At 41.5% G+C, this 70,759-nt stretch overlaps 2 protein-coding genes across 3 annotated transcripts in view; both read left to right on the top strand.

The window, feature by feature from the left end:
• LOC136561226 (dipeptidase 2-like) overlaps positions 1-7,979 on the top strand; it is an 8,699-nt gene extending 720 nt beyond the window's left edge. The window contains exons 3-9 of the mRNA XM_066557432.1: positions 275-416; positions 863-932; positions 1,421-1,597; positions 2,102-2,189; positions 2,778-2,853; positions 4,488-4,623; positions 5,866-7,979. Coding sequence (XP_066413529.1) covers positions 275-416; positions 863-932; positions 1,421-1,597; positions 2,102-2,189; positions 2,778-2,853; positions 4,488-4,623; positions 5,866-6,051 — 875 coding nt within the window. The 3' untranslated portion in view covers positions 6,052-7,979. The remainder of the gene's footprint in view (positions 1-274; positions 417-862; positions 933-1,420; positions 1,598-2,101; positions 2,190-2,777; positions 2,854-4,487; positions 4,624-5,865) is intronic.
• Positions 7,980-17,014: 9,035 nt separating this feature from the next.
• On the top strand, positions 17,015-64,385 carry SLC12A4 (solute carrier family 12 member 4). Of its 2 annotated transcripts, XM_066557178.1 has the most exons (25): positions 17,015-17,288; positions 37,394-37,488; positions 38,784-38,915; positions 44,723-44,869; positions 45,437-45,491; positions 45,825-45,955; positions 46,587-46,828; positions 48,665-48,879; positions 49,787-49,951; positions 50,031-50,129; positions 51,765-51,822; positions 52,655-52,829; positions 53,220-53,338; positions 53,823-53,921; positions 54,225-54,344; positions 55,088-55,192; positions 56,140-56,308; positions 57,544-57,739; positions 58,423-58,592; positions 58,770-58,901; positions 58,998-59,105; positions 59,788-59,972; positions 60,694-60,708; positions 62,784-62,917; positions 63,230-64,385. In XM_066557178.1, the coding sequence occupies exons 1-25, from the start codon at positions 17,015-17,017 to the stop codon at positions 63,319-63,321; spliced, it is 3,432 nt and encodes a 1,143-aa protein (XP_066413275.1). In that variant the 3' UTR covers positions 63,322-64,385. The 2 variants fall into 2 exon arrangements, with proteins under 2 accessions (XP_066413275.1, XP_066413276.1); XM_066557179.1 differs by lacking the exon at positions 60,694-60,708.
• Positions 64,386-70,759: the final 6,374 nt, after the last annotated feature.

Here is a 70,759-nt window from a genome sequence, read left to right as displayed (position 1 = left end):
GGAGGTGTGTTCAGAGAGACGCAAGCAGACAAGTTGTCCTGCTTTAAAGAGTAACTTCAACATTCCCTCTGAACCACAGCCATTGACTGTGCACACCCCTGGTCCATTACAGTCATGAAAAAATTTGCCATATAAACATGTACTCTGTAAGCTCAATTCCATGAAAATGTCTTTATTATTGACTGCAATTTACACAGACATTTGCTGCTTGGTACTGCTGGCTTCTTATCTGTCATGGAATTACTTTGGAATCATCTCCCTCTGTGTTTTCCAGGTATCTCTGACAGTAGAAGGATTGCATGTTTGATTGGAATAGAAGGTGGCCATTCCATTGACAGCAGCCTGGCAGCACTGAGGATGTACTATGACTTGGGTGTTCGTTACATGACTCTAACACACACCTGCAACACTCCTTGGTAACTATTGTGCATATTTTTGTGTGACTGTCTAATGCAAAAGAGTGGCAGCTGCATGATGGGAGAACTATGGATTCAGACATAAACTTATCCTGTGAAAGACTTTGAACCAATTCAAGGTGATAGGGTTTGGGGATAAATAGTTTTCTATGTATACGGTGGGAGACTACATCCATTATGTAGTGCTTATTATGATCATAACTCAGGCACTTGACACTCTGTCTTAAATTCCTTCACAAAAATCAACATTAGTGAACCTCAAAGCAGTTATGAACATAAAAAGCACCGCCTGAACAAGATTCCTATTATGTAGCTCATTATCCCCACATTTGTGGGGCTATGTGACATTGTAATTTTTCTCTTGTGTAGCGCAAGAGTTCTCAGCTGCTGATACTGTATTCTCCAGAATAATAAAATGTTTCTTCTCCCTCACTCCCCTTTTTAAGGTCTGAATCATCATCTAAAGGAATACACAACTTTTATCCTAGTGTTATTGGTCTGACTGCATTTGGCCAAGTAAGGATCTCTTTCAAATGCTAATCGGGGCAATCTGTCATGCAACTAACAACTTCTGGCCTTATCTTCTCAAAAGCAAACTGACATCAAAAATTAATTACTGGAAGTTCTTGATAGTTAGGAGGTGACCAGGATTTAGTCAAACCAAATTCCCTGTGATGCTTCTTAGGGTAAAAGAAGTGTTAGATTTAATTACAATTGTTTAAATACAGATTAGATGTATGAATTCATATGTGCAAGCAGTAAGATGTGAATAACACTTCCAATGACTTATTTTAGATTGATTAAGTTTTCTAAGTTTTGAGCAAGCTGGCTAATTTTGAGTGAATAAATCACTAATGAATCAATAGGTACCTAGCAACCAATACAGGCACAGCATGTTTGTGACTAGCTGACAACTGCAGAATTAATCTGTTTCCATATACCAGCCGATCAGCTTCCTTTCAGGAAACTTAATACTGACACTGTTGTCTGTACATCTGTTTTAGGAAGTGGTAAAGGAGATGAATCGCCTGGGTATGCTGATAGATTTATCTCACACCTCATACTCCACTGTAAAAGCTGCACTCAACATCTCAAAAGCACCAGTAATTCTCAGCCACTCGGCAGCATTTTCTGTTTGTAAACACTCAAGAAATGTTCCTGATGATATCCTCCAACAACTGGTGAGTGATATGTTCTTGGGTTTGTTTTTGGAGGAAGGAATTTGTTGGCTTTACTTCTCGGGGGTTTTGTTTTTTCGTTTTAATGGCAATGTTTGCATGGGCTGCAGCAAACGTGCATTCAAATCATGATGTTTACTTTCCACCTCCTCATCCCTGAATTTGATTTAGAAGCAGATCCTTGAGCAGCAGCTTACAATTGCTTCTGAGGCATTTTCTTTGGGTTCTGTTTAGCCTTTGACTACAAAAATGAAGTGTTTGCAAATACTTTGAAATTCCGGTTGTTTGTTTGATGTAGTCACTGCACTTCTGCTGATTCTGCCTACATGAAAGTAAAATGAACCCAGGGGAAAGGACAGAGAGGCAAAGCCTTGTGTTGCCTTCTGAACTTTGACTTAGTGTTGCTGTTCTCACTGGTGGATGGGTGTAGAAGATTCTACATAAGATGCCCACGAAGTTTGCAGGGCACAAGTGTTCACGCATCACCTGTCTCTTTATATCTTTCAGAAAAAGAACAAGGGAATTATCATGGTGACTTTCAATGCAGATGTACTGGCCTGTGGCAGAAAAGTTGTTAATATTTCTACCCTTGCAGGTTTGATGTTTGCATACTTTAGTTTTTATGGGTTCTACAAATTTGTATAAATTCTGTGAATATCCTGGGGCATGCATCGTTTTCAAGGCTGTGTAAATTACACTGCTTGTTTATTCCATCCACACCTTAGCCCAGCTCTAGGTACTTTCTGAGCTAATACTCATTAAACAATAACAAGAGGTACAAGATGTGTGTGTAGCTGGAGGACACGATGCTCACAAACAGAGCCAGCAACCATTAATCCCAAAGTAGTTGTTACTTTCTGGAAAGCACCTTAAGCCTATGTAATTAAGAGTGGGAAGCATAGCTGTGTAATGGATAATGAAAATTCTATTGGTATAATTGGGCTGCTTGTTAGGAATGAATGCCTTGTGATGATCAGGTCTCTTTCCTCATTTGCATTTCATCAGTGTAGCTGTTATTTTGAAGGTTGCTGCCTGATGGGGTGTCTTTGGACTTTTTAAAAAAGGATTTGATCAAGAACCCACGATTAAGGAGAGCTGTTACCCAGTGCCAATATATGTGAACTGTAATATTTCTTTTTTTGCTAGGTGCTTAGATGTTTTTTTCCTTGATATTTTCTTTCAGATCATTTTGACCATATAAAGAAAATTGCAGGCTCAGAATCAATAGGAATTGGTGCTGACTATGATGGAGTGGAACGGTGAGTAAAGTTGTACAAACGTTGACATCTGCTCCTTAAATTATGTGGGTTTTGGTTCATTTAAGGGTAAAAAAGAAGGCAGACTAAAAAAAAAAGTGGTATCAGATTGTCTTGTAATGAGCACTAACCAAAGTTTTATCAAAGAGGGGCACAATAATTCTTTTTTAGAACTGCATGAAGCAGTGCTACAGATGGATCCTCATGCCCTCTGAACTCTGAAGCCATGTGTTCTAGGTGGTGATTTGGGCACACAAAACCAGTGATAGAGGCTGTTTTTCTCCAAAAGCCACTGACGAATGGCAGAAAAGCTGCCTCAACCTTTATATGGTAAATGGTTCAGTCTAGAGAGAAGCTGCAAAACTCTTTCCTCCACTCTCCTTGGGGAAAGCCCAAAGAGTTTGGTGCTAGGAAACCACTCCTGCTTTTGGGAAGTGTTTGAAGCAAGCAGAGAGAGCCTGGTGAGCAGCCTACCACAAAACCTCTCCTCACTCCTGGACCACTGCACTTACAGCTCAGGAAACAAATGCAGATTGGGTGGCATTTGCTGCTGTAACCTTAAACTTTTTTTTATTTTTATCTTTCTGTTAAATCATTACCTCCTTTTTCTTTTTTCTTTTTCTCCTGGAGTCAGGCCTGCTTGGGAATGAAAGTCAGAGTCAGGCCCTCATCTGTAAAGTACAAACACAAACCTGTTGTGTCAGCTGCCATGATATCATAGCTCTGAAATGGTTATGTTCAAAATGAAAACACAGTTTGCAACAAAAAGACACATTTTATCATGACTTTCTCAGAGACCATCAGTTAAATTGGTGGTAGAGTTGCTAAGGTCCTAATTCCTGCTAGTACTGCCACAGATTTTTTGAGATATGCTTATCACCAGACCTTCATGGGACAGAAGAGTAACAGAAATGTTAGTTGTCTCAAAGCAAAACATCAAAGTCTCATGGAAATACAATTTAAAAGAGCTGTTTGATGCAAGTTTTGCAGCCTTTTTACTTCTAAATTCTTTTTATTCTGACAAGAATTAGCACAAGCCATAGATCAGTTTTGCCTTTTTGTAATTTCTTCAGTAGAGGGCTCTGAATAGGTTTCTTTCCACTGCCTAAACAATTGGCTTAATTCAAACTAATATTATTATTCTAATTGGGGTATGTTTTTGTAAATAGTTTGTAAACAACAGAGTTCACAAAATTGTCTGCAACTCCAGAGCTCGTCATGTGTTTGTAGGTTTCCTTTTGTTCTCAGTTACACGAGTGGATTGCCCCAACTTCATCTGTGATCCAGCTGTTTCCTCTTGCTCTGAAGTTTTGATGGAAAGTGTGGATTACCATATACATGAATTTCTGGTTATTTTTTCCCCTTTTGTTCTTATATCCTCCTATGCTCTCATTTTGCCTCTATAGAAGTGCATCTTCATTCCAGTTGTGTTCTGTTTATTGGGTCCTATGTGAAGAAAAACATTTTTGCTGTGTCCCAGTCCTGTTTCTGTTTGTCAGCTGAATTCCCAGAGGAAGAATTGGGTCCAAAGTCAGCTCACTTCAAAAGTCAATATGTGCAAAAGACTTATTAAAATCCTTTTTCTCCAATTTGTCAGTGATGTGTGTTGAATGTTCTTGTGTGATTCTTGCCAACAGCTTTCCTGAGGGATTGGAAGATGTCTCTAAATACCCTTCTTTGATAGAGGAACTTCTTAGAAGAGGATGGAATGAAACTGAACTGAAAGGAGTCTTAAGAGAGAACTTTCTCCGTGTCTTCAGGGAAGTAGAAAATGTAAGATTAAAATCCAAACTGAATCTTGATCCTTACCAAGAGGGAAAGATGAACTATTGGTGTTTTGTTGCGTATTTTTGGGTGGGTTTTTTTCTTTGGTTTTTTTCCCCATTTTATGTGTTTTGTTTTGGAGAGGTTTTTTTGTTCAATGAGAGAGGGAATGTAAGCAACTAATTCAGTAAATCCAAATGCTGGGAAAGAAACCAAGATGGCAAGAGAGCGTTAGCAGCATAAAGGAAAACGAGAGAGAGCAGACAAAGCTCTTTGCAAGTTTTTCTCTCTGCAGTAATCTGATAAACACACATCAGTGACTTCTAAATGGAATCACTTCATGGTTTGGAGAAGCTGTGGATGTACCAGCATCACAGTCTGGCTGTGTTCGCTGGGGCAGCAAGGAATGTTGACTCCTACAAATCAATTTAATTCTTGTCATGGGATTGGGCTGCTGTTCAAAAGGCTTCTGCCATGGCCATGCCACTAACAAGCCATAAACATAACAACTAAATCTCAATGAGCTTTAAGTATAAATTGTAAATTTTAATCCAGAAGGATGAGGGAGGGCAGGAGGGAAGGAGACTGGATAAGTGTAGGGCCCCCTCAATGGTAACTTTTACAAATGCCTCTGCTGAAACTTCCAGACTGCTTGCCTCCTACTTTTATTGACAGGGATAGGTAAGTAGATATTACACACAAAGCCTTATAGACAACAGATATTTCACAGTGACCTTTCTTCCACTTGTCTTTTTCGGGCATGTTGGATGAACTCAAATTAGTGAAATTTGAATTATTCCAGTTAACCTGCCAAAAAATCTCCATAATGCTGACCTCATTGTGTGGCAGACTGACATTATGAAGAGGCTCAAATTGACACTCTTAACCTATCTGTGGGATTTAGTAATGTTTTTCCCTTCTAAATTAGAGATGTTGAAGTTCTGTCTTGAGAGTGAGAAGCTCTTGAGAGCTCCTTTCAGGGAAGAAAGTTCATGAGTTTGTTTTCTCCATATGTGGAGAGAGCCAAGAGTAAGAGCAGCCAGACCTGTGACTCTTGCCTGTAATGTGCTGAATTCTGGGAAGTGCTTCATAGGAATGCAAACAGCAGAATAATGATATTGATTTCCTCACACTCAGATGTTGGTTTTGCAAGCTTGAGTTGGGTAAATAGCATTGAATTTGCTAGCTGCATAAAGCTTTTTGCTGTTGTGCCAGTCTGGCTTTCAGGGACAACCTTTTGAATTTTTGTAGGTGCGGAACACTTTTGAAGTCATGGGCGTAGGTGAAAGTGAAATTCTGCAAGAAGCAAAACATTCCTGTCGCCTAGACCTACGTAAGCCTCGGCCTCAGCCATCCAAGTCCTTTGGATTTCCTTCTGTGGCACAACCTATCAGTCTGACACTTGTATCATCTTTAATGCTGTATTTTGTATCATAAGATTATGGAGCCTAGAGAGATTTTTTGAATACTCTGCAATGCAGCTACTTATCTTTCTGTGATTTGTTAGCAGAAGACTATAATAAATTTTAAGCACGATTTCTATAAATTCATCTGCATATTAGAAAAGTCATGTAAATTATAAATGATGTAGCAAAAGTGTTTAGAATTTCAACTGATAAATTCTGTATCACCTTGGCTGGACCAGGACCAACATTGTTAACGGAAAATATTCACATTTAAAGAATAAATTCTGTAATACTCAATGCATGGTTTTGGTACTCATATTGTGGAATAAAGACTGGAGTCCAGAACCAGCAGTTTCACACAGGAACTAGAGATTATGATTAAGACATCTGTGCCAAGTAGTTTTCAAATATTGCGTCTTGCCAAGTAGTTTTCAAATATTGCTTCTTGTTAAATCATACAACTTCCATCGATATTTGATGGCTTACCCAGAGAAGACCATCCCCTGCCATATGGAGAAAAGTGCTTTTTTGGTTTGCTTGGGGTTTTCTTTTGTTTTTTAAGATGACAAGCCTATTCCAGCTTGAACTGCATGCCTACAACTAGCTTTAGAGACCCATCCTGCAGTACTAAACTCCTGTTCTTGAACCCTGACCAGGACAGTGGGCAACTGGACAATTACTGAAGGGTAGAGGCAGATCTCTTACATTCAGGTACAGGCAATGCTGTAGATACTTTTCTATAATTTGAGGAGAACTGTTTGCAGCATTTTCATGATGATGGGAACAAGAACAAGTCAGAATAAAGCAGGAATTCTGGCTAGTAAGAGGGTTGTAGAAATCTTTTTGACATTTAAACAATTATCTTTATCAATAACATGTTTTATTACTTCATTTCTATTCTAGCTGGCTAAAATCAGACCATGGTCAGTGGATTCATAGACATGAGATTAGACAGAGATGTTTTTATTTTAAATCTGCTGTTTTGGCCTTTGGAATATGTTTTGAAATACACAAGCTTTGTGGGGATAGAAGCTCCTGTTGCAGAGAAGAACATATGTTGAAATAGGCCTGCTCTTCTTAGGCTCAAAACTGACATTTTAGTCAAATATACTGAGATTTATTATGAAATTATAAGATGGCAGCACCACATCTTTGTATGGTCAGTGCTTGCTGGCAAATGCTTTCCCATGATACTTGCTGTTAATGGTGATTTTATGATACCAATTTTTATTTACTGATATGACATCTACAGAATTTAGACTTGGTGTGGAATAAAAGCCCTGTAATTGATCTAAGGAAAGTATTTGTAAACACACAAAGTATTTAACAACAAGAGAAGGCTGAGCATGAACAGGATGAAAAAACAGCACATTAGTTTTTTTCTAGAGGAATTCAAGACTGTTCCTACCATCCATTTCTATACTCTGTGTACAAGTAGGGTTTATGGAAGGACCCTGTTCTTTTATAGTGTCAAAATTAAGTTTAATTAATTTTTTTGATAAGATGGTCTCCTCGATAATTATATTCTAATTATACTTCTGTACATTACTAAATTCTTTACAAATAATGGGAAACAATCTAGCTGCACAGAAGCCAACTTTAAAAGAATAGTTTCTCAATAAATACTGATCCTGGATATTCATGTAGAAAGGGGAATTACTGATTCAGAAGTTTGGCCTCCCTGATATTGCTTGACAGTAATGAGAACACGTTTTACTGGTAAAACGATTAATTCAATATGGCAAACATTTAATTCCCATCAGTACTTCTTCTAATAGGTTCATAAGCCATTGGAAAACTTCCATACATGGTCTATTTTCTCAGAACTAGGGCTCTGATATTTGCTTCATTACACAAAATGTAAGATGTTTCTTTATTCTTTCCAGCAGTTTTGTTTATACCCTGTTGTCACTTTACTGCCTGCTAATTTTTACTTTTTTACCTTCCCATACTACAGCATAGACTAAATATATATATTCTGTTTCTTAAAGATACATAAAATACTTTACTATGACTTCGTATCTATAATGTATTGCACTTGTTTGTTGACTGTGCAACGAGTAATTTCTAACCTTGTGACAAAACAGAGACATGAAATTTCAATAAAATATTGTTTAAAATTGTGTAAGGATACTGGTGTAATCTCACAAAACAGTGTAGATGTTCAGAGGCCCATGAGACCCTGAAAGAACCTCACACCCCTGTGGCAGAAAGAAGACCAGAGTAACATGAGGACTCTGGGTGATAACAAAGGGAAGGGTTGCCCTTCAAGCCCCTGCTTGAAATCCAAGTAGGTTTAATCCTGGATGTAGGCAGTCAGCCTCATCTAAATTCAGATCCTGCTAAACCCATCCCAGCAAGTGCCCCTGGGAAGGGATGAGTCACTGCAGTGAGTCCATGAGGACAGTGGTACCTGCAGCAAATCCCTGCTCCAGCTGTCAAGGCACAGAGAACAAGGCAAAAGGGGAACCAGGCAGGGTTCCTGCATCAGGGTTAGGACAACCTCTGCCTCACAGCACTTCTCACACATTTCTGATCTGAAAGTCCCTTTTCCATTATCAGTTACAATGTTAATTCAGAATGCTTCAAACAAACTGCTTGTGAGAAACAAAATCAGAAGGCAAACCCAACACTGACTATCCATGTTATCTAGCTTATTTAATATCTGCAGCTAATTTATTTTTCTTAAATGATCAAAACCACACAACTTGAAGCATGGTAGGAAGGCATCTAATTAGAAATTAATTTCAAAAGTAAAACCATATAAGGTGCAGCTGTGACTGCTCTCAGAAAAACTAGCCACCCTTCACTCTGGTGCCAGTGTCTCCAGCCCTGAGAACAACTTGTAGTCTTCACAACTTTGCATTTGTAACAACTCAAGCACAAAATGATTGTACTCTGTTTTCTGCCTCCCAATGGGAGGATGATTCATGCTGCAATTGAATGCCTTTGCCCTGCCCCAATTAATAACAGTCATTTGCATTGGTAATTCGAATGCATTCAAGTTCAGCTGACAGATTCTATTATGGCTGCTGGTATCAGTGAAGTACCAGATGTAATTGAGATGCAAACTTTGTAATAAGCTCTGTTGGCTGCCAAATGAAGGAATGCAAGTCATGACTTATCTCTTCTAAACAATGAGTTGTGCTAACATGAATTCTGAAAATATTTATTAGTATTTCTGTAAATCTCAAAATCTATGTACTATGAAGCACCTTAGGCTGATTTTCAAAAGACCCAAAATTGAAGTCATCTTGAACAATCAAAGGCTCATGCTTTTACATATGTGATATGAGCAGCCAAGAACTACAGGGATAATATTGATGCAGACTATTGATTTGGTTCTAAAAGGCTGGTGCCAGGCCCTTCCCCCAGTACTATCCTTTTCCTGACTAATGGACTGTAGCATTCACTGAAATAAATAACTTCACTTCTGAGTTGTCCCATCTGGGCAAGTGGTGGTGCTAGAAACCAAACCTCCAAAGTCTGCTGCAGGTCTGACACACATGACAGTTCTGTCACCTAAATCTGAGCAGTTCAGCTCCTGTACCAAACTTCCACCCAGCAGGTGACTTGTCTGGGCCATGCAAGGACTCCTGCATGTTTTACATTGGATACAAACTATTCAGCTCTGCTGAACACCTACATTCCTCCTTGCATGTCATTGGGTTGCTCAAGCAACATGCCAGCATATTTCTGTTTCCAGGTCACCAAACACTGTGCCTATATGCACATAACCACCTATATGCATATGAGCTTATTAACTGATTTTGATTTTACACCAAAGGTTCAGTGAGCATCTGCCCCACAGAACCAACTTTGCCAAGCCAGCTGTTGCTGCTGTGGGGTGAGGAGCAGTGCCCCAGCAGCTCATGCCAGAGCCAGCTGTGCCTGCTGCCCTGCTGTCCCTGGCTGCAGGTTGTGTCCCCATTCCTGGAGGGAGCACTGGTGTTTGTCTAAGCTGGTTCAGTGAGCTGCTCTTGCAGAAAACTTTTCTCCTTTAAGGGATGAGTTTCCCACTGATGGTGTCGGTGATTGGGTTAACCATGCCCATTGTTCGGGGAGGGGAGGAGTGAAAAACCAGAGTGAGACTGCAGCAACTTGGATTTGTTCCATTTGCTATTGAAAGCAGCAGTTCTGTTTGCTCTTCTCTGGATTTATACATATGGAAGTGATCAAATTGCTTCAAATTCTGAAAACATAACATGTTTAAACTACAAAAAAATTAAATAACCAGAAGATTCTTCCCACTAATAGTGGCTTTTATTTGCTCTTACGATTTGTTTGATTCATTTTGCAGACCCAGAGCAGTATTTTAGTTGATCTTCTGAACCATTTCCAGGGCAGACTGTGGTCCTGGATAACCCTGCTTGGACTGTTCTGGAAGGCTTGATTCAGTGGTTCAAGAATTATTGTTTTCTTTTTTTCCTTCCTTTTTTTTTTTCCTGGTCTTCATTTTTTGTCTTGCTATCTTACCTAGAAGCCTTACGTCTACATAGAACAACTTGACATGGGAATGGTTATTTGCTGGGACTATAATTATCTTTTTTTAATCTTCTGACACCAGAGAAATGGAAAAAGTTCCTCACATTCATGTTTATTTATAACTTTATTATGACTTTTTTTTTTTTGTTTGCAAACAAAAGCAACAACAAACCCCTCTTTCCAAAAACTGTGACTCAGAGAGATATTGGACTTGGTTCAGTTGCTTCTCTGTCATGAGACAACAAATAGTGGAGGGGAAAAAAACCCAAGCTAAGTAAACAAAGTTCAGCATTTATCTTTCAACAGAAAAATGTGGCTGCTTCTAATTAAGGCTGTGGCCCTAACAATCAGAACTCCAATGAGAGGGCACTAAATTCTGCTCTTTTGCTGTTGCTTCTCCCCAGATTGTTTTATAAACTCCATTAAGATGATTCTTTCCTCTATATAATGGATATTTTCCTCTGAAGCCCTTTCTCAGCACCTGGTCTATCTGTTTTCATAAAACATTTCTTTTGTCAATTCTGCAATTAAAGGAAAATATAAAGCCCAGGAAACAAGAATTCAAGGTCCCCTGAGGGCTGCTGCTGAGAAACAAAATAAAGATCAAACTAAGTAAGATTAAAACTGAAGCTAATACAAGTTTCATCACACAAATCAAAAGAAGGTCTCTTTAGTCTGGAATACAAACATTTGAAAAAAGTGTAAAAGTGTAATACAGCTTTGGATTTGGATTAATCTTCCTGAGTTTCCTCCTGTAGATAAACTCAACATCTCAAGAATCTTGTCCAGGTCTGTGCTCAGTTTCTTCTCTGAGCCCTTTATTAAAAATTAAATAGACCATGACAAATCTACCCATGCTAAAAATGCAACTGATCTGAAAATTGATCCACAGAATAGTATTTTTTTCCCAGCATCTTAATTCTACTCTAGAAATTACTGCCACATTTAACAAGTTTGTTGTAGAAAACCTTGATATAGTTGTTCTTATTTGAATATGCAGAACTTGGGTGAGTAGGAAAGAAATGGTATCTCAAAGACTAAGCAACTTTTCAGTTTCTAAAGATCAGATCAAGGTTTTTTGTAGAAATGGCCAGTCTGTGCATCAAATACAGTTATAATTTTACAAGTGAAGCAGAAGTTCCCTAAAGTAAATAAACTTTGAAGGTAAGCGGCACCATAGTGTCCTCTTGTGGTCTTTTAATGTTTAAGCTGTGATATGTTTTCTAGCAGAACAGCAAAATTTCCAGTTGTCTTTAGCAGCAGAGGTCCTGTCTGGCTCAGTGTGGCCCTTCCTTGCCTCACTTTTCTCCTGGAAATGGCCCATGGAGGATTGCACATTGCATCTCCTACAAGCATTTATTACATGGATGCTCCTGTCGTGGTCCTCTCCAAAGGATCTCTTCCTGTCCTTGCCATGGGCACTGGATCCTGCTCTTTATGAGTGGGAAACCTTTACAGCCAGGCTGCCATTCCAGCCTGCCTGGTGTGATCTTCACACGTGGAGAAGCAGGAATGTGCTGAAAACCAAAGTTCACTCTGGTGAAATGCTGGCCATGAACTGGCAGAATTCCTGCCAAGCCCAATGTCCTGGGAAACTATGCCTTGGCAGAGGTGAATTTTGTTTTGTTATTTTATTTCTGATGGTCAGCTCTTGGCCATTTGTCACCCAGGCTCCACTCCAGTGGGAAAAATCTTTCAAACCAATGAATAACAGTTACAGATTCCCTGCTGTGTTAGGGGCAACATAATTTTAGCGATGAATTAAACAATATATCTGAATTGCAGTGCAATGACTTATTTCTACAGATGATACTTTTCACTTGGTCTTTATTCTCCTAGAAAAAATGAAAAGCTAAACTTTAGTTTAGTTTTAGAAAAAACAAAAAACTAAACTTTAGAAACAATGAAACTGCTTAAAATTAGATATTTCCCCATGAAATTCAGGAATAATAAAAGATAAGAAAAGCTGTCCTCAAACAGAGTTTCAGATGCTGTGTTTATCCTTTAAACAAATGGGAAATCACTTGCTTTGAGAAGGAATTGAAATGATGCTGCTTTGGTTGTTTGATTGAGGTTAACATCCCACATTGCAAGTCTGGAAGCCACCAACACCCCAGAGCTGTAGCAGGACCCTCCATGTGTGCACCACACCCCTCCTGAGGGCTGAACCCTTGGAAAGGCTAACAACCACTGCTGGGAATGCTCTCCTGGGGAACCTCTGAGTGCTGCCTGCAGGGGAGGGATGAACCCCCTGCACACAGAGCCCAGCCTGTCTGGCAGCTGGGGATCTGTGCAGCCCCTGCTCATGCTGGGCTCCGAAAGCCAAGCTCCTTTTCCAGTGCTTCAGAGGTGGGCACCGATGTCACGGACATCTTTTATGAAAAATCCTTTCCTTATGATTTTTTCTCCTGAGAAGCTGAGAGGCCTCAGGAACAAAATGTAAACATTGATTGTCTGCTGCTGTGGCATGCAACAGGTGATCTGTGATTGGTCTCATGTGGTTGTTTCTAATTAATGGCCAATCACAGCCCAGCTGTCCAGACTGTCTCAGTCAGTCACAAGCCTTTGTTATCATTCTTTTTCTATTCTTAGCCAGCCTTCTGATGAAATCCTTTCTTCTATTCTTTTAGTATAGTTTTAATATAATATATATCATAAAATAAAATCAAGCCTCCTGAAACATGGAGTCAGATCCTCGTCTCTTCCCTCATCCTAAGACCCCTGTGAACACCATCACACACCTGCAGTCAGAAGTGCTCAAGGCAAATTCGACCTCACTTGCCTGCCCTGAGGATTTCTATCAGGCTCCACAAGAGTTGACTAAACTGCCCTCCTGGAAGACTCAGAGTTTCTCACACAGCCTTTGAACAACACAGTTTCTACTGTGGAAGAGCACTGACCTTTCAGCTGGAAGCTTTACCTGCTTAAGGTGGTTCACAAATATCCAGTGGCTTACTAATGAAGAACTGAACTGTGCCTTTGATTACATGATTTGCAGTTAGGACCAATATAAAAGCAGTTTCTGGTTGTGTATCAGAGGGGAGATGATGAATTTGCTGATCTTTAGGCTGCTGATTTCACTGATGCTGTAAATGTAAACTAGACTACTGAAAATACAGACCTTTTCTCTTCTAATAAGATTCTGCAGAGCTGAACTCCTTTTTCTTGCTGCGAATCCACCAGGCTTTTTTTTTAGAAGTGCAGTTTTTCTCTGTTGATATTGGAGTGGAGTGTGTAGAAAGATTAAAAAAAAAAAGAGGAAATTAAAATTATTGTCTCTGCTTTTTGTTTTCACTGACCAGTCTGTACGTATATGAAACCATAATCCCAAATTCTATTTAGCTTCGTGAAAAACAGGTAATTTTCATCCCTTTTATTTAATGAGAAGATAGCAGTGCTGTTTTCAGGTAAATACTGTAGTACTGTAAATCATCCAGTTTCATTCCAGCATCATATTCATATCAGACAACTTTTGATGGCCACTCAGAGTGGCCATTCAGAGTAACAGTCACTTATTAGCCTCACCAAAAAAAAAAAAAAAAAAAACCCAACAAAAATCAATCATCCAGGCTGAAATTCTGTTCTCTTAAAAACCAGAAGCTAAACAAAGTTGATCTGGGTAGATAACTTCTCAGCTCTAAACAGTCTTTCTGCAAGTCAGTAAAGACCCCTTGTCCTTAGACAAAAGAAATATTTTTGCTTCAATAGACTTGAATGGTTTCCTAGGGCTCAATTCTCTGCTGACATTTGGATACAGCTTCCATTCCAGAGAAGGGAGTTGCTGGTACATGTGCATGAGCCTAAATTTTTTTAACTTTTTCTGCTCATGGGTTATAATTTCAGTACCACTGATTCTATGATACTAAAATGTTCTGTGATGGCATAGACACAGTTTTGGTGCCTAAAGAGCAGCGTCTCCTTGTCACATCTGCTTTCCAAAGCACCCACTTTAATGCTTCTTCCTGAATAAGCAGGACTCCAAAGACATTACTTTGGAGACTTATTTCTTGCAGTCCCTGCCTCCTTCTTCTAGGCCAGCTTACTTAGAGCAGACACTTTCACTCAAAAGCTTTATAAAGTGGAAAAGAGGAAAGAAGACTGAACATGAACAAACACGCTTAATGGTGAATTAGCATCCTGCCCCTTTTCTATATAAAATTATTTGTCCCCTATCAATTAATTTTCCTGTTTTCTTGATGGCGTTTATCTTGTTAGGTCAAATGTTTCATGAATGCTAATGAAATGTAATTAAACCATTGAGGGTAAAACAAAAAATGCTACTTTTTGGCTCATTGTTCTACTTTCCTCTGGGGGATAAAATTATTGCTTGCTCAGAGAAATTTCAAGTAAAACTTTATAGATCTCAGGGGATCACATTTGCAAACATGCTCATTTCAGGGTTATTGGAAAAAAAATCTCAACCTAAGTCTTCAAGAAACTAGGAGTTTTCAACAGAGGAAATTCTGTTTTTTTTTTTTTTTAAATCTCCTCCAAAACTGATAAGGCTGTTTACAGAGATACACACAGCCACATGAAGATCCTTGTTGTTTCCCCCAACAGAGGTAAGTGTCAAAAGTAAAATGTAGGTTATATGAAAGCACAGGAGTCTTAGAAGTCTTTCCACCTGTCTGATCAATACCAAGAGAAAGAATTACCCTGACTTGCCCCAGAGGTGGTCCACCAGCAACCTTGTGCTAAATGAACTGAGAGACCTGTATCCCCTTGGCAGCAGTCACTCCACAGCATGGATCCTTCACGTTCATTTCAAATCCCAACTAATTAAAAGCAGACTTATTAGTCAGTTCTCGTGAACAAAGCATTCTCCCTCATGTTTGTCTCTCTCCTGCTCATTACAAATTTTTCTTCCTGTCAGTGACCTGGGAGGTGCTTTTTCAGAAAGACAGGACATATTCAGAAAGCTGGGGGTAAAGTGGAAGCACAGGAAAGGTGCAGCCTTAGTCCCTTCCTCTGCTCTAAGCTTTGCATCCTCCTGCAGACTCCTGTGTGATCCAAAGACAAATCTTATATCTGTGCTGGGATGTCGTGTCACTGTACACCCATTTCTTCATTAGGGAATGTTTCAGTCTACAGAAATCTACAGAATTAGTTACTGTAGATTACTGTAGATTACTGTAGATTACTGACACTCCCCAGTAGAACACACAAACTGTTTTGCAGTTTTTTCCTGATGATTACACAACACATCAAAAAGAGATCCTTCGACTGTCAAGACCAGCTTTCAAATGCAGACAATAAATGGCATTTAAACTCCACGTGAAGGCCAAGATACCCGCTGTTGGTGCCAGCTTCTACAAATGTGAAGGCAATATCTAATTTTGCTCACTCGGGGGGTGGGGTGGCTTCGTGCCCTGAGCTGTACGGAGGGGATGTCACCGCTCTGCCTCCAGAGTGGGACCGAACAATGGTGCCCCCGGCTCCGCAGCCCCGTGTGAGCGGCAGGGCCACACTGCATCCGTCTGCTGCCGTAGCAACTGCCTGCTTTGCATCCAGCTACCGACACCCCCGGGCCCGGCCCGCATGCAAATCCGCGCTCCCCGCACGCCCTCAGCGCTGCCATCTTCCCCGTTCCCGTGGGCTGGCTCCGCTTGCCACGTCCCCGCCGAGGGTTTCGTGTCGCCGGAGCGAGCACAAGGGAAGCGCTGCGCTGCCACGGCAGCCACAGGAAGCGGGGACAGCTGCACACCGCCCGGTACCGGCACCGTGCCCACCGCCCGGTACCGGCACCCTGCACACCGCCCGGTACCGGCACCGTGCACACCGCCCGGTACCGGCACCCTGCACACCGCCCGGTACCGGCACCGTGCACACCGCCCGGTACCGGCACCCTGCACACCGCCCGGTACCGGCACCCTGCACACCGCCCGGTACCGGCACCCTGCACACCGCCCGGCTCTCCGGGTACCACTGCGCCTTCTGCCTGTCCGCCAGCACCACGCCGGGCTGGAACCCGTGATATCCCTAACTAGGGATAACTACCCGTGATATCCCTAACTAGAACTCTCACTGCCCGGCCCGGCGGGGCTCTCGTGTCCCCTGCCCGGGGCTCACTTGCTGATGCTTGCCCGCACCACCCCGTCCCTCCAGGCGCTCCTGGACCACCCTAACCCATCCCCGCCGCCGCCCTCCGCGCATCGCTCCCGCCTAGCAAATGGCGGCGGCGGCAGGGAAGGGAGCCCGGGCCACGATGGGGGGGAAATTTCCTCCCCGAGGCGGCCCGGCAGCGCCCGCAAGGGAGTGCGGCGGCGGAGGGCGCCCGCCCCGCCCCGCCCCGCTCCGCTCCCGCCGCCCCCGGGCCCGGCTCCTGTCATTATGAATGCAGGAGGAAGGCTTCCCCTTCCCCTCGCCGGCCTCGCCGCCTCCGGCCCCTCCTCCGCGCCCCCGCTGCCGAGCGCGGCCGCCCGGCGGAGCGACCCCCGCCCCCGCGCCCGGTGCTGGCGCGGCGGCCCCGGGGGCGGCGGGATCCGCACCGCCCCGGCGCTCGCACTGGAATGGGTGGAGTTGAGGAGCGCGGTTTCCTGAGAGGAAGTGACCGCACGGGGCAGGAATGCGCCGCCGGCTCCGCGCCGCGTCCCGCCTGCCTCGCCGCGGTGCCGCGGGGAGCCCTCTCCGCCCCGCCAGCCATGCCGCACTTCACCGTGGTGCCGGTGGAGGACAAGCCCCGCGCCGAGTACGACAGCGTAGAAGGGCTCAGCTGGGTGGACTACCGGGAGCCGGCCGCGGCGCCCGCCCCCGGCGATTCCTACGACACCGTCAGCTCCGACGGTGAGCGGGCACGGCCGGGGCGGGGGGCGGCGGTGCCCACGCTCCGGGGCTCGGGGAGCCCGGCTCCCGCCCCGCTGCCGCCGGCTGCGGCGGAGACAAAGGCGGGGGCGCTGGCGGTGCCTGCCGGGCTGCTCGGGGCGCCGCGCCCTGGGGAGGAGCCCCCCGGGTGCGCCGGGTGGCGGCGGCTCCGCTGTTGCCACGGCCGGGACGCGGAGCCCGGCGCGCCGGGGCAGCGCTGCCGCCCGTGTCAGCCCGAGGACCGGGCCGGGCCGTGCCGAGCGGGGGCAGCGCAGCCCGGCCGGCGCAGCCGGGGATGCCCTGGCCGCGGGGTTCCCCAGAGCCAGCCCGGGGTTCCCTCCGCCCCCCCCGGCGCTTGGTGATAGCCCGGGGCGCGGCGGGGAGCGGGGCTGGCCCGGGGTACAGCTCTTATCGGTGCTCCCACAAGCTGCCTTCTCCAGAGGTGATAAGAGTGCGTGGAGATAGGCTCAGATGTTTTCAGTGCTCCACTGCGAAAATAAACGGGTGATAGAGAATGCAGTTAAATTAGCCGAATTTAACGGTGTCCGCTTTGCTTGTTTATATCATCTTAAAAAACGCGGCTGCCCTGCAAGGTCTCTCTCCTGCAAACCGGGCCCTTGAATACTACAGCAAGTGCTTTGTGCCTCTGTGGCTCTCTCAACCGCTCCTGCCAGGCAGAGCTGCTGCTTTTTCTTGGGGGGGTTAAATTATTCCAATTTCAGAAGAAAATCACGTAAGTAGGAGGGGATTTTGGGTGGTGAGAAGTACATTCTTTAACTAGGCAGCTGATATGAGTGCTCAGCCTGTCTTGGTGTTTTGCCGTGACTTTTAGATATAAATCACTTTAAATACAGTGAGTGTTTCTAGTGGGAATGTGAAGGACACTTAGATTTGGGCAGTACTATGGTCCTGGTACAAGGTTGTTTTAGCTCTTTGTGCAATCTGTTCCTTTTTTTTTTTTTTTTTTCCTGCCTTGGTTATGTTTAGCATTCTGTAACCTTTAGGAAGAGGATCTTCCCATGGGTTCATCTGGTGAATCTGACTTACCCTCAGTGAATCATGAGTGACTCTAGGCAACAAAAGACAAAGCAGTAAACACCTGATCCGATCTTCCTTGCCTGTGCAGTCAAACTTCTCAGACTGCAAATGTAACTGAATGTACAGTAATCCCTGAAGGGAGCCTGCACGCCTCAGGCCTGTGCTTAAGGAAGGCAACAGGGTTGTTTTGCTGAGTGATACTCAACTGTCGTAAGAACCAAGTTCAGTTCCTGCCTTGTTAACTTGCTCATTTCTCTGAGAAAATGCTTTTCAGTCTCCAATACTTGTGCATTGGGAGTTTCTTTCTTTCTTTGTATCATTTTCAAGGAAATTTTAGATTTTGCAGACCAAGTAGCTTATATAGCCCTAATGCCCGTTCTTTCCATGCCTGGTGTGGGTGTTTTAGGGTGATGAAAGGGAGGTGCTTTTCCCAAGCTGTCTGTTACTACAGACAGAGGCACTTGCCCTAAAGGCTGTGCAGGGCCTTTAATTTGTTTTGTAAAATAGGACTGGTTTACTCTCAGGCTACTTACCATGCAGTCCCTGTGTGTATGAAAGTAACAGGTGTTTTTTACCCGTCTCAGCAGGTCGAGGTGGACACCTGGAATGCTTTTTCCAGTAGCTAGCTTTGGCCATGGGTTGGTAAATGTGGCTTGTGGAAGCTGCTACCATGGTGGATAAAGGAAGGCCAACTCAAACCACCTCTTATTTAGGTATGAGGCTGCCTGTAGGATGTGTGCAACCAATCCACTTCAGGATACCCACTCAGCTCCTGTCACAGTCCATCACTCACTGGCAGGCTGTGGCCTCTAATGTGCTGCTGTCCCAGCTGCAGTGCACAGCCATGCTGCTGGAAGTTAGCTGAGTCTCTCTATTTTAAAGCTGATAAATATCTAGTAATTTCTCTACTAATATATGGTAGCTAGGTCTGTTTTTGTTTGAACTCTAACTGCCTTCCATTTTTTAATTTACTTTCACAGTAATTAAGTATTGTTTCATATCCTCGGGGTGTGTGTATAAAGATACGTGTCTTGCCTACCTGTCCTGACAAGCATGTTCTTCCTCACTAGCCTTTTCTGTTTTTCCCTGGGTTTCTTGGGTTTGCAGCTCTGTAGAGGGGAATTTGAACTCAGTCTTGTGTTATTCCTTTCGGTATTGGTGCTGGGTTTCTACATCCTGTGCAGTTACCCTGGCCCCTCACACAGGGGGTGTTGATGATGTGACACAGCAGAGGTAGCAGCTCCTATTGAAGGCAGAGTATCTCAGAGCTGTTCAGCACTGGCTGGAGCCTGCAGACTGGAGGCAAGAGGGTGACCCTGCAGAGCCTTCTGTGGCAGCTGATTACAGGGCTCATGGAGGGATTTGTTGGTGTTGGGGATGCCCCTGACTGGAGATAAGATAAACTGTGTGACTTGAGTGCAGGGTTCAAGTTGTAGCTTGTGGCCTTACCCAAGTGCACACAGTTGTTACTGGCACATGGGTGCACACAGAGCTGTGCCCATGGTCCAGCTGTCTGTGCCATCAAATAGCCCCACCACAGGCAGTGTGAGAAACTGGTTGCAGTTGTTCTGGTGAACCTTCTGCTGGGAAGATTTTATTTTGTCATCTTGCTATTCAGAACCTGATTCCAGGACTTGTTTGGATTGCTCAGTTTGGTTGGATTGGTTGAGGTGACTCAGTAAGGACATGGCCCTTCCAGAGTGTGGCCATGGCACTGTAGCTGTTTATAGCTGCTCTCTAACAGTCTGCAGGCTGTGCTGTGCAGTACTCCTTGCACGATATCTTAGGCTGTTGCTTATGATTCTGGTGGATTCTTTTTTTGGGTTTGATCTTTTTACCACTGCCTTCATTTGTCATATCTCTGGTTTTGAAGGCTTTTTTTTTTCCTGAATTTTGCTTTTTTTAGGACATCAAGTTTCACATCTGCAGATGTGAAACTGTTCTGCAACAGAATTTATTGTCAACCATTTCCATAAGAAGGCATTAGTCAGTGTGCAATAATTTAGCCTTGTCAGATAGTTCCAGTGCTTGCTTATGAATAAAATCAGCCTTTTATTTCTAAGTAGGTTCCACTGACTGCCACTGCTTGTAATAGACTTTGACATCTTTCATTTAGAAAAAGAAGTACAAAGAATTATCCTGTGATCCTATGATAAACACGTGAGCCCTTCTTTATGGATCGTCAGGGATGAGAAATGTGAATTTGGCATCCCCTCTGTCTTTGAAATAAAGCCAGCATATTAGGTTGGGTACACAGGGCAAAAAGAGGGACAGTGGGGTCTGAATAGTGTTTAAAAAACCAAATACACTTTGCTTTAATAGAAATCTCAGCTCCACAGTCATTGTGCACCCAGTTAACCAAAGTGTGGCAATGTCATGTGTCCTGTGGGAAGTTATTTATCTTCCCTTGACTTTTGTGTGGAAATGAGACACTAATCAGCTTGGTGTCACTAACTAGCCTTGGTCAGCTGCCACCCTTGGTTTTGCCAAGGAATTGCTCTGCTTATGTTCCAGTTATCACATGGCTTCCTCCAAGCCCAGAGTTCTCTGACTAGACTTGAGACCTTTACCTCGAGCTTGCATTCTGTGGCAGCGTGCTCAGGGTTCTTGTGCAGCAGCAGATTGTGCTGCTCGTTTGCAGTGAGCTGCTTTGGAAAGTGTGGGTAAAGTTCTGGTGTGATAGCAGCGTGCTCTTACTTTAAACTTCCTGGTTCACTGCTTTAATCTGTGGTAACTTACTGTAAAGATTTTCAGTCTTTTGCAAGACTTTTGCAAGCTCACATGAGATATGTCTGAAGATACTTTTAATGGGGACACATAAATCATTCAAAAATTCTTCTTCAAAGTGCCTAATTCTTACATGTAGGTGTTTTGGCCAAGTTCAGAGATAAGATAAAATTAGTCACGTAATAAATTAGACAGTAGGGCTAAATAGGACAACAGAAACATGTCCAAATTTCATTTAAGTTATCTTAAGAACTTCTGCTGGCAGCAGTGTGGCTAAATGGCACTGTTATGGTGGTCATAGTGGAATATTTTTGCATAACCTCTGTAGCACAAGCGTCTTCAGCATTTTTTGTGTTGCCTAAAAGCTGCAGAAAGGTCATAGAGGAGGCAGCCTGGGGTGGAGTTGAGGCAGAACCTCTGAATTGTTTCAGAGAAAAGAAAGTAACCTGAGAATAGCAATACTGATGTCAGTGAACTGTCTTTTCTGGTGGTTTGTTAATTGTTCTCTTACTGAAAATGGAATGGAGACTGTGTATTTTTCAGTGTAGTGGCATTTTGATGGGAAGGGGTTTATTTTTCCTGTTGTGCTGGCATCTGGTTTCCCCTCTGTGAAAAGTATGATGTGTAAATTTAGAGATATTAAAGGTGTCCTGTCAGTGCTAAATATGTCAATATTTATTTCTTTTCAGAAAGAGTACCTGTGGGATCCACAGCAATAATTGATTTTCAATGCACATCCTGAAAGAGGTCTTAGCAGCAGGGTCATACTTTAGAAGTCCTGGAAGGTTTTTTGTTGTTAGGGCTTTTTTCCTTTTCTTTCATTTTTTCTTTTTTTTTCAATTCTTTTGCTTTCTGTTTGAGCAATCAGCAATTAGCACAGTGATGATTGCAGTGCTAAATTCCAGAATGCTTTTCTCAGCAATACAGGTGCATAGAGAAGTGGACTCTTGCTTCAGACAAGGAAAGATAAGAGTTTGGCATGTGAAAAATGAGAGTGGAAAAGTGCTTTGTGACATAATTAGCTGTTTATAATAGCTGGGTGGGTGAAGGAGGTGGTATATACTTCTTTATACCCTGGAATCAAAGGAATTCTTCTGAGGAGCTCATTTTCCTAGAGCCCATGGTCTATAACTCTGTTTTATTTTATTGGCTTGTAGTCTAGTAAGGTTTAATTTGTTAAAATGCTTGTCTAGGAAAACAAAAAAGTTCTTGTTGCTGCATAAACTGCTACTTTTGCTGAGCATGTCTCCTACTTCTTCTAATTTGTGCAGTGATTAGGGCTGAGCTGAGAGGCTGCAGCTGTCCAGTACCAAGGGGATCGTGGTGCCAGCTGCTGGTGAACAGGAGACCTAGCTAAATATAGGAAAACATGGGCCTTTTTGTGGGTTCTCTGGTATTTCAGTTATTTGAAAAAGCTCTGGGAAGAATCTCTGTGATATGTCTGAGTGATGTGAAAGCAGCTCCCCTACCCGTGTGTGCATGTGTCTGCATGGTGCAAAACCTAAGGAAAGGTTGTTGAAAAAACCCAAAAGAAAAATCTGCAGCTGGTCTTTTGCAGCTGCAGATTTTTGGTGTTTTGGAGAACACCTGCATTAGAAGGCCAAGCAGTTGTAGAAAAGAAAATCCATGAAAATACATGGATTTTCTAACTAATTCTGTGCTTGCTGAGCTGCCGTTCCAAACTTGAGTTGAGTCCAAGCTTGGGAATATTTTAATAGTGCTGAAGTGATATCTCCTATACAATCTCTGAACTTTTCTAAAGAATTTTAAGTACATTTTTGGGTGTCTTGTGTTTGTATTACATCTCTCTTTCATGTATAAAATTGATCTGTGTGTGTTATTCAATTTCCCCTTACAAATTTCTTGTGTTTCTCTTCCTCAAAGAAAATAGTGACATCTGCTTTCTTTTTCCTGCTGTGACAAAATTAAAGCATAAGTTTTTGCGTGCTTTTTAATGTAAATTTTAATTTTGGCTTTTGCTCCAAAGTTCTGTGTAGAATGAAGACTAAGGTAGTTTGCAGTCTCATTGACTAGGAAATGTGGCCAAACCTAATAAATTTAGCCTTGTAAATGTAGCAAAACCTAAAAATGTAGTCTAATAAATGCTGTTGGCTGAGGTTGGAACAACCACCTTGAGAAAGATCAGAGTTAGTGACCACTGCCTTGTTTTGAAGTGCAGGTAACAGCATGGGGGATACCCAGTGCCACAGGGAGAGCAAAGCTGCATTTGGTGACTTTGCCCTTCCAAGACCAAGTTAAGGATTTACATCTGTTTTTGTTTGTGATGCAACAAATAATGTGCAGATTGCTTTAAATTACGGAAAAATTGCTACTAGCACCAACACATGGAGCAAGATTTCTTTGATCAAAAGATCCATGTCTTCAACTTGTTGGTTCGACGTTGTGCTTTAAATATTTGTTCTGTGACCTGAATTACAGAGAAGATAAATGCACCATTTTAAGACCTGGTTTAAAGCCTATTTGAATTACAATTTAGGGGTGTTTCCTTTGTCTTCAGTAACCTCTGAATTGGAAATTTTGCATCTCTTAATTGTGCTAAGCTGATTTTTATTCTCAGATAATAAAATTTCAGAGGTTCTTTTTTTGTTTGGTTTAGTAAAACCTCTTTCTTAATTATTAGTTTTCAATAGGCAACTGTTTAAATGCTGCCAAGTGATCCCTTAGCAATGGGTAGTACTGTTCTTGTTCTCTCAGTTGAGCTGCTTTGGATGATTTCTTTCAGCATATTTGGATTTTGTCGTGCATGGAGGACTGAGCATCTTTCACAGTGGCTGCTGTAGCAATTGCCAAGCAAACAATATCTTTGTTTTAAGCAAGCAACATAAAGTACATACACACAAAAATTAGTCTTTTCACAGACTCAAATACATGACAGTTAAAATGTCTGTCTTTAAATTTAAAAGGTCTAGACAAAAATACAGCCCTTACAATGCATGTAGGATAAACCTCTGGAATTTGAATATGCCAACATTTTGTATACTGTAACTGTATATATATATATATATGTAACTGTCTCTGGAGGTTATTTTGTAGCCTGTTTACAGCCTATTTGTTCCCTGTAGCTTTTATTTTAAATGCTATTTCACAACTGTCACTTCTGAAGCATATAAAGAAGTTCTTGGAGTGAATGGAGTAGTATTTTTTTCCTAACAGGCTTTTAATAGGGCTTTAGATTTTGTGGTGGGTTCTAGGTATGGCTTGGAAAAGAAAGTTGTTTACTTTCCAGCAGTGTTAAATCATGTCTGAGCAGCAGAGGTACAGGTCAGAACAGATCTGGGAATACATTTTCTCAAATTTTTGTTGCTGTTAAAGGTACCAGATGGAGTTCTTTCTTAATCATCTTTTGATCTTCTTTGTTCTCTGTAGGACAGAGAGATGCAGAATAAAGTGCTAATTGCCCCAAAAAGCTTTTACTCAATTAGCTGATGGATGAATGGGGAAGTTTGATAAGTTGGCACTTAAGCTTTGCTGACTGGATGCAGCTTTAGACTTATTGGAAATACAAATGAAATGGCATTTTGCTGAGCAGAAGATGAGAGGCCAGTGCCAGGCAGGGCAAGGGGTGAGGGAGGAGGTGGCTGGGGGTGCAGAAAGGGTGATCATCATCCCACCTCTGTGTGATGGTCACAGTGCTGTGCCAGGAGGCTCCTCTGTCTAAGGCATGGTCAGCATTTCCACAGGTATTCACATTTTGGGTTTGCCTCATGTCTCCTGGGTTTTTGGCCCACAGGTCCATCCTCTTGAATGCAGAATGCTTAATTTGCTCCTTTCTCTCCACCCAAGTGACCTGCATTGTCCTGGAAACCCAGCTCTTTCATCGATTGGCACATGATCTGTCCTGTCATGAGGATGCAATCCATCGATTGCTTCAGAAGGAGAATCAAAGCTGGGAGCTGCTGCTGGAGGCTGGCTTGCAGGAATTGTGTAACCACATCCTGGCAGAGCTGGGTGTAGGGCAGAGGCGCTCTGTGCTGTGGATAGGTTCAAGGTAATTATGCCTCAACAAGACTACATGGGATTTTTTCCCTGCAGTCTAATTACCAGCCTTCAGTTTCATCTCCTACCAGTAGCCAGCAATTTCTTCTGTTTATCTGAGGGATTAGGAACATCATTCAATCACTGCATTTACCCTCTTATCATGAAGCAGACCATACAAGCTTCTGACTTTCACTTCCATGTCAAAGGGAAAAAAGGATTTTTATGGTGTGCCATTAGAAGCTGCTCATTTGCTGAGTTAAGAAGGGCAAATTTGTTGAGACTTGCTCTTGCATGCTTTGCATTGCTGATTGCTGCAGTTAAACACAGTTTTTATGCCCTGCAGTATAATTGTTTTCCATGAAATTATCTATAGCAATGCTACTTTGTTTTATGACCCTGTCTCTGCAAGCTGAGTAGCCCTGAGCTTAGTTACTGTGTGCAAAGTCCAGCTCTGGTCAGATCTGAGTCAGGATTGGGGGTAATTCTAGAGGATGGCAGAGCTGCTGCTGTCTCTGATGGAGGACAGCACATTACTGTTTCTCTTCTGCCTTCCCTTTGCATTCAGGAGCTTTGTCTTGCTGATCCCCTTCTAAATAGTACAATTGGTCTTACTTTTTTCTACTACTTGCTGTAGTATCTATTTGTGTCCAGAACTGACACAAAGGTACAAGTTCATTAATTGTCTTGCAGATCTGATTTTAGAACCTTCTGCTCCTGTATCTTTTGGGCTTTGTTCTGCTAAGGTTTTAACTGTCCAGTCTGTGAATTCACAATGTGAAGTGTTTGGCAGTAGTGCCACTTGGCCACTCCCATCCCCTCAACAGCATCCTTTCCTTTCCTTTTGATTCCTGTTTGTGTTTTGCACCCTGTGCTGGGGCATGGCTGCTTTGAGAGCATCACAAGCCAATCCTTGCTTCAGCTCCTGCATGACACTTTTACCTTGTCTTCTTTGTCTAGGCCAGCACAAAACCACTCACTCTTGATGTGTTTCTGTGTTCCAGGAAATCTGGTGACAATGTCAGGGGTTAATTTCTGACACATGGTGGCCAGTCATGAGAGGAGGTACAGTTGAGCCATGTTTGGTAAATCCCAGTTCTGTGTAACCAGACAGTGGGATGATTATCTGCCTTGTGTTAAAATGCCTTTTAGCACACAGGCAAGGAGCTTTAAAGCTGTGACTCAAGGCAACACAGAGAGAATTATTTAATTGCAGTATTTTGCCTTTGCCCTTTTAAGACACTGTATTGTAGACTTTTTGGTCGAAGCATATATTTAGCAGGAGCAAACTCACTAGTCTACATCTTGGAGTGTTTTCTGACTTAGATTGTGTTCAAGTGCCTAATTCCTGACTGGTGAAGCAGAAAAGTGATCTAATGTTGCTGATTGCTCTTTGAAGAGTTTCTCTAAGCTATTGTGTTATACCCACTTTGCTCTGGTGCTCTTGCAAACAGATGAACTTTCTGTAAAATGATGGTAAAAGCCACTGTGGCTTCTCCAGATATCTGACATCTGTGCTGTGCTGCACTGTGGGAAACGTGTGCTGCTGTTCTGTGAGACTTGTGGGCTCTTTGTAAATGTGTGTCAAAATATTTGTATTTAAGAAGAACAGTGGTTTTCTCTTTATCATGGGCAATGTCAGAGCTCTCTCCACCCTCTGAGATGTTCAGTGGGAAGGAGTGACTCTTTGCTTGGAGAAGTATCATGCTGATTTGTAATTTCTCTAAGTATTATGACCAGAGTTATAGTGAGTTTTGGCTGTTTGTAGCACTTCACATTGAAAGGTCATCCTTGGATTTGCTTAACTTTTTTTTTCTTTTTTTTTTCCTTCTCCTTGAAACACCCTCCCCTTTCCTTTTTCCTTGGCTTAAAAAAAACCAAACTCTCATGAACTCTGTTTCCACATGGAACGCAGTATTTCTCAAATGGAAGAAATATCTGATGTTCAGCACTTTCTGTATGAGTTAACTGACTTAAAATCAGTCACATTCAGGGTTTCACAATCAGCTTGGAAGTGGCTACCAATGTCTTTCTGCTGTCTTCCAGGAGTGGATGATAGTAGATAGATATCTGTGAATGTACATTGTGTAATATGCAATACACAGAATGTACATGCATTGAAATGTTCAAAGTAATTAAATCTTCTTCTGTCATTTTCTGCATCTCTGGAGCAGATTTAGCATCCTGGCTCTTACCTTATTTCTTTCCACTTGTTCCCTGCAGGAAGTTTTTTGAGCTGGTGGCAATACTGGCCTTTATGGTCACTGTTCCCATCTGCTTTCTCTCACTCCATGGTTTGTACCTGCACAATTGTTTCTTTGCCCTGTGTTGAGCTGGAGGAGGGAACAGGTACATCCAAAATAGTGGTGTGTGGTTTTGGGCTTGTTTTTGTTGTTTTCTCTTTTCTGCTGTGAAGCTATGGTCAGTTGCACATGTGTAGGGCTGAAAAGAATTTTCTGTATTTGGTCTCAGAAAGAAATGTGAGTTTGAATTGAATATTGCATGGAATCTGCATACTGGTCTCATAGATGTATGTTGCAGTCTTTCAGAGAAAGTGGAAACATTTTGTAGAAAGACAAGAGGCTTTTCCTGAGGCAGGGAAAATACCAGAATGCTGCTCCCTGTGTTTTGATAGAAGGTGTGCTGTATCTGAGGTGCCCTCATGCATGTGAAGGGATGGAGTTTCAGGGAGGATAATCGTGAGAAATGGTTCTGGAGCCGTTGCACATGAAAGAACCTCTGAAGTGGATTACAGTGAAATAAAGGTTGTTTTTACAGTGGGATTTTTGTTTCATCTGGCAGTGACAGGTTATCAGGTTATATTATGAAAGCTCCCAAGTGATGTGAGTTCCTGAATCCAATTTCTCAAAAGTGCCTTGGCATCTTTAATTACACAGGTATTCCTGGTGACTGCACCTACCTCATCATGTAGCAAGTCTTAGTGAGGGGTGTGCTGGTACGCAGAGCATCTCCTTGTGCATGGGCAGAATGGTGGGGGCTCTGGGAATTATGAAGTGCTTAGAATCAGTAAGTTAGTATTTCTTGTGTATCTTATATAAACCTCCCATTTCATCCTGCTGTTTCTATTTTTTTTTTTTTTTTGTGATCTCACATGTGGTTCATCCATTAATGGGTCATCCTAGTCTAATGTATTGAAGATGGAAAGAAACAGATCACTGTTTTCACTTGAAAGCTGGAATGCCTGCAGGGCAAACGTCACAGAGCTCCACTTTTCATGGCACTAGCAGGTTTAAAACCCTCTCTGGTTCCACACTCAGCAAGCAGCAGATTTGTGGCACACTTTTCTGAATAAGTGTGCAAACAACTGCAGTGTGCCTCTTAACTGTGGCTGGGCTTGGATTTCACAAGCAGCATTTTCTCTAAGATCCTGATATTTGTGTATTTTCTTGGTGTTGAAAGGATTATAATGCCAGGATTATATCAGTGTCAGCTTAACTTTCTGTAAGGACCTTTTGCCTCTTGGAAGAGATCAGTCCAATTCAACATTGCAGCCAGCACTTTGTCATAGCAGGTAGAAACAGTTCTTTTGGAAATACAATATTATTAAAGTTGTCCAATCCTCAAGACTTCACAGAGGAAGCATTTACTAAAGCATGTGCTAAGAGCTGGAAGACGAATAATGGTAAATCAAGTTACTGAAAATGTCAAAGAACTGTTGCTAAAGGGTAAGTGTTTTATGTTGATATTAGCACTTGCAAAGAATTATAAGCGTTCTGCAACTATCAGTGTATCTTAACTGAAAAATAGTCATAATGCTTTCTGAAACACAGGATTGTTAAATTGTTACATCCTTTGAGTTGTGTAGGGTCAGACGACTTGATGGGCAAGGCTGTTCTCTAATTCAGTTTTGAAAAGTACAGTAGAAGTCTTCACATGTGTTTATCTAGGGATAAATCCAAGATCTGTGCTTAATTGTATACTTATTTTTGTACTCTGCTCCAGCTTATCTTTTGCATAGGATATTGCCTGGGAAAGTTTTGGCTGTTCCTTTCAAGCAGAGCACAAGCAAGTGCCATCTTTTAAATTCTGAACTGGTTCAGAGGAATGGCTATATTATCAATAATAGAGCTTTTTATTTTAGTTTTTGGGTACAGTTATGCTTCGTTTGTGTCACTTTTATAGGTGCCATCACTGTTGCTGATGATAAATGTGTACTGCAATGTCGTATGTAATAAGTCTTAAGAATCACAGCTTTACTAGTTGGGTAAAATCCAGTGAACTCAAAACTATATTGACAGTGTCAATTAACAGTGAAGTAAATAGTGTTATTACATAGCATAATAATGTTATAATATACTGTTAAAATGAGCATGGATGTCAATAGTTTGGTGTTTAAGCTGCAGTTTCTGATGGAAATGTGTGTCTGGAGCAGACAGTGAGTGTTCAGTGTTGCCAGTGAAACTGATTTTTTGTGTTTCAAGTACAGAGGATCTCAAAGCTCTCCAGGGAAAGATCTGTCCTTTCATTCTGCTGTGCTTTCCTCTCATAAGCCTCATTGTTGCGTGGGTTCTTATCTAGAGTGACTTTGGCCTTTATTTTGATAAAATACTGGGTCAGCTGGGATTTTACAGCTTGTGCTTTCCTCCACGTTCAGTGAAAATGACCTGGTAGCCCAAGGTCTTGTGTGAATTGGCATTAAAAGATTTCAATTGGTTATTTCATTACCAATGCCTAGCTGTGGTGTGAATGAGTTTTGTCTAACTAGATGCAATAGTGATTATTTCCTGTTTCTCATATTTCTGATGTAAATATAATAATTCTATTAAAAAAATCCCCACACCTAAACCAGCCCAGCCTCAAAACAAGAACTTAGTGGAGTTTTCAAAACATTTTGAGAAATGTTTTTTTCTGAGCTTGGAATGTCTCTTTGCTACTTTTGTTTTTTTCCTACTGCAAAATAAAGGAATTATTGTTTTCAGTTTTTGAAAATATGGATGTTAAATCATAACTTTGTTTTTTCACGAAAAAAGTGCTTTGGGTACTACTGACTACTTTGTAGCTAAAGGGGAAATAAGTATTTCTTGTTATCAGATCCTGTAATGTCAGCAGCCTGTTCTGCTGCCATAAATGAGTTTGTAACCAGAATTCTCATTTTAGAAATTCTTTGTGTTTCTGGCTAGTTGTGTGTTATCCATGGAGAAACAAGTATTTCTAATAGGCTGCCTTTTTTATTATTGCTTAAATTTATCTTTATTTTGGACTGCTGCTGATGTTGGATTAGGATTTTTGCTAAATTGTTGAAAGTAATTTAAGAAAAGAAGCAATGTCTGATTTCTGTTAATGAAATGTCAAGGTAGTAATATCTGCAAAAGCATAATAGTGCATTGAATTATTTGGTATAGCCTCACGAATGAACCAAGAAAAATATTCCATAACAGTTCTGAGAATGGATGAGTTTTGTTTAGTCCAGCCACATATGGGGCACCACATGAATAGAAGCAGACTTGGGATGTATTTGAAATCAAATTGTTGTCTGCATGTTTCTTAGGTTATCCTAGAATGGGAGTCTCTTGGTTTACTCCAGCAGCACTCCTGAGTGCTTGGCTGCTGACATTGGAGATACCAGGGTTCTTGGGCAGCTTGTTGAGGGTTTTCTGTTTCTCAGCAATTCCCAGACCTGCAGGTGCTGACGGCCTGTGAGTGATGAGCAGAGCACCCTGAGCATCACACAGCCTTTGGGAGGAGCAGTGTGAGCATGATCCTCATTGACATCTGGGAAATGGTGTCTCAAGAGCTGTTAAAAACAAACCAAACCCCCAAAGTGTGATAAAAATGGGCATGGACAGCTTTTTGTATGAAAAATTTATCCATAAGGCTGTGAACAAATGCCCTCAATATAACCTGACTAATAAAACCTGATTATGCAATGATTTCTGTTTGGAGCAATCCCATTGTTTCTCCATTTTTTTTTCCTAGTAGAATACCTACCTTGGGTGTATTCATTTGCTTCTAGGTCTTGTGAGAACAGTTAAGTGCAGCAAACCTATTTTGATTTTGTGCTCAAAAATCAAAGTAAATTGTGTCTGAATTACCATTTGTGTAGAAATTTGCAGAACTTACTCACACATGAACATCTGAGAAGCACAAATAAGTCAGAACAGAATTAACTTGCTTTCCAAAGTGTGATACATTTTGCCTGTCCTAAAATATCTGTAAATCAGGGTTTTATTCAGGTTAGGCTCTCTTTAGAGGTAATTTGCAGCGTGTCAAGGTGCATGCACAGGAGGGGCACTCCAGGGGTCAGCTAATTGAGCCATCTCCTCCTGAGTGGGAAGTGAGCCTTTGTGATTAGTTGGCTTTAAGAGCCTGCTGTTAGATTGCTCATATTAAGGGAAACCTGCAGCAGCTACTTGGGTATCAACTCTGATTTTAATCTTAGATTCCAGTGTTACTGGTAGATTAAATATTATAAGTATGATTTTTTTTTGTTGTAATTTAAAAAAAAATCAAGTAGCGTTCCCTGTGCATGAAAATGGCTCAGTTTGTGCCCTTAACTATCACAGGTTTTGTGGCCAGTAATACCTGTGAAATAGTATCTGAATAACTGCAAAATGTGGTGTTAGCTGCTAGACAGGCTATTTCATCACAGTGTTTGTTACTGTGGTGGACACAAAGGAGCCTGTACATGTATAGTACAATTACAAGTGAGATACTAACTCTACACTGCTCCAGAAATTAAATTACATTGAGGGCAGGAGTGTTGGGCTGTCCTTTGAGCTGGTTTTCTAGGAAATACCTGCTGTTTTTTGGTTATCAAGGGGTAAATAAACCAATGTGTTTCTTGGTCAAGCTGAGCATTTCAGTTCCAGCTCTGACTTGAACTCTGATTTGCACTGAAATTATCTGAACAAATTTAGTCCCTTACTTAAGACTTGGTACTTGAGGCAGGGAGGGTTGTGGCAGCCCTGCATTCCACCCTCACCTGTGGCAGCAGTGTCTGGAGCTCTGTGCAGCTTTCTTGCCTGCAGAGTGTGTTGGAGGCTGTGTTCCTCCTGAGCCTCTGCCAGCTGCCATCAGCTCAGCTCTGATGTGCCTGGAGAAGCAAAGTGGCAGAAGTTTCTTAGCAAAGTTCAGCCCTCTTCAGAATTTGCTTTTTCTGAAATGTTTTAGCCTTGCTGTAGCTTGATTGGCATTGCTCTGTTCGCTTGGTTATCTGTGTGGGTCAGACTAAAGCAGGGCAGGCTCTGTCCATCTGTGCCTTCAGCACGTCTTCACTTGCCAGGTAGATGAAGTTTCCATAAGTAGGTGAGCATTTCTGGGTTAGTCATGTCCTGATGGCAGAGTCTGTAGTTTTTTAAAGATGCACTAATTTCTGCTTCTTTATCTGAATGTGATGAAGTGGAGCAGTGGTGGTTTTTTTTTAAGGGAGTTTAGAAACTGGCAGTAGAGAAAAATAAAACCTTGACAGGTCAAGTCATGCAACTGCTCTTGCCACCTTCTCAATGATTATTTTAGTCTGGCAGAGTAGACCATATCATTGTGAAGCTTCCTGGTCTTTTCTTTACAATATTGTGTAAAGTATGTATCACTGTGCCGAATTGTTCAGCTTTCATTTATGCTCTCTAATCTGTCTTTTAGTTACTTTCATGTATGTCTTTTGTTTGTCATTCTCTCTAAATTCTGGATTTCATCCCTCAGTTACTTAAGAAAACACAATGGCTTGCACAAAAGGCTTGCATTCAGCATTGTCAAGCAGTGAAACTGTGTCTGTCTGGCTTAATCCTCTTCCAGAAGGAAAGCAGTAGCATGAATAGTGTCCTTCGTGTTCTTAATACTTTGTAATTTTATTTTTCTTTAGTAAAGACAACATTAGCCTTTTGGAGAAGAGCAAAGTAAAACCAGTCAGTAGAATATCTGCTACAGTTTAGTCACAGTGTTTTTGCTTGGCTGTGATGCAGAAGCTTGGACATCTATTTGTTGCTTTTATTCTGTTTCCTGAGCATGTGTGTTTGCATGTGTGGGAGCATGCACACTTGAGGGTTTTAGGTTTTGTTCTATGGATCATCTCTGATGTTTTAAGGAACTCAGGTGATCCACAGGATGAGGAACTTGTTCTCTGGACCTCTGCCCATATCTGAGTAGGGGAGTAGAATGTTCAGGGAACTCTGCTGGAGATGTTTAGATAAACTATATAGTTGGTGTGGTGTTTGCAAATAGAATTATCTGGTTTGAAAGAGAACTGGTAGCATTCAGAAATAAAATGCCTTAATTATTGAAAGATAATGAAGACTGAGAAGCAATGAAACAAGTGAAGAGGAAACATTAACCTACTTGGAATACAGCTTGAATACCTCAACATTTGAGATTAATTAGGGACTAAGGCAAATAAATTATTCTCTGTTGCAGAGTACTTAGCTCCTTCTTTGAGCAATGTTCCTTGCAAATCAATCTTGCATGATGAAAAAACTAACACCATAGCTGCTGGCCAGGACCAAAGACTTGATAACTAAGGATGTGGAGCACTGTGCACATGTCACAGGATGGTGCTTGCCCAGGAGACTTGGTGCCTCAGGATGTGAAGTGTCCCCGGGTGCAGCTGGGGCAGGAATTCCCCAGAGTAGCTTTCCGAGGTCACATCCGCTCCCTCCCCAAGCTGATGGAGATAACGCGCTCTTCCTGTGCAAGTAAGTTCTCTGAAGCTGCTGCTCTTGCTCACTGGCACAGGGAATGAAATCAATTCTGTATTTCCAGTCACAAGTAAGTTCTCTGAAGCTGCTGCTCTTGCTCACTGGCACAGGGAATGAAATCAATTCTGTATTTCCAGTCACAAGTAAGTTCTCTGAAGCTGCTGCTCTTGCTCACTGGCACAGGGAATGAAATCAATTCTGTATTTCCAGTCACAAGTAAGTTCTCTGAAGCTGCTGCTCTTGCTCACTGGCACAGGGAATGAAATCAATTCTATATTTCCAGTCACAAGTAAGTCTCTCTGAAGCTGCTGCTCTTGCTCACTGGCACAGGGAATGTACTGGAGAAAGTTTTTTCTGTGCTGTGCTGTAGTCTCTGGTGTGTTTTGTCAAAGTACAGTTGTGATTGTTGTTGAGGGAATGGTTGTTTGCTGGAGGTTTTACTCCTGGAATGGAAACACAATATGAGAAGAGAGAAAGTGAGAGGAATGCTTTGATTTAGAACATGTCTGTAAAGAAGGGATTGCATTGAATGTGCAGCTGTGGTGAAAGTGATTTTTGGCTGTCATTTAATTAGCTGTATTTAAGTTAGCAATGCAGGAGTCTTGAATTAGCACACATCTCTGCAGCACCAGTTCTGCTTATTCCATCTTTGTGGAACTAGGATGTCACTGTGAAGAACTTGCATATAAACTTACACTCCTTTACTTCCTATGGAATGTGTACAGGGTTTGAGAGGGACTTTAAAGTGGCACTTCAGTAGGTCAGCAGGAAAGTTCACTTTTATTTTTGCATTGTCTGCAGTAATTCATAGGTATGTTATTTCAGGACAATGGAGCTGGTGCTGTGAATGTGGTGAAAAGCCAGTAGTACTTCTCTATCATCTGAACCATCTAGAAGAAAATGTACCCTAGCAATTGCAAAATCAATGCTATATTTCCAGTCACTAGTTCTGCTGAATATTCTATTCAGTTTGGGCTTCCTGTGTGCAGGATGGTGTATGAAGCCAGCATGCCAAGGGGTCAGATTTGGAAGGACAGTCTAATGGGAAGGGTCTGAGTGATGATTGAAGATGTAAATGAAGAATGAGAGAGAAGATGGAAGCTCTTTAGAGAGAGAGAGAGAGAGAGAGAGAGGTCTTCTGAACAGATCAGTTGTGAAAAATTCACTGGTGGTAAAATGAAGATGCATCTAAAAAATAATAACAATCAAACTGAAGATTCATTTTAAGTCAGGCTCAAGGAGATGGTATGAAGTAATCTTTTTTTAACTAAGGAGAGGTTATGTGGATTATGGTAACAAGGGCATTTAGAAAGAGCAAAAGAATTATAATCTTGTTTAAAAAACTGAGATGGAATGTATGAATGTACCTTGGCAACAGTGGGATTTTGTACATAAAATGGTTGAGAGTTTCTCCAAGTGTTAAAAGTAAAAGAACACCCATTATGCTGACTTGAGACAGTGATAAGGTAGGGTTCCCAATGGAAGGAGGAAAACTAAGGCAGCAAAGAATTGCTTTAAAAATCACTCAGTGATAAAAATCCAGGCTGATATTTCAAACATTGTCACCAGAACAGTTGGATTTCCAATCTAGTGTATAATACAGGACTTGAGGAAACAAACCAAAGTTGCTCATGACCTTGCTGTGTTTAATAAATGTAATGGAGAAGATACTGCAGAGACCAGAGTCTTGAAGAATCAAGCAGACAGTATTTCTGTTGATGTCATAATTTGCACCATCATTTGTGTCCAATTTAATGAGTATAAGGGGTATGGCAGATAACTCCCATTTCCTCAGCAAAAATTGTAAATGTGCTTTAACCACAACAGGATGGGGGGACTGCAGCACACTGCAGCAAAATTGATCTGGTATATTCCAGTATAGGCATAACAAATACAGCAAGCAAGCAGTTTTTGCAGATTTTAACCTTTGCTTAAGTTGATAACTGTTTGATTTTGATGCTGTCTTGTTAAGCTTACTGATGTTTTTCTAGTAATGTAAAAAATTCTACAATTGCAGCAAAGTGAGCATCTCTTACGTGAAGGTGGGGTCAGCAAATAAGCTGTGCCCCCTTGTTCAAGGCAGCTGCTCATGAACATTTTGGGGTCAGTTGTCAGAGCTGTGAGAAGGGCACTGGGCACATAAACACAATAGGCTGCTCTTTTCCTATATTTTTGGTCAGCTAGTATTTACTTACAGAAGCTTAAAAATCCCTCTGTTCTTTGTGAATATTGTTTTTCCAACAGTTTTGTTCAAAGCACCTGTCAGCAATTTCCAGAAAATTGTGCTGCTTTCCATGCATGCCTTCCCCTCAGTAAGAGTAGGACTGAATGTTCTCAAAATTTTTTTGCTTAAAACAATTACTTTTGTAACAGTGTGGTTTGTGCTGATCACTATGTGTAGGGGAGGGCTCTCCTCTTTGCCTGTTAGGTTAATTTTGTAAGTTGATTCAAATTTCAAAATGCAGAGAGATTTTCACTTGAATTGTATTACAATAATTTAGTGTAGCCTTATTGAATTGATTACTGTAATCATTGAAAAGATACACCCAAAAATCCAGATGTTTAATCTCTTGCTTTTGGTGTATTCAGTGTAGAGTATTTTAACTTGTAGTATTTTCATTTGAGATAATAATGTCTTTTTCTTTCATTTTTAATTTCTGTAGTGGTTACATCTTTTGTAAATAGAAAAAGGTATTCTTGGATTAATCCTTTCTTAAGGAGATGCTCTTGGAAATAATTCATTTGTATTGGCTGGGAGAGCAGGGAGTGAAAAGGTACAGGCAAAAGAGAAGAATTTTTGTTTGCTGAGCAGAGGGTAATGGGAGACATAGGTCCAAGAACTTATTTTGAAGATGGAAGTCAATTTAATTTTTTCCCCCTCAGAGGTTGTTTTAAACTACAGTGCCCTTGGTGGTTTTTTTTTTGTTGTTGTTTTTTTTGGTTTTTTTTTTTTTTTTTTTTTTTTGTTTTTTTCTTTTTGTTACTACTTGCTACAGGAAACTCTACTCATCTACCATGTTCTTTTTTTTTAACATTGTTCATTGCATATGAGAATGCTCTGATTTTAGTGTATATTATATTAGGTTTTAATATAGGAGTATAAAAGGAGCCTGAAGAATGCACAGTTTAAATGTTCAGAACACAGTAAGGGTGTTGAATGGCTGGGGATTAGTGGGTGTAGTGAATAACCAACAGCATTTAAGAACTAAAAAGGTGCTTTGGGAGCTGTTTTGTATTGTCATTACAGAATGTGTCTTTGAAGTGTTCAGTCTTACTAAATGGATCTGACTGGGTTGGGCACACAGCTCAAAGGCTGCTCTTACCATTAGCAGTCATTCCTAAATGCACAGGAGCTGTCCCAGTGCTTGCCACTGTTCTGTATAAAAACAGTTACAGGTATGAGCACACACAAGGCAAATAGAGCATTGTAGCTGTGACCCTACTTGTAAATTTTACTTTGAGGTGACTTGTTATTCTATTTTAATGAAACAGAGGAGTAGAAATAGAAATAATTCTACCTTGAGAGTAACACCTTTGATATTGTTAACATTGTATGACTTGAGATAGTAAAAAGAAACATGTTCATTTTACCAAAGGAGTTTTTTTCCTATGGATTCTTCAAGGTTACAGTATCATTCTCTGCTTATCAAAACCTGCTTTTTTTTTTTTTCTTCACAGGTCATGGCAACCATAAAGAAAACAGTCCTTTCCTGAACAGTTCAGAAGCTGGCAAGGGAGGTGATTACTATGATAGAAATCTGGCCTTGTTTGAGGTAATTTCTAGCTGTTTTTTGTACTTCTAGTGTGATTTGGGCTCTTCCATGATGGAAGGGATTGAGCACATGTTTCTCCCCCATCTGCCTGTCTGTGGGTGTCCATCTGTTGTCAGGGGCACCAGTGGGCAGGGAGGTCCTGTGTGGTGACAGAGCTCAGGTGTGGTGACAGCCAGGTCTGTGAGGCAGAGTTATAACTCTGTGTGACTGTAAACACCTGGAATTAAGGAGGGGCACACTCCTGCTGGAGGCCTTTTCAATAGCACAGGACCACACCAGGTGTGCAGGCTCTTTTGTGGCACTAAGTAAAAGGAGGATCCACCAGGATCCCAAAGGCCATGCTGCTCTCCTGAACAGGAGGTACATCTTGTCTCAGCCCTTTCTGGAAGGAATTGTAATCAGGTTTTCAAACATGTCAGCTGCAGGTCAGATCACAGGAAGGAGTATGAAAAGGGGTGCTTGGCTCATGTCATCCCTTTAGGGGTGACCCCATTTGGGGTCCATTTCTGCATCATGTACAAAGCACATCATGCTACTGATCCCACCAGAAGCTGTTCAAGGTGATACCTAAAGATATGATAAAGCTGCAGACAGTGAAATCTTTCTCAATTGGTTTTTATTTCCTGTGTGGAAAGTTCTTTCTCTTTACCATGCAATTCCTTATTGTGCTATCAGACATGCAAGACTTTAATTTTAAAGAGAAAGGGAAAGGGAATGATTTTGATGATTTTGGTCTGGGGCTTTTTTCCTCCCCCCTGCCCCAAACCAGAAGCAAAATTGGATGGGCTGAGTGTAAAGGTGGGAGGCCCTCCATACGTGTGGCTTTTGGGAATTTTGTCTAGATCCACATGAATTAGATAACGTAGTTTGGAAAATGTAATAAAATCATCAGTGCATACATGTCTACAATAAGCAGAATTTAATCACTAAATCTCTGATTTGTTTGGCAGCTTGACCTTTTTAAAAGTATATCCGTTGATGTAAGTTGACATTAGAGATACATGCAAGCTACACATTCATTTTCTCAGTTCTAAGGCCCAGACTTCTTCATTGCTGTAATTATGCTTTTCAGCACCTGAGGAGAATGATTCACATGGTGCAGACATTTTGGCCTTTTCTTTTCAGAAAATTAAAACCTCTCACCAGCGGTTGAGGCACAGTGAAATTGTCATTTCCTGGATGATTTTTCTGGTGTGTTCCCTGGTAGCCTCAGGCATGCCTAGGAAGGTGTGATCCCAGCCACTCTTCAGAAATGCTGTGAACTGCAGAAGTTGACTTGTTGTCTTCTTCCACAGGAGGAGCTTGATATACGACCAAAAGTGTCATCTCTGCTTGGCAAGTTGGTCAACTACACAAATCTTACTCAAGGTGTCAAGGAACATGAAGAAGCAGAAAGTACTGATGGATCGAAGAAGAAAGTATCAAAAGTAAGCAAAGATTCTCTCCATGGCCAAAACTGATGATTCCCTGTGGGATTTTTGGGGAACTGGCCTCCCTTTTGCTCGTTCTTAACCTCTCTGAGGAGCCACGACAATGTTGCAAAGAAATGCCACAGAAGCTGTAGGGTGTTACAGGAGCTGGGGCAGATGTGGTGGGTACAGCTGCACTGCAGTGCAATTCCCTGTGCTTGGTGTGCATTTAGATAAGAAGGCTTTCAGTGGGCTACAAATAAAAAACTTAACAACCCCCCAGCTTTTTCCTGGTGCTGTTTTAGCTGCCCAGTGGTATCTGACACATCTCTACAAGGCTGGTAGGCAACGACACAGGGTTTGCAGGAGACAACACCTGTCTGGAGTGGAGGGTGGAGCTCAGATTGGACACCCTGGGGCAGCTCAGGAGTCATTCTGGTGTCAGGCACTTAGGCAACTGAATTCTGCCCCAAAGCATCTGCATTTAGATGGTTGGCCCACGGGGCTGGCCCTGGAAGCAGGTGAGGTTGGATTGTTGGTAGCTGATTTCTATCAGGAGGGCAGTGTTCAACTGCTCCTCTCCCCTCTGGCACAGCTGCAGGTGCTTTGGTTACTGCTGCACCTGCAAATGGTGTGCTTGCATTTTATGGCTTGCAGGCCTGTCAGTTTGTTTACAAGTTCTGTCAAAAGAAAGGTTTCCAAAAAAGCGAACATAGCACTTGAATTCTGCAGGTTTTCTGGCACTGCCCTCCAAAGCTTGAGCCATTTCAGAAAGAGATGGCAGTGATAATGTTGCAAACCAATTGTGCTCTCAAGGAGCAAGCATGTTACCCCATGCTGAATGCCCTTACGCTGCAGTTGTACACTTGGGATAACAAAATTCTTTCGTCAACGTGAAGCTTAAAATTCAATTTTATTTGAGACCACATCCACTGAAAGTGCTGCAATATTGTGGTTAATTTTACATCATGACAGGACTGAGCTAAGTTCACCTGGGTGAAGTAGCTGCATTCTGGTCCTATAAGCTGACATTAAAAAAATAATTTAAACATTTTAGTTATGATTTTCTTTTGTGTGGTACTTGCTATTATATTAATGACTGAGTCTTGTCCAAAGTTTTTACCTTCACAGTACTAATGAGGAATGTCAGCTGCATCTCTGTTTTAGCATGCTTTTGGTGAGAATAATGTCAGGCATCAGCTTCTAATGTGATATTATTTCATAATCTAAAATAATTTTCATCCTCTTGCTGTCAGAAGCAGATTGATTATTTCCCTGACAAAAGTAGAATGGTGGAGGATACAATAGATACAGTTGTTGAGATTTTGAGGAAGTTCTGATCACTTTGCTCTTTATTCCCTTATTAATTGACTGACCAGAATACCAGGGTAAGCTGCAGAGCAATCTGGAAGTTAGTCCCTTGCTTCCCTGATAGAAAAAGGATTGGGAGAATTTGGCAATGGGACTGTAGCATACAGTTGGTTAAAGCAAATGTGTATAAAACTTCACAAGGTAAAAATGGGGCAAATACCAGAAAATTGAGAACTTCTTTTCAGTCCCTGGTGGAGTACCATGCATGGTATGGTGTTAATATTTCTGCATTTAGGTATGATTCATGCTTGCATGTTTTCAAGCTGTTTACTGCCATTAAAAGGACTATTATCTTTATTAAAGCTTTGCTTCTATGGCAAAATGGAGTTCAGGTTTAATAACTGTGTTTTCCTGAATTATGCTTTCCCATGTCCCAGAAATGTGTGTTCACAGACTTCTCAGATGTTTTTGTAGGATGGGCTTGGTGACCTTTCCAAAAGTGACAGTATCAAGCTGTATTAATATCTCAGTGTTTTCTGTGTAAACACTGCATTTTCCTTAGGCAAACCTTTGTCTGCATGTCTGTCTCTGGGATAAATTACATCAGCTGCAATATCATAACTGCAGCTTGAATTTCTTCTCCCTCTCTTGCCATAAGCAATATAAAATTTTAACCATCATGCAGAATATAAGACGACTGAAAACCTTGGCCAATAATTATAATCATTAAACACAGGAAATTTAAAAGCAGTAACTGGACAAGGGTATGGATTGAAGGTATTCAGAAACAGTGCAAACAGGGTTCTTCTACATACTTCTTTTTAGTCATCTGTGCAGTATAAATCACTGTGCTGCTGTTACCTTGTCCTTCCCATTTGAGCATGAGAACAGAAGCCTGGCAGTCCATTCCAGCCCCAGCAGGTCTGTTTGAAGTGGATAAACCCCTGTTAACCCTCCCTTGGTGGTGCTGCCCTGGGTGTGCTCAGCTGGTGTGACAAGGAGTGACCTGCCTGTCACTTGCTGGAATTGGCAGCTCACAGGCAAGAGCTGGAGCAAGGCAGGTGAGCAGGCTCTAGATCTGATATTTAAAAATGAACTGAGGAAAGCAATCCTTTCAGCAAGTGACTGTATTTCTCTGAGCAGGTAAGGCAGGTCTCTCAGTGAGGACGTTTTGGGACCTGGCACAGCCCTGCCTGCCAAATCACATCCTTTCAAATTCATTTCAGTGCAAGACATCTTGATATGAACATTTATCTTCTTTTAGTGACCCCACTAAATATTTTTGGTAGTAGCATTCTCTGTTAGGCACATATCAGGTAAAATTGACACAACCCCAATGTAATAAGGTGGAAATTGGGTTGCTTTTTCTTTTCTAAACACAGTTTTGCAATAAATCACTTAACAGTCACAGTGCTATAGAAGTATCCCCTTCTCATGATGGAAAAAATTAGACAAACTGTTTTTGTTCATGTATCTTTAACAAGGCAGTTAATTTCAAGGCAGTGCTGCTGTCTGTCCTCGTGCTAGAGAGCACCATGAGAGCTGTCATTGCTGATCAATGTCCCTCAGCCCTGCAGCCAAGGGCTTTAATAACCCATCACACTGGCACAATGGAAATAGTGTCCTTCAGACTCAGATCAATATTTACATAAATTATGTGTCTGCAGCTGATGAGAGTGAACAGAAACATGATCTACATCACTGAAATTGAGACTGTTTTCGAGATTTTTCTGTCCCTTCTGGGTTGTTCTAAAATGGTGTTCTTCAAATTGTCTTTCTTTCATTTCCTTCATGCAGCATGGGGTGTTACGTTTTTTCATGTGGTTGCTGTTGAGGCTGAACATAATAATACCCTTGTTTAAGGTCACATTCTGTTGAAACTTCAGCACTGGTTTAGTATCATTTAGTGTTGAAAAAAAGGATCAAGTCACTGCAGATTAGTGGTGTTAAATATTTCTGTGAACAAGCTGCTTCAAGTAATATTTGTAAATTGTTCTTTCTTATGAGTAACTTTTTTTCTATTGGGTAAAATAATCCAGACTAAACTCTTAGGCCTGAGATACAGTTAGTAATACTTGCTTGAGCAGACCCTTGGGCATTTTCTAGGCTGCTCTGCTCTGCAGTGGTCTCACAAGTGGACAACTAATGCACAATTTCTCTTCCTCTGTGGTTGAAGTGAGCTTGTAACTTCATAGGCTTGAGAGGCCATTTGGGAGGGTGGGGGAGAAGATAATGGAGCAGTGGAGCAAAGCTGCAGGGACCACATAGGGCAGAAGGTAGGAAAGAGCTGAGCTGAAGTGGATTCTTATGCAGAGGAAGCAGCTGCTGGGAGGTGTGTAAAGGGCAGGCTGAAATCTCAGCTGCTTTCCTAGTGTGTGGAGGACTGACATGTAGAAAACACAAAAACCATGGTGTATTTACTTCTCCTGTGGAGGAGCAACAGGATGGGCTTCTTTTCCAGATGCCAGTTTTGACAAACTCATTAACTCCTTTATCCTGAGATAGCCACATATCTGATAAATTCACCTGATGGGCTCAGAGGTGTTGTGAGGGAGGGACTGATGGATGAATGGTCACATAGATGATGATAAAATTGTGTGGAATGTGTCCCTGAGAGGCAAAGTGGCAGTGGGAAGCCCCTGTGCTGAGCAATGTCTATTTATTCCTTTCTGAATTTATGTTTATGGGGTTAAAGACACAGTGTAAATCAGATGAAAGTGTTGGAATCAAAAGTATCTACACCTTCCTTTCCTTGAAGCAAGTACACTGTAAATAATACTCCATGAAGATCCTCCTCAATTATAGCAGTGGAATAACTCAGTAAAAAATCCTTACCTTGCCCTGATCAGGACTCTTATGTAACATGTGTCATTTCTGACAAGAATTCATTTTTTCCTCATACATAGTCCTGGCAAAGCTGATCAGGTTAGATATTTAGGATGGTAATTTGTAAAAAATGGCAGGTGATGGTTTAGGGAATTAATTTGTTTTGGTACTGTGGCACTGGAACAGCTGAGGAACAGCTCTGGCCTGTGCTTGCAGGTCTCATAGCGTAACTCCCCTGCAAACCCTCAGCACAAGATTCTTCATCCACTTTCCTTCAGGAGGTTCACCTGAGCTGTGGTGTGTATGAGAGAAGTCTGATGGATCTGTTTCAGTTTTAGTCAAGGAATTCAAAACTGACTTCAAAAAATTCAGCCAGCAGCTCCTGGCACTTTTAATGAAGAACAGTTCAGATCATGTTCTTGGGCACGGTTTTGTTTCATGTCTGGCAGGGCAGGTTTCTAGTGCAGATGAGGAAATTCTGGATTGTAACATGTAATTGCAAGTTGAAGCACTAAATTCCTTGGTTGCTTTTGACCTGGTGATGTTAAACATGTGATTCTTTAAGGGTTTTGCTTTGTGTAATGAAATACACTCTTGAATTACCTTATGTAAAGTTTTTGGCACACATTTTATTGCTTGTCTTATATACTGTTGCTTTAGGTTCATGACTTCATTTGTCTATAAAGCTTTTTATTGTTGCACCTAGTTAATCCTGTGTGGAGTCAAATTTGAACAAGTTTTGTCATCTCCCTTTAATATCCTTCTCAGTTGAATGATGGTTCAATGGCTTCTTTAAATGCTGTCTATCTAATGTGTTTTGGAATTCATGTTTATTTATAGAAGGGAGTATGAAAAAGGATGAGCCTTTACACTCTATTCCCCCTGTGTTTTAGAATTCAGTATAATTTTAAGTGCAAAACGAAACCTTAAAAGGCAGAAGCAATGGAATATCTTGGCAGGAAACCACAGAGATTTGGACTCTGAAATGCTGCTGGTGCCAGGTGCACCAATGCAACAAACATTTTTATATTCCTTGGAATAAAGTCCTCACCAGTGGCATTGTGATGCCACTATTTTGGATGATTTTTCTGCAGGATGCTGTGTTGAAGGCCAGTCAGGTGCAGTTCCTGTGAAGTCATGTAACTTGTGTTTTCTCAGTCACTGACAAAAGAATTCAGTCTGATGCTGACATTGAACTTAAGAAAGGGTAGAACCATTAGTTTTATATGAAATATATAAAATGGAAGAAAATACATTATCCATGTCTCCATATTGCTTCCACATCTTTTCTAATTGTAACATGACAAAAGTATGTTTTCCTTGAAACTAATTTGTGAACTCTGGGCAGTAGGTAAGGATCTGTCTTGGGGTCTGCAGCATTTGACATGTTTCATATTGAAAATTCTATGGGTCTACAAAAAACCAAATAAATGTATCTCCTGTTGTTACTAGTCAGTGTTAAATATTGAGGTTAATTAGTTAAGTATGTGACAGGGACAGCATTTTGTTCAGAAATTCATGATTTTGGAGTTTATGTTGTATTTTGTTGAAGTCCTGCACAACACTATTTGAGTGTGTCTACCTTAGGTTTCCCAGGTTTCTACCCTTTAAAAAAATGAACTTCAAGGCCTTTTTGGTTACCTCTGCTTTGAATAATTTCAGTTAATGAATATAATTTTTTTTTCCAGTCACCCAGCATGGGCACCCTGATGGGGGTGTATCTGCCATGCATGCAGAATATCTTTGGGGTCATTCTCTTCCTTCGGCTGACTTGGATGGTGGGAATGGCTGGAGTTCTTCAGTCCTTCCTGATTGTATTGCTTTGCTGCTGTTGTGTAAGTACTTAGGTACAATAATGCATGTGACAAAACCTCTGTGAAACTACTGGGAAACTTGGGGAGGCAGCATTGTAGGTGTTTGTATAAAGAAAAGTCAGATTTAAGTCAGGCACTTTTGCCATGTTCGTAGCTGCAGGATTTTTTTTTTTTTACTGTTACTTCTAAACTGGCAAACTGTAGTGTAAATACAGTCTTACAAGTAGTGTTTGTTCAGCAAATAGCTGTTTTCCATGCCTGCCCCAGGTGTGGGCTGCCTGCTTTGCTGGACCAGCCTTGGTTGGAATCGCAGCTCTGCAGATGGAGGAACACCTGCATTCCCTTATCTTGCTTTGTCTGCAGACACCCACTGCTGGACCTGATAAAGCAGGGGCCATCCCTCAAACAGAAGTCTCAACAGCTCAGTGATTAAATTCCTGCTGCCCTTGTTTTCTTTTAGATAGTGAGAGGCAGAATAAATAGAAATGCTGTATTGTATATGCAGAGGCAGCTTATTTTATCAAGAAATAAGTTATGTTTTAAAAAATGTTGTTGACACAACTGCTTCCTTTTCCCTGTGTTCTCCAGACTATGTTGACAACCATATCAATGAGTGCAATTGCCACGAATGGTGTTGTTCCAGGTAAGTGTAGTTAGCAAGTGTCTCAGTTGTGTTAAAAGGTAAAAAAAACCCCAAAACTTAAGTTGCTATAAGCTGTTAACATGGTTTTATTCTACAGAAATTTGCTTAATCCAGAATACAAAGCCTAAATTAATATCTAATATTTCTTCTTGTTATCAATCAAGCTAAAGATCAATTTATTTGGTTTTTACTCATGTGCCAGCAAAAATGATACTTCAGTTGAACTCTAAATAACAGATACAATGTATATAATTCTGTGGTATTCTTTTTGTGAATATTTAAACATTTATAGTGATAAATTATAAGTTTGCTATCACTGTTCTTGTTTCACAGCTGGTGGCTCCTATTTCATGATATCTAGGTCGTTGGGCCCAGAGTTTGGTGGAGCTGTAGGGCTGTGTTTTTATTTGGGAACAACATTTGCAGGAGCCATGTATATCCTTGGTGCCATTGAGATTTTATTGGTGAGTAGTACCAGAGTAATCCTGCTTTAAAGACAAATAACATACAGAAAGTGCCCCAATACTCTTGTCCCGTATTTGCATACACATTAACAAGAAGAGACTGGAAGGTCTCCAGTTCCTTGGTGTGCAGTTCTTTACCTCTGGTGCTTCCCTTTGGCAGCTGCACACACCGAGTGTGCGGACTGGGAGCTCTTCTGACAAGACAGATGAAAGTGACCTAATGCAGGGCTCATGCTCAGCTTTGATAGAGGTGGCTCAGTTGTACTGCTGACATAGAAAGGGCTGTTATCTCTTGACTTTTCCTGTAAAAGATTCCCAGTGAAGAGCATGCTGCAGAATGCAAAGTGATTTAGATTTCTAGTATAGTACACAATCCCAATCTACATATGCACTGTTGAATACTTTAAAATACCCTAAAAAGTGGCAGTGACTGTAGTTGGTCACTACTAAAAAAGCAGATGTTTTCCTATTGGCTGTATTGCCTTTGATTTTAGCTATCACGTCTGTAGTCTTCCAACTGTGGAGCTTAAGTACTGAAGTTATTTAAGCAGTTAATAACTAGTTAATACTTATAACATAGAGTTCTGTGCTGGTGTTCCTCCAGCTCACTTTTGCTTTCTCTTTGCTGCAGACATATATTGTGCCACAAGCAGCAATTTTTCATCCCTCTGATGCCCACGATGCATCCAGTGCCATGCTGAACAACATGAGGGTCTATGGCACCGTGTTCCTCATCCTGATGGCAGTGGTGGTGTTTGTAGGTGTGAAATATGTCAACAAATTTGCTTCCCTCTTCTTGGCCTGTGTAGTGATATCCATCCTGTCCATTTATGCTGGAGCTATCAAGTCCATCTTTGATCCACCTGAATTTCCGTGAGTAACCTTTCTGGATGGGGGCTGTAGCTTTGCCTGTGGGTCTGGAAGTTGGTTGCTTTCATGTAGGTTACTTGAAGCTTGTGCCTGATACAATGTTTTTTTGTGAATTACTTCCAATATTTTTAGCTGTGTTTAATGACAGTGTGCAGAACTCATGGAACTGAAGTTTCTCAGGCTAAAATGAACATGTTATTACACTTTTTATACTGTTTTGGTAGAAGGAAGTCTCGTGGTGAGGCTGATGGAGGCTGACACTGCTCTGCTTCCTGCAAAGCCAATCCAGTCTCTTGGCCTGCAGCTGTTGGGGTTGGAGTGATGGTGTTGCTGGGTTATTTGTGAGCTCTTAGGGAGCAGTTTGGCAGGTCCCTTTTCCACAGCCACTCAGACACCACACGCTGCTTTTGTGGCTGGAAATTCATCGTGTGGTCAACTCCTTGCTGAGAAACTGGGCACCTCTTGGGAGTGTGATGTGGGGCTGTGTGAGGCTCCACAAGAGCTTTCCCTGTCTGTGAGGAGCCTGCCCTGCACCCAGCAGGAGCTCCTTGGCATGTTGGCAGCTCAACATGGAATCAGCTTCTTCAACTCAGAGCTGGCGCAGCACTAATGTGGATGTGTGTGTTTTACCAGGAATGCAAACTGTTTTCTGATGCTGCTGACAAGAGATGAATGGAATGGAAATAGGGGAGTTGGATCTGCATAATTATTCACATCTTGAAATGCTTTGACCATAACTCAGTACTTGCAGCCCTCAAGTGTTCCCTTTGGATATTTAAGGCCCAATGATTATAGTGTTTTACAACAGTGAAGGTTTACAGGAGTAGAAGTAAAACAATGTCTCTACAGCCCTCTTATTATCTCTTAGATTGTTCTTGAATGTTTTCCCTATCTCTCTTCTTGGAGTGTTGGAGTGTAATCCTTTTTTTTTTTTTCTCTGAAGTAACAGGATAGTGTGTTTATTTTTAATTTTATAGGGAAAGGCTTCTTGGAAGTTACAGTTCACAGGCTTGCAAATGTGCAAAAACAGCCCTTGTTTTTGTGTTTTCCATTTTCCTGTCTTCAGTGATAAATAGGACCTGTGAAACAATTAAAATGGAATTAAAATTAATTAAAATTAAAGAAGCTTTATTTTCCTGTGGGTGTTTTCTGACAGTGGGAAGAAAAGCTAAATGAGCTTTTAGGAGCAGGAAGCTGTTACATTACATCACTATCTGGTGGAATTGTCTTTAGACAAGTGGTTTAGAAGTTTTTCAGTGTTGAAATAAATGATGTTTGTGGTTAGATGAAATACAACAGGCAGTGGAGGATTTTAGCAATTAAAGACAGTATCTGCAGACAAGAAGAACTTTTGCTTATTGGGATTTTAATATATGTTCCTAATTTTGAATCCAAAATGTCAATATTGCAATTCAAGTGTTGCAGTGTAGAAACTGGGCTAATGAGATTCCAAATATCTTTAGATATTCTAAATATGTAGAAATTTTAATTCTAGTACTCGTCACATTTCTTCCACTCCAGTAGTTATGTTTAATAAAAAAGAGAAACCAATGCCAAACAACAAAAAAACCAAAAGTTGACCTAACTGTTCCCTTTTATTGTTCAACATAAATCAATCAAATTCCATAAATCAAAAAAGTAGCTTTGTATTTCTGGCCCTTAAAGGGAACAGATACAGTCCTTGTTGTGCTACCACCATCCTTTTGGAGGTGAGAAATGATGTAGCACAGGAGAGTCACTGGAAGTTCCCACATGATATAAAAGATTAAGTATGGATAAGTGTGGATTTAATTTTCCCATTTACATTCAATAACTCTGGTGTTCATGTTTCCCTTCCAGGATTTGCATGTTGGGCAACAGGACTCTGTCAAGAGATCAGTTTGATGTTTGTGCCAAAACTGTAGTTAAGGATAACATGACTGTGGCCTCCAAGCTTTGGGAACTCTTCTGCCACAGCACAAACTTAACCACGGAGCACTGTGATGAATATTTCCTAATGAACAATGTCTCAGAGATAGCAGGAATTCCAGGAGCTGCTAGTGGCATTTTAATAGGTATGGTAGAAGCTTTTTTTCCCCTTAAAGAGGAGGCATGCTGAGCAGCTGAAATGGGTCAAACTCTTCCCTGCAGGTTAAGAAAAAAGAAATGAAGAAATGTAATTACAGTGAAGAAAATGATCTTCAATGTAGAAAGTCTTATAACCTTGAAAAAGAGGTGATGGAACTTTTGTGCTGATACAGTACTTGTGTCCTGTAAAATTAATTAAATTTCCCTTGTTCATCTCATAATTTCAGTATGAAGTCAGCTGTAATTTTAAGTTATACTAACATGAAAAAGTTATTAAAATTTTTCAGAACTCTATAGTGACAGCTCTCTTCTTTAGACAGGTTAACATTATGCTCTGAAAGATAAGAGTACTTGTATAGAAATAATGTGTCTCCTTCTTCACCCACTCCTGAATAAAGTGTAATTGAAAAGTGTTCATTATTGAAATGAACACCAGAGAGCAGGTGCTGAGTGCCAGAGGTTCCCATTTCCACACAAACCAGCAGCCTGGTTTCTAAGATTACAAGAAGGCTCAGCATTTGTTAGTGAAATTTCAAATGCCAAACATATAATTCTGTAATTCTTCCACTGACTGAAGAACAAACCCATTTCTGTCTAGAAAACTGGTTGATATTGCTTTGTATTCTCTGAGCTACTGTGTTGTGTGGTGGCTCATAAAAATATTCAGTGTATTTCCTTTGGTTGAAGCAGGTATGAGGTTAAAAGGATGTTACGTTTAGTAATAATAAAGTTGAAGTTGCTTAGACTTCTATAGACTATTGATACATGTTTGTGGTTTTCCTGTGTTGATCACTGAATTGCATTTGTAATTTTCAGTTGTAAACCCATAATAATGAGAACAGGTTTGAACTGAAACATGCTTTTCTTTTCTGTGGTGTGATAATAACCTTGAAGACAACTTATGGAGCAATTATTTGGAGAAAGGAGAGATACTGGAGAGGGCACATCAGCCCTCTGTGGATGTGGCAGGCCAGAAGAACAACCTGCACCTGTACGTGCTCTCAGATATCACCACGTCCTTCATGGTGCTCGTTGGCATCTTCTTCCCTTCAGTGACTGGTGAGAATGCTGGCATGAGGGACCTGCTGGGGCTCTGAGCTTCCTCCTGCCCTGAGATCTTACCAAAATGTGCTTTCAGGTATCATGGCTGGTTCAAACAGATCAGGGGACCTCAAAGATGCACAGAAGTCCATCCCTGTTGGAACAATTCTTGCCATTGTCACCACATCACTAGTCTGTATCCTTTTCAAATTACTGGACTGCTGGGACATTGTATCTGATTCCTGGAACTGCTTTCAGCTCACCAAATTATCAGTGCAAGTATGATTGGCCAGTGGGGGAAAAAACCCAAAACAACAGAACATTAATCCTAGAGCTGAAAGAATTGTAATTTTTTATTATCCTGTAACTTTCCATCCCCTTTTTTGTGGTGGGTTCTTTTCTTTTGCATTCCCATTGCTGTTCTTTGCTACACAGTGATCTCTAGCTTTTCATGCTGGTGGTGTACTTGGAGATTTTTTTTTAAGGTTGCAGTGAAACATTAAGATGAGGGGAGGCTTTAATGGTAGAGTTCATAAATTTCAGTTCTGTTTTCTATAAAAAAAGCCTTTTCTTTGGAGTGACGTTAAGGAGTATAGGTTCTCTTGAACATTATAGAACAAGATAAACTGGATTCAGAAATTAGACAATGTTCCCAAGTGTTTTTTCAGCTCTTCAGGGCTTAGGAGAACAGGAGCTTTGCTTAAGAAAGACTGTCTTCATCTCTGCTCTCCTGCTCAAGAAGAGATGAGCCAAGATCTTTCAGCTTTATCTAGCTCTTGGTATCCTAAAGGACAATTTATCAACATAGAAAAAAAATCAAAAGAGCTTTCTTTTTTACCCTTTGGGTGAATCAGTTTCACCCAAAGGGCAGCTGGCTGAGATGGTGACTGTTTGGAAAATTCTGCTGTTTCATTCCTGTTTTTTTGCCAAGCTGTAAATCAGGATGCATCTTGCTTGTCCCAGCTCTTCAGGAATGCAGCATTTCCCTGCTGTCACTTTGGGAACTGACCCTGTGCCAAGAAGTCAGCATTTCCTGTGGATGTAATAAATATTAAAAGAGGTCACAGCCTTAGCCCCCAGCTCTGCTGGCAGCTCTGGCCTCACCCAGTGGGTGACTGGATCTGGATGTGTCCCTGTTCATGCCACACCAGGGTGACACTGTCACTTTCAGGAGCAATGTTTCTCCTGTAATTGCAGTTTGTAACTTATTAGTTGCATTTCAGGGGTAGAATTCAAGATTTAACCATTTATATGAACTTTATTCACAAGGTCAAAAACTTTACTGGAATGCCAGATCCAAAAAGCCTGAGGTATTTTGTACTCCTCAATGCTGAAGCTGTACAGTTAATAACAAACAAACAAACCTGATAGCCAAAGACTTATTGGTGATGTGAATGCCAGCAGAGATTAAAAAAAAAACGTGCAAGGTAATGGTTTGCTGTAGTTCAAAATATCAGACACAGGAGAAGGAGAGAGAAAAGCAAGATTTTAATATCAGCTTCTGTATTAGTATTAATAATTCTGTATTAATATCAGCAGAAGATTAAATTGACATTTTAGTACAAAAATGGTTCATTTGATTTTTTCTCCTTTATCATAGCATTTAAACTTGTCCTTTTTAAAAACTGAAACTTAGAAGAAGCTTTCTCTGTAACATTAGGAGGTGCATGTGAGCAGTGAGACATTAATTTCCTTGCCAGCTTTACCATGTACTTGTGGAGAAGCTGGAGTGCAAGTGCCACAGGATGGAGGCACAAACTGTCCTTTCCACAATGCTTTCATCTGCCATGTCTAAATAAATTCTGCTTCCTTAGCACACTCTGTCCTCCAGACTTCAGTTGTGTGTTATTATTTGGAGCCTGCATAGAAGGTGTTGTCCTGAGAGATAAGTAAGTGTTACTGCTTTAATGCTCTCCTTTGTTTTACTTTTTTACAGTGTAGGTGTGTTCTTGCCTGTTTTCTCTGTGTGCCCCACTCCTCTCCTTGTTGTTTTTTTTCTTTTTAATTAATGGTGGTGTACTTTGAGATTTTTTTGTTTTTTAGGTTGCAGTAAAACATTAAGATGAAGGGAGAGTTTAATGGGAGAATTCATAAGTTTCAGTTCCTTTTTCTAAAAAAAAAAAGCCTTTTCTTTGAAGTGACTTAAAGGTGTATTTTTAATTTAAAAAAAATATTTACTTCTGGGTGTCTTTTAAACCATACTTGCATGTAAAGTGTGACCACAGTTTTTGGAATCTTCTTGTATTCCATTTGATATTTTCTGGCATGGCACCCTCAGATTTTCCATCCTGTGTCTTAGTTCTTGTATTTTTTTTGGTAATTGTAAAAAATAATGTTGTGATAATAATACAAGAATTTTAAAATATGTGTAATGAAAAGAAATGTTGAAATCAAGCTGCAGACACTTCCAATCTGTATATCAGAGATATTTGATTATTTGCTTAGATATGAGATATTTGATTAGATATGAGATTATTTGCTACTTTCTGTGTTCTCTAGTTAAGAGAATAATAGAGTGTTATTAATAATACACTATGTCATATTAAAATACGATATCAAAATATTAATTAAATATGTATGATATTAAATATTAAAATACCAATTAAATATTGTATTATTAATAATAGTATTTAAATGACATGCTAAAAGTGCCCTGAAAACCCCAAGGATGAGTCTCAAAGCGGTCCTTGGGGTACGAGAGCGGGTGTGTTGCCGCTGCAGGTTCGGTGACGCGGTGAACAGGAACCTGGTGGTGGGGACGCTGTCCTGGCCCTCGCCCTGGGTCATCGTCATCGGCTCCTTCTTCTCCACCTGCGGGGCGGGGCTGCAGAGCCTGACTGGGGCCCCCCGGCTGCTGCAGGCCATCGCCAAGGACAACATCATCCCCTTCCTCTGGGTGGGTACCTGCGCGGGCTGCCTGCCCTGCTGCCTCGCCAGCTGCCCACACTGACTGACTTCGTGCCCTTAAAGTCAGATTTATTCTCCCCGGTTTGCCCAGCGCTGAAGGGAGGGGCAGTATTTTTTATTTTGATGAGTTTTTTGCTTTTGTTGGAAACAAAGAATACTTTGAAGAGTTTTTAACTAGACTTATGGGGTAATTTTTTTCTAGAAGTTGAACATCTAATTTTGTAAAGCATGGCAAGCCATTAGAATAATTTGACTCCTTACTCTAGAGAAGGAAGTATGTAAGAGAATTACTGTTGATTAAAAAAATATAATTTTCTTTTTTCCGATTACAACCTTATGAAATACCAGGAGGATTTGCCTAATGTTTCTGTTTCTTCAGATCTTTGGTCATGGAAAAGCGAATGGTGAACCAACGTGGGCTCTTCTGTTAACAGCATTAATTGCTGAGCTGGGAATCCTTATTGCTTCACTTGACATGGTGGCTCCAATTCTCTCAATGTAAGAAACAGCCTGGTTGCTGTCTCGTAGGGGGTAGAAATGCTCTTGAGTTTTGCTAGTTTGGTTGTCTTTCAGAACTATATCTTAAACCAGTTAAGCAAATTTCCAGAGCCTGAGTTCCACATCTGTAATTTCTATGAATCCTCTGACTTCAGGCTCTACATATAAATCTATTTGTTTCTGTTCTGGAGTATTCTGTGAATAAGCAAGTTTTTATTATGTTTTTATTTGGTTTTAAAAAAAAAAACATTTTAATCACAGAACAACGACAGCATTATGCTGTGAACAGATCTAACTTGATCCAATTAAAAAATTGTTCCAGCTACTTTATGCTAATAGTTCAGGCTAATAAAAATCAGAGGGGTAGGGGTACAGGGCATGGGACAGTGCAGTGGGGTTTTGACTTGAAATCAATCATGTAATCATAATATATGCCAGGATCTATAAATGTGCATGCTAAAAGGTTTTGCACTCTGTTTTGCAGGTTTTTCTTGATGTGTTACCTCTTTGTTAATCTTGCATGCGCAGTGCAGACACTTCTGCGAACCCCGAACTGGCGGCCACGCTTTAAATACTACCACTGGTGAGTGGAGGGCTGGCCTGCAATCTGCACCTGGGAACCTTCTCCAGGAGGGCAGGGAGCAGCTTTTATTGCTCTGGGTACCAGTTGTACACGAGCGCCAGACTCAGATATGTCATGGCACAAGAGTTTCATTTCAACAACAGGACACTAAAACTGGTGGGACTGGGGACATCCAGTGGAGGCTTTGCTTTCACTGCCAGTTCAGCACAGACAGTTTAAAGAAAAAAGAGCAAGAATGTAATTGACTTGTTTTTTAAGCTTTTCTGCCCCACTAGTTATTAATACCTTTGCTTTGCATTTTAGGGCCCTCTCATTTTTAGGCATGAGCATTTGCCTGGCACTGATGTTCATTTCATCCTGGTATTATGCTTTGGTAGCCATGCTTATTGCAGGCATGATTTACAAGTACATTGAGTACCAAGGGTAAGTATTAACTGGATAAGAAAGGGTAAGAGGGAGGCTGGATCTCTTTAATGAATTATCTCCAGAGTCTTCACATTTGGAAAAGGAACTGTCCAGAGATGACTTGGAGGGCTTTCCTTATTAGTTAATTTTTGTTTTCATTGTTTTACTGTGTCACTGCTAAGCAAAAGCCCCTGAAATACTTTGTTGTTAAGCCTTTAAAGTTGTTAGGTGAAACATGAATCATAGGAAGTAGAAAGCTGGTTGGGATCTATCTGCTGTACTGCAGGTGATTACTTCAGGCCCAGAACTGCTGATACCAACCATTATATTCCAGTTTATCTGCAAAGTTCTGTCTAGATCAGTCCTTGAAAATTTGAATTGGCTGCTTGGGTTGCTGGAGATCAGCATTGGATGGAGTCAGGCTGTAGTGTGGTTTTCTAATTTAATTTGACCCATTAACTAAATTGGATGTTGAAATGCCAGATGTTTGTATATGCTTGGGAAGCCTTCTCTGTAGTGTTGATTACAAATTAAGCCCAGAATGGTGGTTCATCATATATATATATTTTACTGAAGCATCTTCACTTTTCTTACGTGGTCTGTGATATCGCAGACATTCATGCACAAATTATAAATATAGATGCCATACATGTCATGTTATTGAACCCACTGTAAGGTGCTCAGAGCTCTATAGCCTGATGTAAGTGTGCAGCTGAGTGCTCCTGGAGCCATGTGGTGGCTGAAGTGTTTGTTCTTCACAGGGCAGAGAAGGAGTGGGGTGATGGCATCCGGGGCCTGTCGCTCAGCGCTGCCAGATACGCCTTGCTCAGACTGGAGGAGGGCCCTCCACACACCAAGAACTGGAGGTATTCACCCTGGACTGGTGAAATGGCTGGCATGGTTGTCTGCTTACACTCAAGGAATTAAACTGGACTCTAAACAAGAGTGTGAAATAATTTAAATGCCCAGGATATTAAAAAAGGTGTTGAGTTCGCAGTAAGCTGTCCTGTCACTGTGTGGACCCGGTATGGGCAGACCTTTAGTGCCCTTTGGATCTTTAACTGGACTCCAAATTGGTGAATTCAGAAGTGGAACCTGGGGAAACTGGAGGTCTGTGAATACAGAGGTGTAGAGACCAGGAAATGAGCAGTGGCCAACGTTATTCCTTCTGATGTCTTCCCTTCTTGGTGTTGAAAACAGAGTGGGCAAGAACCCTCTTGGTTGGGCATTGTACAACCCTTGGGCTCTGAACAAGAGCAAGAGGAATCTATCAAAGACAGAGTTTTATAAATCTTTTTATACTTGTTCAGACAGAAAGTGACTTGATTGATTGTGTAGCAATACCTTAAGGAACAGCAGGCAGGTGGGATCTGAGTTTAGATGAAAATATTTGTGTTTTCCCTATGCCAGGTTTCTGGAGACAGAATACAGATATTTTCTTGGCACAAGTATCCAGATCGATCTGGGAGAACAGCCCTACAGTATGAACACTATGTGTGCTCCAGTAGTACTTAAAAGAGCCTTGAAAAACATGCCTGTAAATAAAACACTAATGCAAGCCCCTCAAGCTGAGTATATCAGCAGGTTTTATTACTGTCAGCACAATGCAGCAGCAGAATTCCCACAGTTTCACATCTACTTTAAACCAAGAGAAACAAAATATTAAGTAAAATCCCTCAAATGTGTGAGAGACAGAAAGAATGTTTCAGAGTTAAAATTTAAGCACAGTATAAGTGATGAGAGGCAGTTTTTTAACATGTGTTATTGTTAAAACTTAAGTTAAAAAATACATTGTCTTTTTTATTTTCTCCAGGCCTCAGTTGCTGGTGCTTCTGAAGCTTGATGAAGATTTGCATGTAAAATACCCTAGACTGTTAACATTTGCATCCCAGCTGAAAGCTGGTAAAGGTTTGACTATCATAGGATCAGTCATCCAAGGGAATTTCTTGGAAACTTATGGAGAAGCCCAGGCTGCTGAGCAGGTCAGTGTCCCAAATCCTGAAGTAGAAAGGGGTGAGTGGGCAGGTAATGCAAAATTTTGTTTCATAATCATACATGGAAAAAAGCATCTTGATAAGGCTTCCATGAAACACAGAACAAGTTCAGCAGTGCTACAGCTGTTCAGGAAGGGACTTGCAGAAATGTTTCAGCTGCCAGTTGTGCTTTTGGGAATGCAGATCAATGCTCACCATTGTAAACAGCCTTACTGCATAAAACTGCCTTCATTTATAGGAAATAATGACTGTAGAAGTTTCTGAATGCTGCTTAATGGAAGGAAGGGGACTGTTTAGTTTTCTGAATATTCCAAGTAAAAAGCTTTTTATGGAAAGAGTGATAAAGCAGTGGAATGGTCTGCCTGGGGAGGTGGTGGAGTCACCATCCCTGGATGTGGCACTCGGTGCCATGGTTTAGTTCAGGTGTTAGGGCATGGGTTGGACTCAGTGGTCTTAGAGGTCTCTTCCAACCTAGTGATTCTGTGATTTCAGTAACTGTTAAACTCAGCAAATGTGTTGCTTTTCAGTGTGTTGATAAATTTATTACAAAAAGCATTGAAGGATGGTCCTGAAAATTTTTTAATAAATTACTTCATTTTCCTCATTGTGTAAACATGACATCATAGCCCTGTTTACATCTGTATAGCTTCAGTGTATTCACTTTTTTCCCCCAGAGGCTTTTTCTGTAGGAAAATTGTTACAAAAGGAAAGCTAATTAATGAACTATGTGTTGATAAGTTTGTTTTGTTTTTAAACAAATAAAAGGTATACTTGCTAGTGTGTGGGTTTTGGTGCTTATATTTGTAAATTTAATATAATACAGCATGTTACATGGGAATCTGAAACTGGAAATCCAAATGAAGTCAATTGGCCTTGGGTTTAAAAAGGTGAGTGTTATAGAATTAGAAAATGAAAAGTAAAATAGTGACACAGATATCACTATCTACTACTATGAATAAGAGATGATACCACAAACCAAAAAATCTTTTAATCTGTTAGAAATGCTGATGTTTGGAAAGAAACTGTGTTTTAAACAAGTGGATGTTTTCTCTTTTGTTTTATGAAGGAAATGTGATAAGCAGAACTTTGCATTGTAATATGCTTTACCTGTGGACATGTGAACCAGGAATTTACATTATGATCTCATGACAAAGAAATATCCTGTCTATAAAGGAGTTCATTTTGGAAAGGAAAACTGAGCTTTTTCCTTGTCTGTCTTTCAGACTATCAAGAATATGATGGAAATTGAGAAGGTTAAAGGATTTTGTCAAGTGGTTGTAGCCAATAAAGTTCGAGAAGGAATTGCTCACTTGATCCAGTCCTGTGGACTCGGTGGCATGAAGCACAACACTGTGGTTTTGGGGTGGCCCTATGGCTGGAGGCAGAGTGAAGATCCAAGGTCTTGGAAGACATTTATAGGTGAGCTTTAAAGGTTTGGTGTGATCAGACATTGTGAACAGAGATGTTTTTTACACACATGGGATTTTAACAGAAACCTTGTAAGATTGGTTTTGAGTTTGTCTTTTTTTCTAGTATTGATGGAGAAGTAGGTATTTTCTCACAAAACTGCTCTGTTTGAAATGCCATTTCCTTTAGGTAAAAGACCTAAGAAAGATCTTCAAAGATTAATCTAGCAGCTAAAACTCATGTGTCTAATGAATGGTTAAAAAATCATGGGCTTGAGACATGCCGGTTTTGTGGCAAACTATGATTTGTTTCCTAGATAATCTCTGTTTTATCACTGGTTCTAACCTATCCTTCTCTAGTGGATAACACTCTCCTTGCCTCTATCTCTTTCATTCTCCTGTGGTCCAGTTACTTAATCAAATTTGAACAGAGCAGATGCTGTTCCTCATACTTAGCTTTGAAGGTTGCTGCTTTCCTTTCCAGTGTGAAATAAGGTTTGTGTCCCCGTGAGTCTGCTTTATCCTGGCTTTGTCACTGGGACTGACCTGTCTGTGCAAGCCTTGCTGTACATACTTTTCTTTATTTAAGTGATGACTTTTATGGTTTGCTGACACTTGCTCAGTGAGTAGTGTTTTTCTAGCCATAAATGACTCTTGCAGAATTGGAAGTGACTGTGTTCTCCCCCTCCTGGGCAGGTACTGTTCGCTGCACAACTGCAGCTCATCTGGCTCTGCTGGTTCCCAAAAATGTCTCTTTCTACCCCAGCAACCACGAGCGTTACAACGAAGGCAACATTGATGTGTGGTGGATTGTGCATGATGGAGGCATGTTGATGTTGCTTCCTTTTCTTCTCAAACAGCACAAAGTAAGCAGCTACACAGAGAATGTCCCCCACCTATTTCTGCATTCTTTAGTTTAAAGAAACATGATCCAGTTGTAGAGCCTGTATTGATAAATGAGAGTGGACATGTTGCTAAGTTTCTAATTTGTAGAGCAAAGTGTCATTGGTTCAAATAACTGAGAGTTGGTGTTCCCTCACCAGGTTTGGAGAAAATGCAAAATGAGAATTTTTACTGTTGCTCAGATGGATGATAACAGCATCCAGATGAAGAAAGATTTGGCTACTTTCCTCTACCAGCTCCGAATAGAGGCAGAGGTAGAAGTGGTAGAAATGGTAAGGGAATTGCGGCCATTTTTCATTTTATTATGCACATGATGATGTTTGGTTATGACTTGAATGCAAACACAATATTTGTCCTTATTTCTGCAGCACAATAGTGATATCTCAGCATATACTTATGAGAGAACTCTTATGATGGAGCAGAGATCTCAGATGCTGAGGCAAATGAGGCTGACAAAAACTGAGAGGGAAAGGGAGGTATGTCATTTGTGGTTGTTCTCTATGGGCTGCTGTGGGTGATGACACAAAGTGCCTTCCTAGCAGTGTGTTATGTACCTGCTGCTTAAATTTAACTCCTGTGCTCTAAAGATGTAAGGAAATACATCTAGTGTAGCTTTTTTTGTTTCCCAAAATTGCATACAGTTCTTGTTTTTTTTCTTTATATCCGGTATTTGTGTCAATTTATAGCATATCCTGTTTTCCTACTGAAGATGTCTTTCCAGTTTGGACTTAGAGGACATGTGACTGTGATGTCTATGATGTGTAGCTATGAAAGATGATCCATCTTTTCTGCATGGGTTTGTTAAGCTTTTTTTTTTAGTTGTCCAAACTAAAAAACTTTTTTTTTGGGGCTGGTCTTGTCTGCTGTTCCTGACCATGTCATGATGTGAGCTGGGCTGACATTTTTTTCTTGTATAGATACAGGCTTCTGTCAGTCCAAATTCTGCTTGGCTTACAGCCATCAAAACTGTTAAAAGTCAGTTTGGTATGTAAGACTTTTGGCTAGGGAAGATGCCTAGTATCAGAACTCTCCTGAAGGCTAAATTAAGTGAGCCAAATAAAAGATACAATGGAAGAAAATGTCTATAATTATTTAAAGCGCACCAGAGAACATAAAATAAAGTCTCTGAGTTCACCTGGTCACTCATGTGCCCTCCAGGCTCAGCTTGTCAAGGACAGACATTCAATAGCACGTCTGGAGAGCCTCTACTCAGATGAGGAAGATGAGGCAGACCCTGTTCCTGAGAATATCCAGATGACCTGGACAAAGGAGAAATGTGATGCTGAGAAGCGGAACCGAGGCAGTGCTGTGGGGAGCTTCAGAGATCTCATCACCATTAAGCCGTGAGTCTTGTCTAAGTCTACACTTGGCACCTCTTGAAGCTCTGCATGTGCTGTGCTTTTAATTTTCTTTTGTTTCCTAATCCTTGGTGTGTACTTGTGCTATAAACGTTGAGACCTGGCTATGAAAAGACAGCAGTAGCCTCCTCAGAAACCTCTAACCAATCAAATGTGCACACATCCCTCAGTATTTCACTTGGTATAGCCAAATGCTGCATTGGAACTGTTGAATCCTGTGACAACTTCCCTACTGTCTCCCAATCCCTCAATAAAACACACTGATAATTTCACTGTAATCAGAATTTAAAAGAAGAGGTGATAATTTCACTGTCTAGCATGTAGTGTGGATGTTTAACCCATAAAGAAAGAAGCTGGAGATGGTGATGAATGACTTGGAGCAGCATCTGTGTGTGATAAACCCTCTGAGAGTTGCTGCTGCACTGGAGCACTGGCATGTAATAACAGCTGGGGTACTACCACTGAAGAGTGAGAAGTAAAGGTCTATTTTGGCTTTGTGTAAAACTGTGTGAATCTCCTGTGACTTCTTTGATTTCCTGCATCTCACATGAAGAGCTCAGTCAGTTTTGCATACTTGGCAAAGTTCCAGATTTTTTTTTTCCCTCATAAATCAGAATTCAAATCTGTTTTAGGCTGAATCCTACTGTAGAAATTCTGCTGAATTTGGTGTTAACTACCTGTACTTTTTCCTCTTCCATGCTTTCAGAGGGTGGGAAATCGTGTAAGTTTGTTATTTAAATTAGAAGTACGTTAAGATGGTTGAGAGGAAAGACTTCTTTCTTTCAGATAAAAGCAGGAAAACTGTGTGTACTGATGGAAGAAAAGGCACTAGAGTTGAGCAGTCTTAGCAATGTTTTAAAGGGAGCAGGATTAGCTACTTAAGCTAAGTATCATTATAAGTAGGATGTAACAAACTACAAGAGTTGTCCTGATGAGAACTAAGGATAGAAAACAATTCCAGTCTGAACCTATCTTCCTAAGCAGAGTATGACACAAGCAGGAGGAAACATTACTCATTTAGAGAAGCTCTCATTGCACAACACTGCTAGGATGTTAGTTCTGGCACTTTCTGGGCACTAAACAAGCCCTTTCTTGTAGCCTACACCTTCAGATCACTGGGGAGATGCCAGTTTGAAATATCACCTTAGAGAAAACCACGTTTAGTTTTCAGTTTCCTTTCCAAAACTATACATAGCTAACAACTGCTACATTCCTGCTGCTGGTTTTTTCCTCACTTCCTGTAAACATAATCTGGCCTCAGTGTTGTCCCTGGCTTTCTGAAGCTGATGTGGTGAAGACAGATCCTTGATCCAAATTGAATAAGAACATGGAGTAACAGAGAGGTAATTCACAGTGGGTAAATTATTCTGTTAGTGTAATAAACATGGTTCTTCCCACCACATCTTCGTTCTGTGCATATAAATTATTTCTTTGCAAATCTGAATATTCAGAAGAGCAGCAAGGTTACTAAAGAGTTTCACTCATCATGCAAAGCTGAACCAATTAAAGCACAGATTCATATTTCATTTGTTTCTACTAATACTTATTTTTATTACATTCAAATGAAGACAAAAACTCAAGTAGAAAAGCCTCAAAAGTATAAATATATTCTAATATATAAACTTCGACAAGTTTATTTATTTCTGTATTCCTTTTATGTTACCAAAATAATGGTTGATTTCCTGTAAGAAGGCTTGAAATCCCCAAAGGTTGCTTTTGAGTTTTGTTCTTGCATGAATTGATGTTATTTTGTGTTAATATATTCCAAATAATTAATGCTTTTACCTCTCTTAGCCTGGATTCTTAGGGAGCAGAGGTGTGTGAGATTATGCTGCACCTATTTCCCTTTTCTCCCCTAACTTTTGAACTAAATGGCTACTCAAGTTTGAAAGTGTGATTGATATTTTAGACACACCTGGGTAAAAGTGTTTCTTGTAAACAGCCAGTCAGAGAGGTTGATTAGTGTTCTGAAGGAGAGCTCAACATCCCTATAACCCTTCAGAAAAGCCCCTCACATCCAGCCAGCCTGCTCTGGGCTGCCATCCTGTGTTTCCCCATTATGTCACTGCAGTCTGTAGCGGCCCAGCCTTTCTCTGGAGATGCCAACTCTGTTCAGCACCAGGAGGGAAGTGTGCTCCTGGCAAGTGAGGCTGAGCATGGTGCTGCCAGGCCCCTGAGAGAGCTTGGTGCTGGTTCCCAGGCCCTTGAGAGAGCTTGGTGCTGGTTCCCAGGCCCCTGAGAGAGTTTGGTGCTGGTTCCCAGGCCCCTGAGAGAGCTTGGTGCTGGTTCCCAGGCCCCTGAGAGAGCTTGGTGCTGGTTCCCAGGCCCCTGAGAGAGCTTGGTGCTGGTTCCCAGGCCCCTGAGAGAACTTGGTGCTGCTGGGGCTGGAGAGGTGCCTGTGCTGCCCAGGGTGAGGGCTCCTGGCAGGGCTGCCTGCATGGAAGGCCCTGCAGTCACAACTGTGCCTGGTTGAAGAGCACATCCCCTCATGCAACTGGGTTCTAATTTCTTATGCAACACTAAATCATCTTTATCAAGAATGCTTTTTGAAGAGCAGTGTAACTTTCTAAACTGGACTTGACTCCAGAGATCTTAAATTTAAGACCAGCTGTACCTGAGTAAGTTTGGAAAATGTCTTGTGTATCTTCATCATAAAGTTTGAAGGAAATCACTGTGTTGAGTTGACATTTAACAGGGTATTTAGGAGATTTGAGTGTGCTTTTAGAGGACCTTTTTAATAATTCAGTGCTCAGAGGTGTGTTTCTAACAGTGAGTGTGAATGTGCTTCTCCTTCAGGAACCAGTCCAATGTCCGAAGGATGCACACAGCAGTGAAGCTCAATGAAGTCATTGTAAATAGATCCCATGATGCCAGACTTGTGCTCCTCAACATGCCTGGTCCTCCAAAGAATACTGATGGAGATGAAAACTGTATCCTTTCAGGCAAGGCCTGGGCCACACAGAAGGTTTTTCTTTAATCTCTTGGTTCTCTTGAATTCATTTGGCCACCAGTGCTGTTGAGCTGTAATATGTGATAAAGATTTCCCTGAGTGGAGGGTACTGGCTTGTGGCTGTAAGGTGGTAATTGCTTAAAGGAAAAAGTGCCACAAACTCACAGTATTTTGGTCCTTAGAGGGGTACCTGCACTAAGTGAGATCAGAGCTGAGGGCTGTGAGCTGGCCCTGGTCTAACCCCTGTGTGTTTTGGTTTTGATGCTTTTTGTCCTTGACTTTACTGAAACAGACATGGAGTTTCTCGAAGTCTTGACTGAGGGTCTGGAGAGGGTACTGCTTGTGAGAGGTGGTGGCAGAGAAGTCATCACCATTTACTCCTGATTTAGAAGCTTCTAGCCCTGGGCTACATTTTCCTTCTTGGCCATTACAGACATTCCAGTTTTAAACAGAGAAGAAAAAAAGGTTTTTTGCCTAACTTTCTCCTCATCCAGTCCTGTTCATTGTTTTTCCATTTGCAACATACATATCTTTTGGGATTGCAGTATTTGTTACACCATCCAATTTGCAACATAAATTGTGAAGCTGCCACATTATTCAGTTTCTGCTTTGGTACCCCAGCATTTGTGCATGTAGTTTTAACACTAAACCTATTTTTAGTCAGCACTGCTATGTGCAGTATTTTTAGTAACTGTATGTAAAGTTAGGACATGAAAGCCAGTTACTGTAAAAAGATTTAAAAAGCTTTTTATATTAGGTTTGGGGGATAGAAGTGCATTATATAGCAGCTAGTTTCTGCTGAAGTTCAGCTATAAAGCATTTTCTAAGAGCACACTGAAGTAAGAGAGGACTGAAAAAGCTTTCCTTTTCTGGGTTTATTTCCAGAACTAAACTCTCAGTATTGGGTAAGAATTTATACTTTTAATACATTTATTGATAGAGATTTAAATAAATTATGTTGACATAGTTGAAATTATGTATGTAGCTTGCTGAAAGTTTTGTTGCTTCTGAGACTTCAGGTTCTGTGAGGCCAGATCCCTATTTATTTTTGTATTTATTTGTCAGAAATATTGGATATGCAGATGCAGACTGTTTAGGAGAACAGAGATCTCACAATAAATTCTGAATCACCAGTGGATTGAAGGACCAGTCCTGTGCAGTTCTTCCATGCTTTAAATTCTTTGCAGACCATCCATCAGAAGTACTTTGGGCATGTTGGAGTCCCGTGTAGAGCCAGGTGCTGAGCTGCACACACAGCCATGGGATTGCACTTGCACAAGTACAGGGACCTGCTTCTTCATTGTATGCTTTATGCCCTTAGAGGGAAAAGAAGAAAAGAAGACCTACATTAACCAATAAGTCTCTGGAGATTTTATCAAGCCCATTAAGTTGTACTTTATGTACAGAACATTCGTATTTTTTCAATAAAATGTTGCATACACTTTGAAGCTGCTCTCTGTTCTGTGTGTGGGGTGGGGTGGGTTGTGCAGGAGGAGCCCCTGCCCTGCCCTGGTCCAACACTGGCACTGCTGGACCCAGCAGGGGAGGGCCAAGGGGCTGGGTGCTCACCCAGATGGCACAAATCCTGCACGGGGGAGCTGCCAGCTCAGACTTGAGAGCAGCTGGGTGTGTGTGAGGAGTGAAACCTCTGGGGCACTGCCAGCACCTCCAGCCACACAGAGCTCTGCTCCTGTAAACTATTGAACACACACAAACTGCTATACCCTCAAGATTTCTGTGTCTGGGAGAGTGGTGAGATCCAAAGCAGGGGCAGTGTGAACTGACATCCCAGGGTCCTGGAAAAAGGAAGGGATTGAGCCATTTCTGTCCCATGGGCTCTGGCTAGGTGGTGTGCTGTTCTGCTGTGGTGGTACTCCTGGGTGTTTCACTGATCACAGCATGACCATTTGTCTGAGAGATCCAAATCTGAGAAACTATCCAGGCTTTTATTTTGAATAGCTTCACAAAAATGCTGTTCATAGGGGTTTAATAGTAAAGCCTGTTCTCTCTGTAAATATACCTGATGAGATCAGGATGGTATTCATCTGTGCCAGGATCCCTTTGAGACAATAGCCAGGAAATATCTCTGGGGTGTGCTCTCTATTGGGTAGTTTTTTATTTTAACAGGTCTTTGCTTTTTTGATTTTGAAAGCCAAAATTAATATAATGCTTTCAAACCAATGAAAAGAATAAAGCTTTCTTACTTGGAACTACTGTGCTATTTGTACAGATTATTTTTACATCTTCAGAGCACTGAGTGGTGTAGTGCAAGTGTACAGCAATTTTGATAGTTAATACCTATTTGCAAACATTATTTTATAGGAGTAATAATATTAAATCTTTTGTTCTTCAGACTTTTACCAAATGTGATCTCATTCAAGCACTCTGAGAAATACATCCACCTTCTCCTTATGAAATTTTATGCAATTAGATGATGACTCCACCTCACAAAAGGATTTCAATGCCATCTGTTACCTGACCCAAGTCATCTGTTTGTGGCTCATTGTGTTTTAACATCAAAGCAACCAAGTGATTCTCTTTACAAATGCAGTAGATTGGGTTTTCAGAGGTGATTAGTCCCTGTTGGGACTAAAAACCTTCACACTAATTCAGCAGTGTGGGGACCCTAAGGGTTTTAGAGATTCCAGTTACGTAAGCCTTCATTATGTCCAGCAGGTTCATAATAAGCTCCTCTGAGACTTTGTTCACAGCACTGGAAACAAAGTAGCATGGAAAAGTTTGTGTAAGAAAAGATCACTGGAAAAAAAGGTAATTTCTATGTGAGTCATTGTGAGGATACCTGAATGGTCATCTTCCATTTTTGTTCCTATGCTAGGACCTTTTCTCTTAAAGAGATGAGAACACAGCAACTAAAATACAGCATGTCAGAGCTGATTTAAACTCTACACCTGTTGGTATAGGGAATTGCACTTATAACATGAAGGGTGCAGCTTTAATAGTGAGTCATTACAGACATTCCTGTGGAAGCACGGAGATCACTGCAGTGTGAGAGATCATTCTGCAGTGTGAGAGATCGCTCTGCAGTGTGAGATCCCTTTGCAGTGTCAGAGATCCCTTTGCAATGTCAGAGACCGCTGTGCAGTGTCAGAGATCCCTTTGCAGTGGGAGTGATCGCTTGGCAGTGTGACAGATCCCATTGCAATGTCAGGGATCCCATTGCAGTGTGACAGATCCCATTGCAGTGTCAGGGATCCCATTGCAGTGTCAGCGATCCCGTTGCAGTGTGACAGATCCCATTGCAGTGTCAGCGATCCCATTGCAGTGTCAGGGATCCCTTTCCAGCGCGTTCCTTGCGCTCTCCCCGCGAGGCCCCGCGGAGCGGCTCTGCCGTGCCCGTCGTGCCCGCCAGGGGGCGCTGGCCGCCGCCCTTGGCGCTCCCGGAGCGGCTCCGGCCGGGATCCCCCGTGTGCGGATACAGCCCCGCGTGTGCGGATACAGCCCCGCGTGTGCGGATATAGCCCCGAGTGTGCGGATATAGCCCCGTGTGCGGATATAGCCCCATGTGCGGATCCCCCTGTGTGCGGATATAGCCCCGCGTGTGCGGATACAGCCCCGTGTGCGGATACAGCCCCGCGTGTGCGGATATAGCCCCGTGTGCAGATATAGCCCCGAGTGTGCGGATACAGCCCCGCGTGTGCGGATATAGCCCCGTGTGTGCGGATATAGCCCCGCGTGTGCGGATATAGCCCCGCGTGTGCGGATATAGCCCCGAGTGTGCGGATATAGCCCCGCGTGTGCGGTTATAGCCCCGTGTGCGGATACAGCCCCGAGTGTGCGGATACAGCCCCGCGTATGCGGATATAGCCCCGTGTGCGGATTAGCCCCGAGTGTGCGGATATAGCCCCGCGTGTGCGGATCCCCCTGTGTGCGGATATAGCCCCGTGTGCGGATACAGCCCCGCGTGTGCGGATATAGCCCCGTGTGCGGATATAGCCCCATGTGCGGATATAGCCCCGCGTGTGCGGATCCCCCTGTGTGCGGATATAGCCCCGTGTGCGGATCCCCCTGTGTGCAGATATAGCCCCGCGTATGCGGATATAGCCCCGTGTGCAGATATAGCCCCGAGTGTGCGGATATAGCCCCATGTGCGGATCCCCCTGTGTGCGGATATAGCCCCGAGTGTGCGGATATAGCCCCGTGTGCGGATATAGCCCCGCGTGTGCGGATCCCCCTGTGTGCGGATATAGCCCCGCGTGTGCGGATATAGCCCCGTGTGCGGATCCCTCGCGCCGCTCCGGGAGCGCTCCCTGCGCTCTCGTGCGCTGATAGCCAACGAATCGCGCGAGATTAAAAAAGTTCCTCTTTCACTCCTCCTCCCCCGTCCCCGTTTCCCATTTTCTCATCTGCGTCATCCGTAACAATGTTTGTTTCTTCAGTAGTTCCCCTGGGAAGGGAAATGTGCCTCGTGCTTTGCTCGGGAGGTCGCAGGTTCCCATTCCATCCTGGAGTAATGATCCCCCTGAAGAGCCGCTGGCTCGGGTCACGTAGGGCATCTATAGGCAGATGCTGCCCATACAACGTGCTGATGTGCTGCCTTTCCCTGGGGAGTGGTTCCCCTTGCTCTGGAATTCCCATGTCAGACAGCACAGGCAGACCCACAGCAGGTGGTGGGTTTTGGGAGAAAATTCCCACTGGAGCCACAGTCTGTACTCCAAGCTCTCTGAACAGAATACACCCTGCTAGTGGACAGCTGACTGAAATGGAGTCAGCAACATGTGTCCAAAATTCTCTCTCCACTCTTGAAATAGTGCAGGTAGGGCTCTTGCTTCTGGGAACAGCATCATTGAGGACACATCTCTTCCTCTAAACCCCTGCCTGTTTTGTGCTAGCACGAACAGCTCTCCAGCCATGTAGCAATGGATGAGGCCATGCTTCTTGGCTGCAGGGTCAAGTTTTGCCTATTTAAACTGCAGCACTGGATGTGAGATAGAACTTAAATGTCTGGCAAAGTCAGTTCTCATAAACTGATGCTTTTTAAGAACCAAAGAGGCAATCCAGCACATGTTTTGCCTGCCAGCTCCAAGCTGGGGCATGTCCTTTTAATGTAGCTTCTTCTCTTGCCAATAAAATACTACTGCTAGGAGAAGCCAATATTGTCCGTACACCTCCAGACATAAAGAACTCTCCATGGTTCAAACACAGCCAAGTATTGGAGGGATTTGAACCATGGCTGTCAGAGTGCAGGGGATGGATCACACTCGGAGGGAGGATTCAAGGGAAACACCAGCTTTGTATTTTATTAGATGAGATTGGCCTGTCCTTGGTATGTCTGCAGGAGGTCAGGACAGTGAATCTGACTGAAAGTCCAACACAACCCAGACATCTGAGTTTCAAAAAGCAGTACCTTTGAAAAGCTCTTCTCTTCAGCAAACTTTTATTATTTATTAGTTGAGGTGAACCTCCCTCAACAAATGCTGATTTCCATGTGCCTTCATACAAGAGTGTCCGTATTGTACTGACTGTGATTTATATCACACATGCTTATGATGTATTTGATGTTGTCAGTGCTAAAGATGAGCAGTTCCTCTCTGACAATTCAGTCCTCTGCACTGTGTGTAAACAAGAGGAAAAACCAGTAACCAGCAAAGCACATGAATATAAAATAGTTTGTAGAAATAGAAAAAGAAAGAACCCCGTGTCAAGAAGCTTATGGACAACTCTGTTATTGCTCCTCAGTTTCTTGTAATTGGTTTTTGGGAGTTCAGTTTTGCTTGAGTCATGCATTTACTTCTACAGAAGACCCACTCTCAATCTGCAATCAACAAGGATTATAAAAAATCACAGCTTAAAATTATAAATTTGAGACTTTTTACAGGTAACAAGCTAGCAAGTCCTATAAAAGTGGTATTTGTCAAACTTGCCTCCTCTACATATCCAAAGACAAAGGATTTTCCTGTTACATGTCTGAAACAGTTTGCTAAATGTAGCAAAAAATTTGACCCTGCTCTTAAATTTACAGTTATGATTAAAATTTTGATTTGCTTTCCCTTAAACAAATAGCTCCCTCTCCCCAAACTGGTTAATAAGAAACCAGTTGCTGAGGCTTAAAAAAAACAAGATTCACTACAGGAACCTTATAGATCTAAGTGGAATATGTAAATAGTTCCCATCAAAATAAGTTGGCTGCAATCAGGACTGAATATATTTTTATTTGGCTGCTTTCATGTCCTTCACCAGGATCCACACAAGCTGTCCCCACAATATAACTCTTTGTGGCTTATCTGCTCTTTTCTCTTTCAAGGACAAGTACAATCAGCCTCCTCAGAGGCCAGCTGTGCTGGGGTAAAGTGTGGCCCTGCTTATTGTTTATGGGCTTTAAACTAACACAACTCTTGTCAGAGTGGCTTCAGCCCTGTTTTTCATAACAGTGTGTTTTGTTGGGCTCTACTCGTTACCATTGTCAACAAATTGCTTGCATTTATGGAGGTATTTCTCACCTCAAAAGAGCCTGTTGAAGTGGTCAGTGAACTAAAATGTGGTCAGTGAACTAAATGAACAAACTGAAAATAAAAAGCAGAGAGAGAGAGAGACTGGCTTTTCTCTAGCCTGTCTCTTAGGTGATTCTGTTTATCTCTCATGCCCAGTTTTTAACACATTAAAGTTAAAGCTGTGTAAGGCTCTGCTGTGAGCAAATCTTAGCAGGTATGTTAGTATCAGAGTAGTGCACAATTTCTATAATGCTGAGTTTTTTTTTATTCTCAGATTTTAAAATCAGCTACTTCAAACAGGCCTGATTTACTTCTTGTGTTTGGAGACAGAACCCATCCTTCATCCAGTTTATTCTTTCTGCTACCTGTTGTGTCAGCAATTAATGGAAACTGGCATAAGCCCCACATAATGGGACAGAACAGAAGTATTTTACTTCAGTGTCTGTACAGTCATACATCCTAAAAAAGCACACTGAGAGTGGATAATGTTGTCTTGGAACTCAGTACAGCCTTAAGTGGCAAAGTCAATTCTGATTTTTGCATCTTTTGCTGTCTCATACACAAAACCTTCAGACTTTCAGATCTAGTTACTTGAAATGTGTCTGCAAAGATGAGTACTTCTGGAGAGGAAGTGGAGGAAGGATAGGTATGTGATGTAAGAATACCAAGTCATAACTTCTAGACCACGTGCACTCTAAAGCATTGCATTTATGTCTCCCCATTTTCCCCTCCCCTTTAGCTTTCCTCTCATCATAAGAGTGGCCTTTGATTTCCCGAAACACCAATTTTGCACCAAGTCAGAACAAAAATGACAGTGGAAGTGACAGAGATGCTCTTTCTATTATGTCTCACCTACACAGAAGGAACAGGTTACAGAAAACTTGTTGGGAGACTGAAGTTAGAGGTAGTCTTATTTCTGTGCTAATTCAGCTCTGCCAGTGAAGGCTGCAGAGAAAACAAATCCTCTTAGAATTCACAGTAGTTGTTCAACTGGACATCTGTGCTTATGCCAAGTTTATTTCAGCAGGATTATGTGTGGGGTGTCTTTTCATATTGAATTCAGTATTGTGGGGTTATGAAATTACTAAATTTGCCTGTATGATTTTTTAACTAATACAGCAAAATGCTAATGTTTCATCAAGTTACATTTAGTGTTGCAATCCAGTTACAGAGAGGCGGCTTTTAGTGCAGAGTCTGTAAGGAGGGAAAAGTCACTCATAATCTCTTCAAAGTCTAACACGATTAAGAGACTGACCCTCCTCACACCAGGCTTAAGTACCAAAATCTAATTAGAATGTCATTACTAGCCATATGCCCACAATCAAATCCTGGTTACTCCAACTTCCCTGTCAGTATTTTTAGGGAAACTCAAT

Source organism: Molothrus aeneus, chromosome 11 (assembly GCF_037042795.1).
Source record: "Molothrus aeneus isolate 106 chromosome 11, BPBGC_Maene_1.0, whole genome shotgun sequence".
Taxonomy (NCBI): domain Eukaryota; kingdom Metazoa; phylum Chordata; class Aves; order Passeriformes; family Icteridae; genus Molothrus; species Molothrus aeneus.
The sequence above is the reverse complement of the archived record's forward strand: the minus strand, read 5'-3'. Positions and strand labels throughout refer to the sequence as shown.

What these genes read in the sequence shown, in the direction of transcription:
- SLC12A4 (XM_066557178.1), top strand. Translation starts at nt 17,015, where the DNA reads ATGGGTGGAGTTGAGGAGCGCGGTTTCCTGAGAGGAAGTGACCGCACG. An exon ending in CACGAATGGTGTTGTTCCAG is followed by an intron (nt 45,492 to 45,824) that starts GTAAGTGTAGTT and finishes CTTGTTTCACAG; the next exon opens with CTGGTGGCTCCTATTTCATG. An exon ending in AAACTGAGAGGGAAAGGGAG is followed by an intron (nt 59,106 to 59,787) that starts GTATGTCATTTG and finishes TGTGCCCTCCAG; the next exon opens with GCTCAGCTTGTCAAGGACAG.